General features: G+C 38.1%; 1 long non-coding RNA gene across 1 annotated transcript; it reads right to left on the bottom strand.

Annotated features, from left to right (window-relative positions):
* Positions 1-15,324: 15,324 nt before the first annotated feature.
* Positions 15,325-69,859, bottom strand: LOC309874252. Its single transcript, XR_014316805.1, has 3 exons — positions 69,591-69,859; positions 31,115-31,242; positions 15,325-15,838 (listed from the first exon to the last, which is right to left on the bottom strand). It is a non-coding gene; the product is annotated as an uncharacterized lncRNA (long non-coding RNA).
* Positions 69,860-72,089: the final 2,230 nt, after the last annotated feature.

Below are 72,089 nucleotides of genomic sequence, written 5' to 3'. Positions count from 1 at the left end.
TACAGATTATCTGACTGAAAAGGTGATGCAGCCTTAGATCCTGAGATATTAACAAAGATATCTGTAAGAGGAATGGATATACTAAGAATGCCTACACTATCATGACATCAGTCGTACATTAAATCCAAGTTTACTATAAAAAAATAAGTAACGAGCATTTAACTTTCAGATACCAAACAGCACAACCTTCAACTCCCGGTTATTTGCAAGGGAGTTAGATCAATTGATTTTATTATTTACAACTTTCAAATCATTAAGAGCAGAGATTTCCCTCCCTCAGCACCTGGGCAGGCCCCACAAGCAAGGCATGGTGTGAGGAGGAAGGGGCAGCAGAGAGGGGCTCTCAGGGACTGACCCCAGCCCCAAGCCCCTCCTGAGTCACTCACTCAGGGGTGAGGGGGAGGCAAGGCTGGGCCTGAGAAGGTGGAGGGTGTTGGAGGGGTGAGGCTGGGCATGGGATGAAGAGGGGCTAGGAAGGTGTTTTAATTTTGTCTTTGCCATTTAACACTTTTTTAGTTAGCAATAAATTAAATTAATGTACCCCAAGTCAAGTCTGCATTGCCTGTGAAGGTAACTGGTGGGTGATCTCCCTGTCTTTATCTCAACCCAGGAGCTTTTTCACCTTATTTTCTCCCCCTGTTCTGTTAAGGGGGAGGACGGAATGACAGGCTGGGTGGGCAGCTCACAGCCAGCCAAAGTGAAGGTACACTGAAACCACAGTTAACCCTCTTAACTCCTACCTGCAGAAATCAAGTGCAAAATCCACAGAGTCTGCAATGTACAGTAATTTTAAGCTATTCTCTGTATAACAACAAAAAAAAAATGGTATCCAAAGCACTATCAAAAACTTGTACACACAGCCCCCAAACTGACAGCAGTATACAGTGGGACTGCATTTACAAATAGCCAACAGCAGGTACAAAGCTTTCCCATCATCATAGTGGTGTACAAAGCACTTCAGAAGATGTCTATAAGATACATTTTATTTTCTCTTTAACATTCTTAAGTTTGTTAAAAAAAAAAAAAAAAAGAAGAAGAAGTTCAGTTTTAAAGTTAAGAATTAGCTTCATTTAATCAGAAAACATGCCCACCTTTCTAGCAGAAATATCTTCTCTTTCATTTATTTTTCTGGTACTGTAACAAGGAAAGGAGATCATCCCCATGCCAAAAAATACATTAGGTAGGGAAACGGTATCATCTCTAGCAGCACCACTAGAGTCTGGATCAGCACCTTTTATTTGATTTGTTATTAAAGACCAGCCTATTTGCAAGAGCTAAATTATTTTGGATTTAATAATTCCTCCAGCTATGTAAGATAACTAAGACCTTCCATGTACCTGTTATGAAATATTTTTCATTTACAAGGTACTGCATTAAAAACTGGGAAGGCATGTCTCAGCAGAACATGCTCCTCTCCACACACATTACGCTGCACCAGGAGGATAGATTAAAAACCTGCCCTAAGTGATCTCAGTGGGTGGGGAGCTACTGCACTGTGAAGATAATCTGGCATCGCCTACCTGCCTTCCCTTCCCTGGTGCCTGTTCTGAGCCTTCGCTCCTGCAGCTCTGCCAGCAGACCTTCTGCTAGGTTTCATGTGGTCTGCTGGTGTTTTTTCCTCTTGACAGTTCCATTAGTGCTCCGCAGTTTCTATAATGAAAGGTGAGCAAGGTCTGTTCTGAGTTTGCTAAGGCTGAGATTCTGTGAGATATCAAAGGCAATCCTACAGGATATAAATACACTCCTTGCACTGTCCCTCTCAGCTAGTGCCAGTGTTTGCCCCCTCTCTTCGGCTATTCAGAGCATGCTAGGGAAAGCTGTGGTCTCCTTTATTCATACCAGTATCAATTCACAGTCTTTCTCAGAGCTTCCTAGAACTGCAATACTAAATTTCTTATACTTCACTTTTGAGTCCTTTTTTTTTCAAATAAGTATTTCTGGATGGAAGAGAGGTTCCTAGTATGACACAATGAATAATCTATTTCAAGGGCTTCACCAAATCTAAAACAAGGCCAGAAAGTGATGGCTGTGAAAGGAAAACAGCATAGCCACATAAAACAGCTTCAATTCCCTTCCCATGTTTAGCTTAATAGTGTTCTTGAGGGTATTTATGTTTTCTTGGTCCCAATAAGGAAAGTAACACAGTTTATCAGAGGTCTGTTACAAAAAATTTTAGCTTGTTATCAGGCCCAAAGAGAGAAAGCTCTGCAGCATAGTCCCAGATTTCTTATTTCCCATTGTTTTTTTTTTTTTTTTTTTTCCCCTTGTAAATAATACATATTCTCTATTTACGACAATTTTTGTACCTTTTTATAGCTTAGTTTATATTGTAAGGTAAAACTTGTACTTAAATACTTTAATACTTCTGCTTTTCCTGATAGACACTGAGAAAGATCGTGTTTATCCCACAGGCTGCCTGATGCCTTGCCCTCTATTTCTTTTTCTGAAATGTGGCACAGCCTGTTTTTGCCAACCAGTACTGGAGTTGTTCACATAAATCACCAGCTCTCTATCACCTTCTCCTGTCTCGTATTGCTGTGCAGCAGCACGACTGGTGCTGCACTGCAATGGCAGTCAGTTTGATCACTACTTTGACAGAACTGAATGGCTCACATTTTTCTATACTGGGTCTACATTCAAAGCCTTTAGCTTAATTTTGGAAAGTAATTTTAGCATAACATTACCTCAAACTGCAGCATGGATGCAGTTTGGCCCCAAACTGATGCTACATCGACTTTTGCATTTTGAAATTGTTTCCTGCATTTTTCCACTGCAGTTTTTTAAAGTATGCAATAACTTAATTTGGAATTTAAAAATATATAACTGCTTTCTTTTAGAGGATTTCTATTTTTTGCTTAGGTGTGCGCATGCATTTTAATTCTAACAGCAAGAACGCAGACTTAAAAAGGAGAGAGTTTTTTGTCTCTGCTCCCAGCCACAATTCAGTAAAAAGAGGCACAGACAGCTTTTACCCCTACTCCCCAAATAACCACAGATGAGGCAGGTGCTGGTTTAGTCACTGGTATACTTCATAATAGATAGTGAATATTTGCAGCTCTGCCAGGTGCTGGACACCTCAGGGGAGCATTATATGAGCTCACTGCCACCGTGGCACAGGGGAGTTCGTTCCCTGCTCTTGTCTCTTGATCTCCATTGCTTTCTGGTCACGACTCTGATGCTGGCTGCCCACGAGCTGAGTAATGTAAGAACTAATACCTCTGCACTATTTCAAATGATCCTGTCAAGCTGGGTGCTCTGTTAGTTTAGGGTCACACTATACCAATATGAAGGAAAAAATAAAAATAAAAAGCCATGCTCTGATGAGTAGCTGAACTTTGATGCCTTCAGGACCAAGTTTAATCAGCTATATTACTTGCACTACTTACAGACCACTGCATACTATGCAATAGTTAGATGGATGGTCATGCTGAAAAGAAGCAAGACAGCATGTATTTTCAGGTTATTTTTGGAGCAGTAATAAATACAGAATAGTAAAATGTACTGCAAAATACACTGAAATGTACATAGTAAGACTATAATTTCACTGAAAGTGCTCTGATAGACAATTAAAGAGGACAGTGAAGTCTGAATGGCTTCTTAATGTCACTGGAACTTTGACACAGAATTATGTCATTGAATTACAGCCTCTCATCTTTCTTTTTGATGTATACAATGCAATTTCTTCTAATAGTGCACGGAAAATGAAGTGGTGATGACAGCAAGTAATTTTTAAAGTTTTCTTTTGTAGGGGATGCTTTGCAGCAACATCTTGTGCTTTTTTTTTTTTTTTTATTGGTTGTAAACAGAAGTGCTGAGATACTAACAGACTGACTCCTGTTCTTAGCCCTGCCATCAGAGTAGTTCGAAAGAATGTTTATCAATATGGTGACAGGCATTATATATATATATATAAATATATAAAAATTCAACAGTCACTGAGAATTGAAAAATATATATATATATATTTGCCGAAAAATTTCAAGCTACCACTTATCCTTAACGTTTCATGACATTTTTGTTGTTATTTTGTACTGGTTTGCATTTAGTAAGAAATCATTCTTTCTGTTGCATTATGAAGAGATTATCTATTACTTTTGCAATCATCTGTGAACTGGAAAAGAAAACTCTAGTTAGCTTCCAAATGATTCTTTCCATCCAAAATCTTTTTCTAATTCCTAATGGATGCATAAATCAATATTGAGAGATAGTTGGTATGAAACAATGACAGAAGGGCATTAAAAGTTTCCTTGCCAAATCCTTCAAGAGAGATTATGCAAGTATAATATAAATGTATATATATTTCTTGATATAAAGCTCAGGATGGAAATTTCAAGTATATCAGATAATTACAAGAAATAGTTTCATCAGTACTCATGAGTGTTATCTAACAGCCAATTAAAAGTGCTTGAATTCTCCATCCCCCATTGAATTCTCCATCCCCCATTTTCCATACATGCACAAAAGGTAGTTTATGGTAAATGAAAAAATGGCCAGCCCCTGCTTAAACTAGCTTATGTCTGTAAAGTTATACAAAGTTAGTTTTAAGTTTGAGATCAATGATAATGTATCTATTAATCCATCAGGTAATTCACATCTGATATATTAGCACTTAATGAACTTCACAGCTGAGTATCAAAACTGAGGAACGAACCTACTACTAATAGCTGAAAGACAGACTGGTATTTTTAAAGGGGCCTTTCAGCTGTACACCTGAACACAGGAGCCCTCGCTACCTATCTTGTCAGGTTTTGGTAAGACATCAAGCTGTTTTGTTTGTTGTTGTTGTTGCTGTTGTTTGTTTGATTGATTTTTGTTTTTGTTTTTGTTTTTTTTTCAACCAGTAACAGACTGGTTGAAAGCAGGTTGTCTTAATTTACTGTTTTCCTCTCTCTCAGATGTTAACTTTCCCATCTTAAGATCCCATGGACTGCTAATGGTATAGAAACTTCTCTTTCAACCCATTTCAACACAACAAAGCAGAGCCACGGCAGCGGGCACCTGCCTCATATAGGGGGGATTAGGCTGCTCAGTGCTAAAATGGAGCATTAGGAGACTTCTGCTGTTGGCCTGCTCTGTCCTGCCCATCACTTACACCAGAACAGAGCAGAAAATTGCTCACAAGTAATCTGCCTCCAGCCAACACAAGGTAAGAAAGAGCAGAGAGGGTGTAAGGCAGTACAAGTTCTTCAAGTTTATTTCCAGACCAAATTAACGTGGTCAAAACTACTTTCCAGGAAAGTTTGAACTAGCCTGCTTTTCCAGAATAGCCCACACAGTTATGGCACTTAAGAAGTAATTCAGGAAGCAGCACTATTAAGAATCTCAAAGGTACACAGACACTGCGAGCATTTTGCACCTTGAGGTTTTTGATACTGAGCCATTCAGTCTGCATCCAAAGGTACAGTACAGGCTGTCTCACAACTAGAAAGGAAACAAACTACAGTTATTTAATGACTTTACTTGGACTCAGCTTTATCTTAAGTGTCTCTCTTGGCTCTTTCTTGCTAGATGAAAGAATACTAACGTAATTTTGTAAAGTACTAAAATACCTTTGTAATCTTAAAACCATGTAAGCAACTCACAGGGTTTCATCCAATTCTTGAACATCTTCAACCAAAAAACAGTAGATCCCAAACACACAGATATACATATCCAAGGCCTCAACAGATGTTCCAGTACCTAAGTTTTCACATACATAAATGTCCACTTAATGGTAGAAGCTGAATAAAAGATTACAAAACAGCAAAGGATCAGGTTAGACCCATTTGAAATACACAAGTTAAATTCAGAGAGCTTTCCAGATCACCTTAGTTTATCCTCTTGTTTAATCCTGTTTTCATCTCTAAGCATCTCATTTTTAGCTTTTCTACTCATTGCATCCCTCTCTTCTGCATTTGTCTGCATTCTCCTACTTCTTTTCTAGCTTTCTCAGTACTTTTTCAAGACGTGAGTGCAATGACAGACGCAGCAAATAGATGGAAAGAGGCTGAAGCCCGTCTTTAAAAACAAACAAAATCATGCAAAAATGATCACTTGAATATTTATGTTGACCATAAATTTTTAAGAATGACAGATGGAAACTATTGTTCCAATACAGTCAAAACAGAATACTTTCATACTATTAAAATTCTCTTGTGGCTTTCTTTTTAAATAAATTTGCATTTATACTGAGAAACTGACAATGTTTTGAGCATTTAAAAACATATTAAAATGATATTTTACAGTGACAACAAATAATCTTGGAGCTTTTGCACCACTTTAGAAAGAAAAATATCTTTAATTAAATATTCCCTTACATGTGATTTATATACCATTACAGAATTTTTGGACTTTCTGCTCACAGCCATGTAAATGACCCATTGTTTAACTACCGATATCAACAGGCTTCAAGTTGTCCTAGAATCAGTAAATATTTAGGTGTTTTCATAGATCAATGCAGAAATAATGGATCTTCAGACAGAAAGAAGATTATGCTGGGGCATGGACAGTCTTATGCCAATCTATTTAATTGAAGTACCTTTGCTACTCCCATGGTATTTTTCCCTGAAATGTGGTTATGGAGAGCAATCTATCCTAACAACTCTATCCTAAAAACTTAAAAGCTGAGAGAGGAATAAAGTTCTTCTATACTTTGTTCCTATTATAAGCTTTCCAAATTCCCAATTAACTCTCTATTTGTTTTGGTTTGAATTCTACTTCTTTGAAAATGAATGGTCAAAATTATGAACAGAATTTCAGATGATGTTTTACTAAACCCTTGTTCAATTTTACTGGTATTTTTCTCTCCTGAGAAAGTATAATGCTATTATCAGCTACCATGTATTGGCAGTTCACATATTTCCGCAATGAGCTAGTATATGGAAGCCTCTCTTCCTCGGCCATTTCCACTGACAAACTTCTAGCTTAATGGAGGAGATTTCTGGAATCAGATGGATGGATATCCTTGTGCTATTAGCTTTAAACTATTAACCGTTTTGATTATTCTAGTTTTCAAAAATCAAGCATTCTTTAATATTATCTCAATACTCAACGAGTATTATTAAGAATGTACCTAACTTACTACTTGTCTCAAATCACCTCTGAAACCATTTACTACTTAAGTACGAACAATCCCCGTATTAACCTCAGCCTGACACTGAGGTTAATGACAATGCTGTTCTCCTAGTCAATGTGTAACCCTTTTCACAATCCCAGTGTTTGTTTCCTCTCATCTAAGTCCATTAATTTACTGTGTAGTACTTTTCCAAGTGTTTCTGACCAGATAGGAAAGTAATACATTTAGTTTGTCTAGAAAAGTCACTAAACTAGTTAAAAAAAAAAAAAAAAGGCAACAAACAACAACAACAAAGAATTAAAAGATAATTTGGCATGATCTTCCATTTAATATCATTTCAACTATTTTTCCCTCTAAAATTTGTTCAGGAATATTGCTTACTCTTGGCAAAGTATCAACAGCATGATACTTCTTACCTGTGTAGATTTTCACCAAGCAAAAAGGGGTGCTATTTGTTGCTATCACATGAGTCATACTTATGAAACTTTAAATATAAAATTCTCACCCATTCTACAAAAGTATATATATATATAATTAATATTGTTTGCAACTTTAACATTACATAAACATTAATATTTTAACATAACTTTAACATTACATAAAGTTCAGCTACAGCTTTAGACTGACAAAGAGGTAAAGCAATGCAAGAATTATCCCAGTACAACCCCTGGTAACTATAAAAATGTTGCTTAGTCAAGCAGGAAGATAGCTGCTAGGACCCAGGCCACTGAGTCCTATTTTTGGATAACAAAAGATATAATCTGTTGTGAGAGTAGTTCACCAAAATGTCAGGTTTAAGAAAAATTCCTCCAAAATGTCAGGTTTAAGTATAATTCTAAGTGTCTAGAATTTTACAAAATAAAAGTTGGCCATCTCTAAAGTCTATTTGTCTTGTTATGTTCACGACCTTGTGCTGCGTCATGCCAATCATAAAGAATGGCAAGACAGTTAATATACTCAGCAGAGCCTTAAAGAAAAACAAAACAACAACAGGCTAATTCATATTCTTACTTTTAACAATTTCTATTATTTGAATAAACAGCCTTTAGAAATATTTCTTCTGTACCTCTGTGCTAGAGTTTGTTTTCTGTGTTCAGTATTTGAAAATTAAGTACTTTTAGAAAGGAAAGCATCTTGAAGATACAGCCAGGAGAAAATGACAGATGCAATAACTGCTGCTTAGAATGCTTAATATGTCTGTGCTATCCTGCAATGAAATTTCTAGACAAACATAATTCTAAAAGCGAGAATTTGCCATAAAACCTTGTGCATATGCACAATGAAGAAATCTACAGTAGCAGTCAAAAGATGTGAAATAATATTCAGGGGCTGATTTAAGGCAGGATACCATGTTAACAGCCAAATTGGTGCTTTGGAAAAGCTGTATAACAGAAGCTGTTAACATTCTGCTTGCCGTTATGTGCTCAAGATGTAACTTATGAGGATATATTTTTTCAAATGGCTTTTTGTAGAATTCCATGACAGGCTGCTGATTAAGCCTCGGACAATTTAGATCTAGGGCACAGCACCACAATAAATGAGATATATATCTAACTGAAAGACAGAAAAAAAGTATTTCTGAGAATTTCAGAAAAGTTGTCCAACTCTGGGATTTAAGGAGATTTTGTATTGGCTTTTTACTACTACGCCTTCAGCCTTAACATTTGAAGTTGCTCATGAAACAAAACAGAAACGGCAAACACAAGAGTAAACAAGGAAAAAAGTTGGACAAGGATTAGAATTGCTCCATAGGCAAACAGAGGAACAAAACCAAATATATATTTTAGTATAGTTAGATATATTAGTATAGTTAGACATACTAGTATTTCTAGAGAGATGAACAATGACTGAATATGAAGATGGGGAGAAGGGTTAAGAAGGAATATTGCAAGAAATGGGAATCACTAATCGGAATCTTTTGTATATAGCAGAAAAACAGAAGAGAATGTATGTAACAGAAGAGTATGCTCAGTGTGCCCACCACATCCTGAGTAGTTTTAGATCCTGTACATCTGCAAGTGATTGTAAACTAAATTACTAAAGACAACATAAAAGATAAAAGACTGGAAATGACACTACAGTGGGTCCTCCTGTGGTTTATCAAGTCCAAGACTATTCCCTGACAGCATCTGGTACCAGGTGACTCTTAGGAAGATGCAAGAAGTCATCACAGTCTTCCCACAAATTACTACTTGAATCATCCTCTCCTTCCTCTGCCTTCTCTCAGTGGGCCTCTCATGTCTAGACAGAGAATGGCTTTATCCTGTTGAAACCTGTGGGATTTACTCATTGCTAACGTGCCATGACTTGGATGTTCTTTCAATGCTCTGCCCAAACTTTTCTTAAAGACCTCCAACCTGCCCAACATTTTGTGCGATGAGTTTTTTTCAGGTTCCTTCTGTAATTCAGAATAACATCTTGTGTACTTCAGGAAAAGAACTCTTTTGAATTTACTTTCAATCAGACACTTTAAAGTCAGTTAAATGCAATGCTGCTTCTGTGCTCTTGTTAAATGCAATGCTGCTTCTGTGCTCTAAGAATCCAGGGACATAAATGCCTTCCCTCCTCTTACCCTCTTATTAACACATATCGATATCTCCTTCCTGCATATCATGTCCTCTATCCAGTGCGTAGCTTTCAGTGTAGGATGGCAAGAGCTGCACTTTAGGTTCACACAGCTGCTGCTGAATGGGATTCCCCAGGCTCTTCATCCTGCGCAGAGGAAATGAAACAGTGCCATTTTGCCTTCTTCCATTAGTCCTGCTCATGGAAGCTGGTAAAGGCTTCCAACAAGTCCAAAGACTGGCTTTTTCCCCAGCCCTTATCATAAGAACATCACTAAATGTGTCTTTCAGAAGCCAGCAATAGATAAACTTTTGAGAAAATGTGAAAGATCGGCATTCCCTCCCTAGCCCTGCAACACTTGCTACTTATCCAACAGTGGCACTAGCGGAAAGATGCAGCTGAGATGTGAGCTGAGAATCAGGTAGACATAATTTTGATAAGTGGACCCCCATTCAAAACTCTGTTTTCAAACATACCCTGGGGATGGACATTTTCTCAGTTCCATGTTCCCATTACGTAAATACTATATATTTTTTAATCTCTTTAAAATTTAAAGCTCTAACATTGTGTTCACTTTTTGACCATTTTCTATTTTACCAACACAGCAAAGAGAACTTTGAAAGACTGAGTTACAGAGACCACTGATTTTGTTTATGAAGCACAGAGGAAATGGTTAAGCATACATATAATGGAGCTCTACAAAATCTTAATTTCAGGGCAAATAGCACATTTTGATTTATCATTCATTTTAACTCAGATCAGCCAAAAGGGGCTCAAAAGAAATTGAAGAACAAGGGAAAATATTTTTACAAAACTGTACTGGATCTGGCAGGGGTGGACTGAATATTCTTCCTGGCAGCCCATATGGTACTGTGTTTTGAATCTGTGACTAAAATAGCGTTAATAACACAGCAGTGTTTTGTCTAATGTCGAGCAGTACTTTCACAGCACCAAGGATTTCTCTTTTTCCCCAGTCTGGTCCCACAGCAAGTAGGCTGGGGGTAGGTTGGGAAGGGATGCAACCTGCTGGCTGACCCCGACTGACCAAAGGGATATTCCATGTCATACAACACTGTGCTCAGCAAAAGAAACAACAAACAACAACAACAACAAAAACAAAAAGGTAGGGGGGAGAAGTGCTGGGTAGGTAGCTATTGCTCAAAGACTGCCTGAGTCTATTGGTCAGATGTAGTAAGTGACAGTCTTTACATCGCTCATTTTGCTTTGCTTTTCCCCCTATTTCCTTATCAAACTACCTTTATCTCAACCCATAAGTTTTCTTGGTTTCTTTCTTCTATTCTTTCCCCTGTCTGATTGTGGGAGACAGTAAGCAAGTGCCTGTGTGGTGCTTAGCTGACAGCTGGGGTCAACCCAGCACATAAAACTTAATTCTATGCAGGAAGAAGTAATTAAGAATCTCTTCTAAGCAAAATACTTGAGAGAAAGAAAAAAAGAAAAAGAAAAAAAAAAAAAAAAAGATGCTCATGTGCTCATGGTAACCACACAGCATTCTAAAGACAAACAGTAAAATAAAAGTTTTGGTGTATTTAGTTATCTTTATCCACTCTTAGGCAATGCTGTTATATCCTGAATTTGCTTCTCTGTTTTGTTAAATAAAAATGTTCTCTGTCAGTTAAACAACAAATGCCAGTAGCCCTTTCACCTGAAGTTGAATTTTACTAATGGTAAAAAAATTACTCTGAAACAATGGAAAGGCTGTATATTTCTCACAGTGCCACTGAGAGCTTTAAATATATATATATAAAAATAAATAAATAAATTGCTGTTCTTATTTACCTGTGAGCAGTTCTTCTGTTTATTTCACAATCTTGTACTAGCACACCTCAGAAGGCACAAAAGAGTAAAAGAAGCAACTAGGGTCAGATGCATCTTACATTGCCAAAAGATGTACTTTGTCACCTGTCTGGCTTTGTCATATCCCGGAAATTCACAGCCTCCTAGCCTAGGAAGGAACGATTATTGAGGTCACCAACCAATGAAATAAATTGCATTTGAGATGGAACAAAGATGGAACAAAGCTTACTGTCATTTAAATCTACGACACAGTCAAAGACAATTGCCACCTCACTACCAGGAACACACAGCCTAGAAGCAGAGCATGGGCAGGACAGTCTTCTAAGCACTTTCTAGCCAACAAAAAAAAAAAAGTGACTGGACCCTTAACCTCAATGTATGTAATTTATGCTCAAGTATAATTCTCATATGTGTCCATAGAATTTCTAGAAATAATAAAGTTGGTTTACTTATTCCACTAGAATGGTGCTGATTTTCCATTTTCTGTTGGTGTTTCCATTCTGCCTATGTAAAATTCCTTTTACACATTTGTAAAAAGATTCTAAGTTTTTCCTCAGACTAATGGTGTGATTCCAAGTAACTAATGATGTATCTCTATTATAATTCCAGTGTCAATTTTAGGTGAAGTTATGCCTATAAACAAAAAGTTAATTCCTCTAATGAATTAGCTGAGGTTATGCCATTTATTGCATTAGTTTTGAGTGTATTATTTGGTGCATAAACAAAACAACAACAACAAAAAGAAACCTATTACAGGGGAGTAGATTAAACACTAAGCTACTTCTCCATGGGTCATAAAATAACAGTATCTTTGATGGCTTCAAACAGCCATAACCATTTTGACTCCATTTATGCATGAAGATGTACTTTAGTTCTATTTCTCACGATTATTTTCTTCATTCAATGGATTTTGCTACATTTCTCATTGAAGAAATAACAAAATTCCACAAGATTTTTATCCCTCAAAGAATATTCATGCAAATAACCAACAGTCTTTATCTCCACAAAGAGAAAACTCCCTTTGAAATTCCCTGGAAGCAAAGTTAAGCTACCACTGTATGTTTTTGTAAAGTGTTGCCCATATAAGATATAATAGATACAAAATGAGGCATTAATATGAGTCACTGTAACACTGTTATTATTGCTACTTATTTCCTGGCTCATTAGATGACAAAAACCTGCTCAAGATACAAAAGAAAAGGCAGGAAACTACCCTGTAAAGATACTGTCTTTTAAGATACACTTTATCTTGAAAGATTACTAAGTGCTTTTCAAAGCAAATCCTAAAGTGAAGAAAGCACCTCTGAACATACAGTGATGTAATTAAGAGTAGAATTTGGCTTCACTGATGTGTGACATATTCCAAATAACATGTGGATGTGTTGCCTTGACACATCTTTCAGGTGTGCTCCCACTCAGTAGCATGCACAAAGTCATATTATAGAACAGCAGTCATCTATATTAATTACAGTTGTGACAGAGGTGACGAATTTCAATCAAGTATATTCACAAACTTCCCTAATCTCACACTCCAAAGGACTTGTGCTATGAAAGTAGTTCTTGCTCTCAAAAATAAATAAATAAATAAATAAATAAATAAATAAATAAATAAATTTGTTATTCTTTTATCCTAACAGAATCACAAAATAATACAATGTCCTGAGTTGGAAGGGACTCACTAGGATCATTGGATCCAACCCTTGGTGCCAAAAATCAGACCAAGTGTCCATGGGTCTGACAGAGTTGTCCAAATGCCTCCTGAACTCCAGCAGGCTGGGTGTTGTGACCACTGCCCTGGGGAGCCTGTCCCAGTGCCCAACCTCCCTTTGGGTGCAGACCCTTTCCCTAACCCCCAGCCTGACCCTCCCCTGTCCCAGCTCCATGCTGTTCCCTCGGGTCCTGTCGCTGTCCCCAGAGAGCAGAGCTCAGCGCCTGCCCCTCCGCTCCCCTCATGAGGGAGCTGCAGGCCGCCATGAGGCCTCCCCTCAGCCTGCTCTGCTCGGGGCTGAAAAAGCCAAGGGACCTCAGCTGCTCCTCATACATCATGCCCTCTAGACCCTCCACTATCTTCATATGAAAGCAAGGCTCCCTTGGACACTCTCTAATAGTTTTATGACCTTCTTACGTTGTGGCACCCAAACCTGCGCACAGGACTCAAGGGTGAGGCTGCATCAGCACAGAGTAAAGAGGTACAAAAGCAGCTTAACTTCTGTCTTTGAATGCTTCCTTCTTATATTTGACATCTTTATTTCAGTTAGTTCACTGAGAAGTGGCATGTTTCATATACATCTTTAACTGCCATTTTTCCAATGTTGTTTATCATTACAAATTAAAGCATAGGGTGCTTGGACCTTTGTTTTCAAATAGGCTTAAATCACAGTACAACATGAAGTGATTTAAAATTATTGGAGAACTTCAAATTTTATAGGCACTTCAGTATGGAATTTAAAGCACTCCAATAATTTTAAATCACTCTGCATTGCACAAAGCAATTTAAATTTATTGGAAGTGAAATTTGGAGGCAATCAGGGTTCTGAGCATTGCAGCATACACTGGCTTAAAATTACTAGAGCAGTTTAAATTTTTATAAGCATTTCATTTAAAGATCAGGGTGCTGGACTGGTATGGTGTAATTTAAAGTTGTTAGAGGTTTTCCCTCTTGAATTCTAATTAAAAAAAAAAAAAAAAAAAAAAAAAGCTCTTCTTGGAATAATCTTACATTATTTTACTTGACAAGAGATCCAAAATCCAATTTAAGAAGACAAAAAAAAAAAAAAAGCAAACAAGGTACAATTCTAAAAGCTATCTCATCCTATTCATTTCAGAGAAAGCTGTTGCAATACTATATTTTTAACAGTCCCCTGATGGATTTCTTTTTTTCAAGCATAAAGAGTAAATAAATGTCAGGCAGATTTTAGTACACTTCACATAGGTGAAATTTTAATGCAAAATGCCAGAGACATTGTTAAGGAAATAAAATGTCACATTATAAACAAAGGCTCCCATCCTACCAACTATGGGATTAAGTTTGAATTGTTATGGTTAGTTTCAAAATCATAACAGAACAACTGAGGCTTCTCTCTTTCAGAGGATTGCTGACCTCTTTGTTGGCCCGATACCTTGAGCTTCCTGCTTCTTTCTTATCTTCTGTTTAGTTTAGGAAGCAGAGGAAATAGGGAGCTATTTGTTTTGAAATAAGGGCCCGGAGTGTAGCCGCAAGTTAAGACCTGAGGCATCATATGAATGTACATGCTAGATCCTTCAATGTTTGAGAGAATCTTTGCCTAAGATCTGTTCACAAAAACTTAAGGAAGGTTGAGGAGCTGAGGAAATGTGGTAGATTATGCATGTTACAGAAAGGTGCTCATGGGGATCCCTTCATTCATCAGCAAAACCATCTTACTTGCATTAAGGTAATTCTTCTGCAAATAAAGCCAATCATGGCACAACTAAAGTTTACTTCCTTCAACTCCCAGTATATTCATGTCCAGCCTACTTCAACTCCTGATTTGATCCTGAAGTGGTTTTAGGGACAATCTGCAGCAAGAGGGGACAAGACAGCTGCAGGTAAGCAGCTTCTCCCTGTCACAAATACCACTCACAGTCACATATTATGGCCCCATAGCACATTATCCAACTGTTAGTGCAATACAATGGATCTGTGATATATGAAGGTGAAATTACATGTTTTTCATGGACTCCTATCATTCTAATAATATTTGAAAGTGTTTTTTGTTGTTTGTTTTTTTTTTTTTTATACCTGTCCCAAGTCACTCAACCACCTTCACACTCAACAAGGAAAACAATAACAAAAAAAAGAAACATCAAGCAAAAGTACCATTAGATACTTCTCATGCTGGAGCAGGGCACTGTGTGAGTCCCCTTGCACTACTCAATGGAGATGAGTTAGAAAAGTGGATAATGAAGGAATGAAGCTTAGCATCAGTAGAAAGGAGAGGGAGGTGGAAGAGCTGGATGTTTCTTTGAATTCCTGAAAAAAAAGTTACTAGTGTTATTCCTTAATATGTTATTTTTTACAGCTTAGCCATGCTTTCCTGCTCCTATTTTTCCTACTTGAGAGTTTTTTTCCATTCAGTCACAAAAAAAAAAAGAATGCTTAGGAAACATCCCATTCTGAGTTATGAATGATAATAACTGAATACAGGTGAGTGGTAAATAATTCAGTTTGATCATAAAATCTCACTGGAAAAAAAAGAAAAAAAAAAAAAAAAAAAAGAAAGGAGAAAGAGATTTGGCTAGTAAGCAAGTCACAGCGCTGCAACTAAGTTACCTGATTTCTTCACAAGAAAATTCTCTTCCGTTCTGTTCTTTGGACCCCTGAACTCGTTTATTCTTGACTCCACCATTTGTCAAATCTTCCTTTCTAGCGTCTACCAGTTTTGGCTGCAGTCAGACATTGAGGAATATCAGATTTGCATATTTTCAGATCACCTGGAAACATAAATTTAGTCTACTCTGACTGTACTTGCACAATTCTATCAAATTACTCATAGCACACAAAAAAATTACTATAGTTTGATACTGTGGCGGGACTGCAATATCTTCTACTCATCTTCATTCACACCTCTCACAACCCACCACAGACACTCGATGCAAATACTCCAGGGAGCCAGCCAGCATCTAACACGCCTTGACTGGCAGTAAGTATCATTATGCTTTGAGGGGAAGTGACTGAAATCGAGGAAGACAGCTTTTGTCCAGCTAGGTTTCTTGCTAACTATGGACAAAGCAAGGCCACTACTTGTAGAATTACTAGAAGAATCTTCAGAAATTTAGCAGCAACCATGGGTAGCCATTAATCTAGTGAGTAAACAAGGAAGAAGAGAGTTTTCCTACACATTCTTACACAGCTGGGTACAGCTGGAAACTGAAACTTCAAGTCAATGAGATGACAAAAGGATTGTGGAAGGGAACGAACAACAACAACAAAACATCTTTCAGTGAAGTATGGAAAACCCAATCAAGCAGATCGCTAGAGCTAGAAAGCCAGGAAACAGAAAATCTGACAGATCACAAGTTAAAATTACCACCAAAAAAAAAAAAAATTGGAACAAATTTGAAGTGACAAATTAAACATATGTTACATCTGAATATGCATACTATTACTGAGGTTTTTTATTACTATTATTATTATTATTTTGCATTCAGTCCTATGCTCCCTAGAACTAAATTTATTATTTTATTGTCACAATTGGCCACAATCTGTTTTTTTTTTGTTGCTAAAAATAAAACAAACAAACAAACAAACAAAACACACTCTTTAAACCTCTGCCATTTCTATCACACTCTTTTAAAAACAAAACCAGAAAAATAAAACCATACACCTGTGACCTGCTCCTATTCAGTCAGGCTCTGTTTCAGACAATATTTTTCTACTACAAAAATCTCTAACACATGTTCATATCATTTACCTTAACATCCTTGTCTGGCAGGAGATTTCATCCATATGCTTGAAATAATTCACCTTTAGTTCTCTGTGCATCTTACCAATTCACCACTCTTCTAGCATCTGCACTGACAGAACATCTGTGCTGCAGTAGTCCTCAGTACTGTATTGGTCTTTTAGAGTCACTGAAGAAACTTGAGAAAGAATTTTATGCTTTGGAAACTGAATGAACTGAAGGTGGGTATGAAATATATCAGGCAGTGATGACATGCCTCATTGACTGGTATTGGAAGTTCAATCCTGTTCATGGTTGAATGTAAATGACTTTTTAATTAACTTCCAAGATGGGACTTCAAACTGCCATACAGTACAATTACAGAACAGCTTCTTCTTTCCCACTTTTAGCACTTTTTGTTTGGACCTTACATACACTGGCTGATGATACGGTTTAAAAATAACCTCCGATGCTTAAAATTGGCCCTCTCCTCTTCTATTGCAAGTGCCAGCATTATATCAAGAGGTTATTAAATAATTCCATATATCCCTGGAGATATATTTGCAACAAAATTTATATGCCACTTCTCCTGTTGACTTCTTTATGAATTTTACACTCTGATTGCACATGCTTATAAAGCGCTGACTGCATATATTTGCAGTTACTTAACAGATCTGAGGAGCAGAGGAAGACCTGTTACAATACATTCTCCCTCCTCAAAAATCAGACAACGCAATTTTGCTTCTGCTTTTTAAACTCTTTTCACCTTCCAGCTGATTACATTGTAACTTCTATTAAGCTACATGAAAACAAAACAAAATAAAAAACCCTTCCCTTGTTTACTTCAGCTTCTTTAGACTTTGCTCTTTACAGATGTACTTTGAGAACTTAGGTGAAAGTCCTGTCTGCTTGCTTTAGTTCCTCTGGGGCCATAATTATGTTGTGAAATATTTTCTATCTAGCCTGCATGCCAGCTTGCAAAATTTAGAGCAGTTGAGCTACTGTTTAATTAAACTCTGTTTTCCAAAATATGGTTCCTAATGAAAATACTGACAGACACTTAAATATAGTGACATTAGCCAATAAAATGCTCAAGTGTACTCCTTTTAAAATATTTGATTAAATATGACCTGCTGTTTGCTAATTCATGGTTACTGGAAAATCTAATTATGTCAAATAATGATTATGTTAAATTCCAAGTTTTACTTGCATATGGCAGTTAGCACTCCCTCCACATACACTGCCCCCCACCCGCCCTGAACTGGATAGATTATTACAAAGCACCAGATGACTCAAGCACCTGGAATCCAAGTTCTGTAAGTTAGGGCTGAAAAGAACATATAAATGTTAGACACTAAAACCCATGAGAGGGATTCAAAACACATACTGGAGGGAAAAAAAAAAAAAAAAAAAAAAAAAAAACACCATTTCACAGCATTTTAGATGTCTTAATTCCTTGGAAAAACTGGAAAAAAAAAGGGATTTAAGACCTATGTAACACCTATTAGATTTAGATTCCCAAATCTCTTTTTTTCAATGATGATTTAAGAGGCCAAATTTCTGTATTCTCCATACAGATCTTTCTTATTTACTGTCACAGAACCACCTGCAAGGGAGAAAAGGAACAAAATAATAATAATAATAATAATAATAATAATAATAATAATAATAATAATAATAATAATAATAATAAAAGTTCAATACTTCCACCAGCAATATTTTTGTCACTAATCTCCTTCCTCTCTCATATGTGAGGCAGTCACTAAAACATGCCAGTGCCAAAGACAGAGGAAGCAGCAGGAGAATTGAATGGTTACTGCCACTACCATCTTGGTATCTAGGCTGGTGGTATTCTACAACTTGTAGTGCACTTGCAGCTTTCCATGTTTTGGCCAGTTTTAACCTGAATGGCATCCTTCCTTATAAAGGGAAAGGAGAGAGGAACGAAGCTTAAGAGACTCATTTTTGTCTTCTCTATTGCATCCTGACTTGGAACTGTGCCTGCTCTTCCAGTATCAGTTGGCATAAAGTAATGAGTTACTAACAGCTGGTTTGAAAATGCATGCATCAGTATTTTGGAAGAGACTAGCCTATTCCTTTTCCTTATAGTAAGCCCACCAAAAATAAGAAAAGCTTTTAAATTCAGAAAGCATGCATTATTTAAAAAAAAAAAAAAAAAAAAAAAAAAGTAACTTTTTAAGGAAAGGAAATTCCATTTGATTAGCAAAAAAAAGAACATGAAGCAACAGGATTCCCACACAACTGTCTCCCTACTCACTGTGTACATGCCTTCCCTTTCAGGCTTTCTCTACCTCGTCCTCTTGGGGTACAAGGCATTTTTCACTCTGGACCTCTCTGCTTAACTATCAACTTCATTCAACATCATCTTCTTTGGTGTCAGGATCCCAGCTCTTTGCTCAGAGTATTTTACTGTTCTCTTGCTTGATTCAGTAAAATGTCTTGGGGGAATTTCTCTCCCTGAAAAAAAATAGTTGCTTCCAAGGGAATGAACAATTCCTCCCCTGCATGTGCAGGATGCACTGGTGAGTTATGTTTTTTGTATATTGTGTCCCTAAAAAACAAATCAAAACCAAAAAAAAAAAAAAAAAAAACCAACACCAACCCTCCCAAAGAATAATCAATTTCTAATCTAAAGCTTTATTTTAATACAATACCCTAGTGCCAGTAATAAATGTAGTCACCTGCAATAGAATTTATGGGCAGCATGACTCCCCCTACTCCCCCACACACAAATACACACACCCTACACACACCATATGTTTGTCACTCAGGTCTAGGGATTGAAATGACAAATGGCCCAAAAGCAACTCATGGATAAGCCTTATTTTATTCATATTTTCAGGCGTGAATCCTTTCTCTGAAAGGTGAAAAAAAAAAAAAAAAACAACAACAAAAAAAAAAACAGGAACAAAGATAGCTAATATCTGTACTACCATGAGATATCTTTCATCTGGAGAAGCCACTTTTTCAAACATTTCTTTAAACTGTACAATATTTAAAAATAATTTTATGATCTAGTCATAATGAAAACGGAACTTCTCCTTTCTAACTAACTTCTGAATTCTGTTAAGTCTTCTTCCCCCCTGCTGAGCAGGTGCTAAAGAAATATCTCAACAGTACTAACAGATGTAGACATTTAGATTTAAATCTTTCTGATATTTCTTAATAGATTATTTTAATGGACTCAATTCCGTTCTTCAGTTACGCTTCACCCAGAGCAACTGTATACTGTAAGAGTACAGCAGAAGTAATTTTAAAACTGATTTTCCATTTAGCCTGCAAAAAATAACTTTTTTTTTTTTTTTTTTTTTTTTTTTTGATACTAATCACACAATACCGTGTTGGGGAACACAGTGTAATGGTTAGAACAGGCATAAGGCAGGCAGGAATTAGATGGTCCTGATTAAGGTCAGGAACTATAAGTGAGAAGAAAGCAAAGTGTCAAAAGCTAGCACACGGGATCAGGATGTCAAGCTAGAGTCAGGAGATGAGATCACAAGTCTGAAGCATTTATCAGACAGAAAATGACTAGAAACACTGCTCTAAATAAGCTGATTGCTCAATTACAAATATGGTCACACATGCAATCTCTGTGATAGGTGCACTTGGTGTGAAGAAACTAAGGTGTCCTGTGTGAGGCTGAGGATATGATGCTTCCGACAGTACTCCTATTCAGATTCACGTGTTGAGCTTCCAGCATAGCCACAAGAACAGCTCTGCCACCTCTGGGTCACTGTTTAGTCATCTCTAAAATTACAAAAATTACACTTCTTTTATTAGGAGCTCTACAATATGCCTAAGATAAAAAAAAAAAAAAAAAAAAAAAAAAAAACACACAAAAAGTTGAATGGGGACAATGTATTCATAGGTTGTCGTATTCCATCCTGCTAATAGTTTCATTAGGCTTTAAGGTACATATGCTTTTACCCCACTGCCAAAGAACGACAGTCTTTTAGAAGATATGCAACTGCTTAATAGTGAAGTATTATTTGTTAAATTGTACTTGATGTTGATGAAAAGGTATGCCATGTTATTTTAAGTATAAAATATGAAAAAATATATTATTTTATAAGAAGTATCATGACAGATGAGATTTTTTTCTCTGACAGAATTCCATCTTAACTACTGATAAATAAACTACTGCTCCATAATTACTGCACTTGAGACTTTGTCTCTATTTAAAACACAGGACAAATATCCTACTGACAGAAAAGGGAGCACACTTAGATGCAGCTATGTATTATTCCTCAGTACTAAAAAGGGTTTCATTTACGGTTTGGAAAATTCAGCAATCACTCCTATATATTATTTCACTTTAACATCACGCTGTTCCTTGCAAGAACAATTTAACCATGTATGACTTTAAAGGTTGCATGATTGTTCATATTTATTGCATCATAGCATTGGCAAATATATCTAGTTTAAAAAAGTGAAACACCAAATACAGGCAACCTGTTATTTTTCAAAGTTCAGTTTCCAGAGAAAACAGAACTTGGGGGATTGTGCCCTGTCTTCATCTATCACAGATGACAGCTACTTTTGAACCTGTTGGTGAATCCAGACAAGATTTGACAGACTACGAATCTCAGAACACGAAGTTCCTACACTGTTTATGGAAACTGGCAGCAGAGTGAAAAGGAGACGCCTAAATTAACTTTGCAGGCTGGAGAGGAGAAGGCAAGTAGACTCCAGTGCATAAGCCCGGTCACTTTGGAAAGTCATCCTGTGAATTGGCTGCCAGCTGGCCAGTCAGCACAGGGGCACCGCCAAACAAGCCATAGCACATGGCAACTCTTGCCCAGTGAAACATATAGGGCATGTAAGAAGGAAGATGAAAATAGCAAAAGGATGGCTTTTTGAAAAGAAAAAAAAAAAAAAAAGAAAAAGACATTTTAGTTTGACTGCTTCTGGAACTGTTGTCCCCTGACCCCCTGCCAGTTTCTCCTTCCCTGATCCTTAGGAGTCAAAGTTCTGACTACCAAATTAATGTCTTTTGTCATCATTGCTGTGTGTTGTTTTTATACATTTATACGTAGTATAAGCTGCAGATCATGGGAACAAAGAAAGATTTCTGTTTGATTCTTGTCACTGCTCTCAGATGCATTTCTAACTTTTCACACTGCAGAGCCATTGACCAAAACCACATTATTTGTACATGTATAATCACATAACAGAGCAGAACCAGCGTGAACAAGACAGCAGACATAACCTTTGAGAGCAATGATGCCATAGGAAGGGAATTAATATGATTTTATTATAGTGTACCCTTCCAATAGAATATTTGACTTGAAATTCTTAACGAAGCTCTAATAGCTTTCTGTTTTTAGACTAATAGCTGTGCACTTACAGCCACCCAAAAATAATTAATGCTTTCTGTATTGAAGAAGTGTCTAGAGGAGATATAGATTCATGCTTACTATGCCTGTGATAGAGAGATGATTCTCTCAGAGAAGAGATCATAACGTAAGAATAAATGAGAGACAGGGTTCAACAAGGAATAGTTAATGGGAGTAATGGGCTTGGCACTTTGTGTGGTATAGTCCAACACTCCATCTGTAATTTTGAAGTCAATTTGAAATAGTTTATTTTGTAAGAGTCTCAGACATGCAGCAGAAACAGCACTGGTACCATGAAGAAATACATTTCAAGAACAGCAGAAACTACTGGAGGTAATTGTTGCTTAATTGCTGAACACCCCTGATAGATGTCCTGATGAGTAGTAAGAACCAGTGTCTTGCAGGATTTCTGCCAGTGGGACATTAACTGAGTCTCTCTTTGCTTTAGATGCTTATTGTCAAATTATCTGTGAAAATGACATCTTTGTAACTTGCAGCTTTCTTCTAAATTTGCTTGAAATCAGTTAATGGGTTCAAATGGTTCATCCGGAATGAAAAACTAGGGATGTGAATGACAGAATTATTACACACACCTCATACTTTTAAGAAATCACACTGAAGAACCTTAATATTGATATTTGAAGGTAATAAATTAAGATACACCTCCTCACTAAACGAAGATATACCTTACTATGTCCTCTACGTAACACCAATTCACAAGATGATCTCCCAAAAAACACCCAGCATCCATTATTTTTTGTAATAACTGAACATGCCCTTTGATTCAGTTCCGCAACAAGTTATATATGTGTTCTCTTTTTAATTTTATCCAATAAATGTTCAACAAAAACTCAACCAGGAGGAAAATAATCACAGTGGTTTCTTTTGGCCTTAAAAATAAGTTACAGTGACACACCCTGACCCTCTCCTTTGAATCAGAGCATTTCTTCTTACTAAGTGGATCTGTCTCTAGAAGAGGGACTCTCAGGAAGTACAAATTTCTCATAATCTGCTGCAAAGGGGGTCAATTCAGTAACATACTGATTAACTGAGTATAGCCTTAAGGGATTTGCTCAGTAAGAATGGACTTAAATGCACAATTATATTTAAGCACACACTCATATGCTTCAGTGACTTCAGATTTGAATGGAAAGCCATAAGAGAGTGAGGTTAGAAAAAGACTACTTGCAAAACTGAAAGATCAACCCACCTTAATACTGACATTATTAGCCCTCAAATATTGTTTGTATAGTACTGACCTAATCATGTTATACATATATATATTCTCTCTATATATACATGCATACACATGCACTATCATCATATAGTCATAAATAGAAGAGACACCAGAGGCTTTGAAATGTAAGAATAGAAAAGGTACTTGCTTCAAGTCCTACAGATACACCAAAATAGATATGTGGGATACCATTATGAAACAAAGTGATCAAGCTACAGTCTGAAAATGTCATACACAACAAAAATAAATCTGCTCTGCAATTAACTATATTTAGATGAATTATGTAAAATCATAAGCAAAATGCTAAGTAGTCCTTTATAGTATCTTGAGCTGAGATTATTTATATCTCATTAAGAATTTTATGGTAAATGTGTGTGTGTGGGGGGGGTTGTTATTGTGTTTGTTGTTTTTTTTTTTTCTCTTCCTTAATCATCCTGATGAAGTGAAGTACTGTGAAGGTCTTACAGGACAAGGCCATAGAAGTCAAGCATATACATTCAGCATAACATATCTGCATACAGTTTCATATTTTCAGTCTCTTCGCTAAAACATCACACTGCCAAAGGTTTGTAATCGTAAATGGGATTTCAGAGTCCATCTCTTCTGTGCCTACTCAGCTGCCCCTAGCATGAAATACTCAGTCAGGTAAAAACCAATGAATCACACACTTACCAGTAGAGAGATGAGTACTGTTACAAATAACAGTTTATACTTTACATGGTGGCAAAAAAGTCTCTACTGATTGGATTTGTTGAGATTATCAAATCCTTCAACAGCATTTACTTAGCATTCATTACTTTCTTCATAGGAGGTACTGACTGTGGCAGGAAGCATTGAATTCATTGTCTAAATAGCTGTATTTTCTCAACAAACCCACTCTCCACTCAAAAAAAAGCAACAGTAGAACAGCCTTATGTCTCCCCCATCTTTAGACTATTCAGGTGACTCTTTGTGAACTGTGTTGACCTTGATGTCAGCGACTGCAAAGTATCCTGACACGTGCAAGTCCAGTCATCATGTTGCCACTGGACAGAAACACCTTTTGATCACTGTTGGTCTTCTGTGAACCAGGAATAAAGGCAGAAGTTGAAGGGTCACGTGGAGCCTTGTCAGTGCTTGGAGCCGCACTCTTTCTTAGAGGTGAACGTTAAGCCTTTTATTAGTGACATGCCTTTCTTCTTCTCGGTTTACTTACAAAATAAATAATCAGACATGACACAAGCACCACAGCTGCAATCGGAGGATTTTGTGGAGGAGATACACGAACTGATGAAGTCCTTCTAGCAAATACAACACAGCTGAGTTCTGGCATAGCTCCCTAACTTTCCTACACTGCAAACAAAATCTGGTACTGAGGTCTTGCAACACTGAGTCAAACAGTTCCTTGTGGCTGTGCAACATTTAAAATTATTTTGATAGCACATGTTAGGACTTAAGTCATTTCCTATTTCTTCTTTGGTAACACATTTATAACTTAATAGGAAAGAGTTGGACATATGGCATATAAATGCATCTATTTTACATACGTGAGAGAAGTTTAAAAACACCACCATGTTGAAAACTGAAGTAGGAATTTAACATTTAGGTTTATCTAACATAGGGAAATATGCCTTATAAATTAACGTTTTGGGTGTAAAAAGCTAGTGAATAATTTTGGAAAAGAATTCTGTGACTAAATGCATTATTGGAAAACAAGGAGTAAAGCCAGGTTTTAGGATTCTTGAATGTTTACTGTCTACTTGTTTTTACTGCCCACTTGAGGGTGAAAACCCAGGGAATATTTTTGCAAACTTCCTCTTTTCAAGTAAGTTGCTCACACTTTGAGTAATCCCTGGTTAAGCTAAGTACCAAGCAAAGAGCTTTGGCCAAACCCAGGCCTCTTCAGGTGTTTCACTGACTGCAAGATTTCCTAAACTTCTTGATCATCTTCATGGCCTTGAGGGGTGGTATTAATTTCACGAAATGTTAATACCAATGTTGTACGCAACCACATCTGAGCTTCCTTTCCTTGACAGTGGAACGCAATAAACATTTTTAGGGCTTAATTTGTTTAATTTCCTGCTTTTGGATGACAAGAATCACGTCCTAAACTTCACTGATAGCAATCCTAGTAACTACAAAGAAACTTTACAGTAACTAGCTCATACTGTAGAGATCTACCATACAGAAATTACAATAGCCAAATAAATTGCATTCTAGACATTTGAAAGGATGGTAAATTTATGCTGAAGACAGAGCAGAAAGAAGCAGGGGTAGCAATTTTCTTCTATTTTCCATCAATTCCCTTTGGCTTTTTAGGTACCTGCTCTCAGCAAAACATTCTGGATTCCAGATGAGTGCTCGGGCCTCATCTGCAGATGGGAGATGGAAACACAGATCCAGTGAAAGAAAAGAGCTCAGACAGAATTGGACTCAGATGCCAAAAGTTTGCTGTTAGAAAACATTTTCCAGCCTGTATGTTCTTTGGACTGTTTTCAGATTCCATCAGCTCTCCTCACTGACAAACTACAGAGAGAAACAGTGACATGTCTGATTTTGCTAAAACTAAGCAGAGTGCTGTTTTTCCTAAATTTATAAGCTTAATTTAGATATTTGTATCTAGGTTTTTGAGTTGGAATTGGATTTTCTGTCACTAAATTAAACCACCTAATCCTTTTACTAGAAGGGTATTGTTACCATTGTCTTGCCAAAGAGGGAAACAGATTGTCTAGAAAATATTATGAAAGCTGCTTTTTACATCCCGCTGGAAGTCTACACAAATTCTGGTTATTAAGCAAATATATAACTAGTAACTTTATCAAGGAATGAATTGTACACTTACTGAAAAATTAATTAAAATGTTCTATGATGGGACAACCAGTATTTCTGCTCCCATTTCTTGCCTCCCACGATCATTGTTATACACTAACAGTTCATAGGCTTCACAATTTTGTTCAACCCAGTTTCTTTTCAGAAGTATTAAACTGGGTGTTTATGACAAAATATGTTTTTGCCCTAGCTTAAGTTTTTATAAAAGAATTGTGTAAGGAGAAGGCACGGAAAAAAAAAAAATCTACATTTTTCACAAATGCATAAGGACAAAGGAAAATTTCTAATAAAGCAGGCACTTCTGAGCATATGTCCTGGTTTCAGTTAGGACAGAGTTAATTTTCCTCCTAGTAGCTGGTAGGGTGCTGTTTTGGATTAGGATGAGAAGAGTGCTGATAACACCCCAATGTTTTAATTGTTGCAGAGCAGTGCTTACACCAAGCCAAGGAAGTTTCAGCTTCTCACTCTGTCCTGCCAGTGGGCAGGCTGGGGATGCAGCAAGAGCTGGGAGGGGACAGACCCGGGACAGGTGACCCAAACTGGCCAAAGGGGTATTCCATACCATTTGGTGTCATGCAGAACAATATATAGGGGTGGCTAGCTGGGGGAGGGGGCCGGACTGCTCGGGGTTAGGCTGGGCGTTGGTCAGCTGGTGGTGAGCAATTGCATTGTGCATCACTTGTTAGTACACATTGTTAGTAGTAGTACTATTATCATCATTGTATTATTATTATTATTTTCCTGTCTTAATAAAATGTCTTTATCTCAACTCACGGGCTTCACTTTCCTGTTTCTCTCTGCCATCCCAGAGAGGGAGGGGGGACGGTGAGCGAACAGCTGTGTGGTGTTTAACTGCAGGCCAGGTTAAACTACAACAGTCCTTCTTTGGGTCAGCTGTCCTGGGTCTGTCCCCTCCCAGCTCTTGCTGCACCCCCAGCCTGCCTACTGGCAGGACAGAGTGAGAAGCTGAAACATCCTTGGCTTGGTATAAGTACTGCTCTGCAACAATTGAAACTTCAGCATGTTATCAGTACTCTTCTCATCCTAAGCCAAAACATAGCACCCTACAAGCTATTAGGACGAAAATTAACTTTGTCCTAACTGAAACCAGGGCAGCTTAAAAAAAATAAATACATAAATAAATAAATAATAATAAAAAAGTCAGCTTGCTAAACATGTAGAACAGTATTTATCTGGACTCCAGTAAACCCTATGTTACGTTTTTGCAATGAATGGGACAGACCAGGCACATCAAGCCACATGTCCCACATCCTAGTTAAGTTGCCAGTTACTTTAAGTTATGGAGTGACACCGAGCCTTTTCTATTGCTGTTGTTCTACTTTCCTGAAATGAGGGCTGGCATACACTGAATCCAAAGGATTTTGTATCAAATCAGTACCCCACTGAAAGCCTGGAAGAACTACGCATTGCAGGTACAACAGCAAACATATTGAGTAGTGCAGTTATCTCAGCTGGGAGTGGGAGGCGAGTGCTATTGGACTCTGAATCCAGCACTGATCTGCACATGCTGTAGCATCCAGCAATTCATGGAAGCTGTTGCCACATTAGTTAATTTGTGAAATAAAGTAGATCATTTATTTAATTGTCATTGTGGAGGCTGAGTTAAAAAAAAAAATCAAATCCTCTCTCTGTTGATGGAAAATTTACTTAAATAAGGCACTGTCAGCTCCTTAAGACATTCCACTGTATAGGATTCATGCAAGTAGAAGATACAAAACTCCAGGCATTTGCACCTGAAGCATTACTACCACTTAATTATTCTATTGTACAGCAAGGTCTGTCCTAACACACTGCTGGAGATGCCAGCCCTTAAACCCATTGATTATTTAAAATAATCCTCCCACTAATTTGCACTTCGACTTTTTGGTACTAGCTGTTCATTTACTACAGAAATCCCTTGATACAGCTCTTGTTTCTGAGTGTCTCTGACTTAGACATCTTTAAATACTGAGATTCAGTCCTCTCATAAAGGAACTTTCACACAGTACTACTGAACTACCACTAGTAAAGAAATTAAATATGCTGATGTGATTTAAAAATAGAAGCTTCACCAACTGTGATTGGAAGTTATGTTTCCAAATTCTCATCCACTGCAGTCTGTGCTTTTAAAAGCATCACTTTTACAATAACTACACCCAGATTACCGAAGACTGGCTGCACTCTGGCTCCTCTCAAAAACCTCCAAACTGAACAGACAACAGAGAGAGAAGCTTTCATGAGTCAGTGTCCTGGTTTCAGTTAGGACCGAGTTAATTTTCCTCCTAGTAGCTGGTAGGGTGCTATGTTTTGGCTTAGGATGAGAAGAGTGCTGATAACATGCTGATGTTTTAATTGTTGCAGAGCAGTGCTTACACCAAGCCAAGAACATTTCAGCTTCTCACTCTGTCCTGGGGAAACTGGGAAGAAAGAAGAGATGATTAAGGATGTTTCTGCAGATATTACCTGTTCTGTATGGAGAAGTTAGATACAATACAGTCCTGGTGTATATGCCTGTGTCTGTGTGGAGAAAGGAGGAGAGCATTGAAAGAGAGGTAAGCTGCAAGACCTGGAAGCAGGCATACATACAATTGCTAGCTTCATTTGATTATGTACCACCTTCACTTACAACTCTACTGAACAGATATTTGTTGGCTTTCACAGCTGCAGAAAAGCAGGTCTTGATTAACTTTAAAATGTTATCCTGTTTTCATTCGAATGCTTTGAAATTAATCAGTCTTCCAAAACAACTCAAGAAGGAATCTGATGAGGGTCAGGAAATGGCTGCTCACTCTTCTTTTCATCATAGCTAAAAATAGTGTCCAGTCCTACAGAATCATCAAGATCTGCCAGAAAAAAAATACAGAAAATCTACTCCTACTGGCTGGCATTCAGTTAAAGAAACATATCTACTCAGCACTTAAGATCTTGCCAAAGATCTTTCCTCAATATTTTGAAAATCTCAATTTAATTCAAGACTTCTATTTGATTTTAAAAATGATTCAAACTAAAAGGACATCCTAAAAGGCAATCCCAAGTACAAATACACGCTGGATGGAGAGCAGCCCTGAGGAGAAGGACGTGGGGGTGTTGGTTGCTGAGAAGCTCACCACAAGCAGGCAATGAGCACTTGCAGCCCAGAAACCCAACCATACCCTGGGCTGCACCAAAAGAAGCGTGGCCAGCAGGGTGAGGGAGAGGATTCTCCCTCTCTATCTGCTCTGCTCTCGTGAGACCCCACCTGGAGCCCTGCGCTCAACTCTGGGCGTCCCAGACCTGTTGGAGCGAGTCCAGAGGAGGGCCATGAAGATGATCAAAGGGCTGGAGCACCTCTCCTATGAAGACAGGCTGAGGGAGTTGGGGTTGTTCAGCCTGGAGCAGAGAAGGCTCCGGGGATACCTTAGAGCAGTCTTCCAGTACCTAAAGGGGGCCTACAGGAAAGCCCCCACCCCCAGGCAGGGGGGCTGGAATTAGATGATCTTTAAGGTCAAACCCAAACCAAACCACTCTACAATTGAACCTCATTTGGTGTGGTGGAAGGTGGAAGGTTTCCAATCCAAACCATTCTGTCATTCCATGATTCTATTGCATTTGCTTTATTGCACATTATTTCTCTTTCTCTCCAATCTCTTTTTGAGCATGCTGCTTCTGCGGGACACTTCCCAGATTGCTGGTGTCCTAGGGGTATACACCAACAACACCACACAAATCAAGAAAGCTTTATAAATGCTCCCAACTTTTGAGTATGTTGAATACTCAACATACTGGTTTGGTTCAGACTCAAACCACTGAAAACACTTAATTGCCATGCAAGCTGCTTGCCTTCTCTCAAGAATCAATACTCCTTGAGCTGACTTCCTTCTTACTCAAGTGTTGTGGTAATATTTTCAGAGTACACGCAGCACTAGATGATATACTGTAACAAGATTTTAACACTGGTGCATAAGAACAGATAAAGTGCTGATGGCATTGTTCATTTTCAGATACTGCCAGCACTGTAACAACATTCTCAAGTTAAAAGGTTTGTGAAGTGTGAGACACTGTAACTGCATTCAGCCTAGTCTTCCCCACAGACATCAGCATTCACACTGTTAATCTGAAACTTGCTGAACACTGCCACTGGCATTGCCTCAACTCTCCAGTTAGGCAAGGTGTACTCTTCATTTTAAGAGTGTGGGACACCTCAGATACCCACTGATTTCACTGGCAGGGAAAAATAAGAAGTCATTAGCGTTATCCTCTCAAGGTGCTTTGCTACTTCTCACACTGTATCACTTTCCAAAACCTTGAGCTGGCCATTAGAACATTCTGAAAAACAACTCCCCAAAGATTAGCTGTAATTTTAACTAAGCAAGGAATTTATCTGCCTCTGTAGCTCTTCCTTCTCAGCAAACTTGCACAGTAATCAGCCAGAAATTTAGCATTTTTTAAAAAAACAAAGTACAAACAGACAATCTGTGCTTGAATCGTCTAAAAAAAAAAAAAAAGTCACTTTCACTTACCCTTTTCTCCTACAAAGTAAAGGTTTCAGACAGATAAAAAAAGGAGAGTGCAACTCCTTTCAAAATGAGTTTGGGCATACTAATCACCTCGCAAGCCTGCCTCACCCACCGCAAATCAACCCATAGCGATTAAAATTCAATTAGAAAGAGAATATATTGGAGGGAGCAGTACAGCAGCTTCTTCAAACAATAGTTTCCACTGTAGGTTATAACTTCTGCTATGCCTATGAAGTCTGAAGGTTATGGAAGACTATTTTCCTAAGTGGCTATTTGCTGTGAGGTTTGCCAAAGTGAAGTTAGAAGCCAGTAAAACAGTAATAGGCAGGCTTTTCAAGTGGCATTGTTTCTAAGTAATACAATATTTTGTGTGTACCTACTTTTTTTTAGGTCCGACATAGCTCCTTCTCCTCCATCATTTTTCTATGTACTATAAGTGGGCTCAGGAATTCCTATTTCTTCTCTGAGCAGAGCACCAGGGAGCAGAAAGCAGATGAAGTCAAGGGAACTGGCAAGGAAGAAAATTCATGTTATCTGTTTAACCCATATAGATTCAGCAGATCCTGACTATATTTGTTCTGAAGTACAAGCCAGATAATGGATTTTTCTTCTGGATTTCAGCCTGCACTCAATGGTTTGAATCCACTCACTCCTATACTGGGTAGGGTTTGGTAACATAATATGCTTTACAGATTTCCAGAGTAAACTACGCTCCTAGATACTAGCAGTGCTATTTCAGGTAGAAGCTAGATATGTAGTTCTCTTAGCAATCTCAGGTTGGCCCTTGAGATGCATACACAAAATAGCATTGTGATTTCAGTCCCCAGTTTTCTGAAGGGTAGTCCATCACGTAGGCTACAGGTCAGGTAGAACAGTTTGCATGGACTTTCATAAAATAAATTCTTACCTCTGAAACCAGAAATTGTTATGGTTTTGGCTGCGGAATTTTTTGGAAGTGGGAGGTGCTATAATAAGGGGGTGCTTTTTTATTATAATTTTAAAGTGTTTTCTCTTTTACAGTCTGTTGCCACCTTGTTAAGAATAGCAGGTCTTCAACAGCATGTCCTTAGAAAAGAAGTAAAACCAAAACCAAAAAGAAATAAACAAAAATATCCAATTTCTAAGCAGTTGAAGTGATCCAGACATCTAAGATTAAAACAAACAAAAAATCTTTTTCCTAGCAAATTTAACAATTTCTCGAACAGAACTGATGCCATTTCTCGGACTACTGTAGTCACATTTCACAGAATGATGAAATCTCAGAATGGCTTAAGTTAGCAGGGACCTCTGGTGGCCATCTGGTCTAACCCACCCTGCTCAAGCAGGGTCACCCACAGCCAGTTGCCTAAGACCATGCCCATTTGGGTTTTGAATGCATTCAGGGATGGAGACTCCACAACCTCTCTGGTATCCTGTGCTCTGTTACCTGTACATAGAAAAATTTTCCTGATGTTCAGACGGCACCTCCTGTGTGCCAGTGTGTACCCACTGCCTCTTGCCCAGTCATTGGGCACCACTGAGAAGAGCCTGGCCCTGCCTTCTTTGTATCCTCCCTTCAGGTATTTGTGGGCATTCATGCAATGCCCCAAGCTTCCTCTGCTCCAGGCTGAGCAGTCCCAGATCTTCTTGCCTCATGAGTTCAGACTTCCAGGTGACTCCAGTGGTTAGGTGGAAGAACTGAGGCCCTCTCAAAGTCCAATAAAAATAATAATACCAATACAAAAATTAAGACAACTATTATAAAAAAATAAAGCTAATAACAGTTGTGGGATTCTTAATGTTTCACAGTCAACTTGGTGACAGTTTAGGTCTTTCTGAGAGCACAGCTGCTGGGGCTGTCTTTGAAAAATAAATAAAAGTAATAAAAACACCAACCCAAACCTTCTCATAACAGATGGAGAGCTGCAGAACTGAAACCTGTAGACATTTGGAAAAAAATATTTCACGTGTTTCAGAATACATCAGGGTCCTAAATTATGCTGGGCTTTTGTATTTAGAGAGAAAAATAAGTGTGTTGGAACTAATAATAAGCAGACCAAAAATCACATTTGGATTAGGTAAGTTCCTTGCCAAGATACAGAACAGCATATTTTCTAAATTTTATTTTGCTTTTCCCCTTGGTCCCCAGAGAGGCAGCTGTTGTTTTAAGAGGAAAAAGAGACTTGCAGAATGCTCTGATATTCAGAGAAGCAAAGGAGTCTTCTGAAGGCTATGAGGAAGTTCTCCTTCCAGAGAATCTCTGGATTTATTTTTTTTTCTCAGGAAAAGATGAATGCAAAGAATATTTGGGGGGGCAGAGTAACACAATTTTAAAATCACTTGTTAGTAAATTCTGTGACAGTAATACAGATTAGACAGAGAGAGAGAGAGAGAGAGAGAAGAAAAATAAAGCCACACATTTCCTACTGATTAAAAGACAACTTTTTTTTTTTTCTTTTTACTTTGTGGCACATACACACACACAGATATCAGAGTTTCAGTATTTATTGCTCTCAGGCACTTTCAAAATGTAAACAAAATTACAAATTCTATACAGACTTCAGACAGGTGGACTGAATATACAGGCAAAATTCCTGAGGTAACACCACTGAAATCCGTGGAGATATTCCAGGGGGTGGGGGGGGGGGAAAGCTATAATCATAACTAAGCAAGTCACTTCTAAGAATGTTTGTGGGTGAGTTGTTTCATTTCTGCAGTAAACAGAAATGAGCTCCTTGTCAATAGGCCAATTAATAGTGAAAAACTACAGAAACCATTACTACATTATATTATATATTATGGCAAACAGTTCTAGAAATGAAAAGAGCTCTGAAAGCTGATAATTAACAGACAATAACTTCACGAAGTTCTATGTTTCACAAAGAACTGTGTTTTTTTTTTGCCTTAACAGACAAACACATAGGCTTTCATAAGGGAAAATACATCAGAGTTATTTGTCCAGGTAACCAGTTATATTGGTGGAATTCATTCGACACTGTAGGCATGTACGATGCAGTAGCCATAAGGCTTAAGGAACACAGATCAATAGCCAGCAAAGTAATGTAAAGAAATACAATCCCTGTGCAGTCATCTTTTCCAGTTCTACCACTTGAAAAGGATCGTAGGATAAGCAAACCTACAACAGAGTTCAAAAACATCCCCTCCTGATCCTAAAATGCAATAAAAGAGGTATTTTAAGAGCTTCATGTTACACCAGTTGTACCTTCTGGTTATGACACTAAAACATTGCAGGACTCTACTGAAAACATCAGCAAGGATTGGCTAGCAATGGAATAACACATTTAGTATGTTGGTCATGTCTAGTGGCAAAATAATTATTAAGTATGCCTTGTGGATCACAAAGAATATTTTCAGTGACAGAACATAAGATTGTGTAGCCGGACAGTCACTTTCATCTCAGTTTCTATACAGAGAAATTATCATAATTTAAGATTATTTCCCAACATGCAGCTCCTGACATTGTTTTCAGAACTAGTATCTCCTTTTGGTTAACAATGGCAAAAGTTACAGTGATTTTTATGAAACTTCACATCAATGTCAAATCTATAAACACATTCAACATAGGAAGGCTCTCAAAGGTACTTGATACAAAGATAGTAAGTAGTAACACAGAGATTGTTATCAATAAGAAGAAAAACAAAAACATTGTATTTTTAATAAGCTACCACAAAAACTGTTATTGCTGCTCAGTTGTGCATTTCTTCACACTCAAGATTTCTAGCCTACTCTAGATTAGCACCAATTATATTAATCTTATACCACTCCCATAAAAAAAAATCTTCTACAGATAGTCAGAACATAAAAGAAAAAACAAAAAACAGAATAGGTACCTATCAATTCAAAGGAACACTGATTTACTATGTGTCTTCTTACAAACCCAGCCTTGTTTTCCTTTCTGCTAATTAAAATGGACATTCCCAAAAAGGTAGTGTGGAAAAGTGTGCTTGCAATAAAAGCATTACCAATTTTGGGTTAGGCTACAGCATTGTGTTTAAAAAACCTCAAAGCCGGGGCAGGGTGGGGGCCAGTGGGGGTAGTTTTCTCAAGCCCTTTGTATTTTTAATGTAATTCGTAAGACCTCCTGTACATTTGTTTTCTTTTGAGATGAACTTCATACAGAAACTTTATGAAAACACTGATCATGGTACCTATTGCACAAAAAAACAACAGGTGTGGCTCCAATGGCTTAGGCTTGAGCTCTGTATTAGACAGTGATCTCATACTCACCTGCTCCCAGCCTCCATGCATTTCAGTCTGGTGGCTGGTAACCGCTCAGGGTTCTCAATTGCCGAAACAGTTAGCATTGAAGTTGAATTGTTTGAGTGCATTTTGAGGTAGATATTTTTTTTATCACTTTCCTGAATAGAGTAGCGTACCACAAAGGCTGCCAAAGCTGCAGCTGATACAAACAGAATCACAGAACCATAGAGTCATTTAGGTTGGAAAAGACCCTTCAGATCATCAGGTCCAACCATCACCTAACATTACAAGTCCACCACTAAACCACATCCCTAAGCACTGCATCCACCCGTCTCTTAAATACCTCCAGGGATAGCGATTCCACCGCCTCCCTGGACAGCCTGTTCCAATGCCTAACTGCTCTCTCTGAGAAGAAATTCTTTCCATATCCAATCTAAAACCTCCCTGGAACAACTTGAGGACGTTTCCTCACATCCTATCAGGGGCAACCTTATTGCTCTCTACAGATACCTTAAAGGAGGCTGTAGCGAGGTGGGGGTTGGCCTGTTCTCCCACGTGCCTGGTGACAGGACGAGGGGGAATGGGCTAAAGTTGCACCAGGGGAGTTTTACGTTGGATATTAGGAAGAACTTCTTTACCGAAAGGGTTGTTAAGACACTGGAACAGGCTGCCCAGGGAAATGGTGGAGTCACCATCCCTGGAGGTCTTTAAAAGACGTTTAGATGTAGAGCTTAGGGATATGGTTTAGTGGGGATTGTTAGCGTTAGGTCAGAGGTTGGACTCAATGATCTTGAGGTCTCTGCCAACCTAGAAAATTCTGTAATTCTGTCACCTGAGAAAAGAGACCGACAATCCTTGCTGCAACCTCATTTCAGGCAGTTGTAGAGAGCAATAAGGTCTCCCCTCAGCCTCCTTTCCTCCAGACTCAACAGCCCCAGTTCCTTCAGCTGCTCCTCATATGTCTTGTTGTCCAGTCCCTTCACCAGCTTCATTGCTCTTCTCTGCACACACTCAAGCAACTCAGTGTCCTTCTTGTAGCAAGGGGCCCACACCCAGGACCTGTGGTGTGGTCTCATCAGTGCCGAGTACAGAGGGACAGTCACTTCCCTAGTCTTGCTGGCCACACTATTTCTGATGCAGGCCATTTGTATAGTTGGATAGGTTCATCTCTTCATGTCCTTCTCTCTGTCACTGAGAGACCACTGCTCAGAAATGATTTTTCTGTCTTCTTGGATGTTGTCCTGAAGTCTAGATTGTGCACCAATTTCTCCCATATTTGGAGTCTGCACCAGCAAAGTCATTGCATTCAAGAATCAATATAGATAGGTAATATAGATCAATATGGTTAACATACCTAATAGAGTCAATCACTTGTTCTTTATTTACAGCTCAAGCTATTGAAAGCCATCTCACAATACAATTTGGCTCCTAATTTCTGTATCTTGAAGCACCCTTTGTAGAAAGCATTAAGTGCATAATCAAAATCAACTATGCAATCTCTTGTTACAACAAGTCAGCGGTGGTACTATGATTCTTGTATTAGCTAAGAAATAACTGATGACCTTTTTTTCCTACTCAGTGCTTTACGTTAGTCAGAGAGGTCCACATTAACATTAAATAGAAAAGTTTCAGCATCAGGATAATTTTCTATCAACACTGACTGACCTTTCTGATCCTCCTAGAACATACTTTATATCATTCTGTATAGCTCTTTTATACACCTTTTGAAAGTATGAAATATTTTTTTTAAATAATGCCATTTCTCTCATAGCAAATAAAAGCCTGAAAGTGAGACTAATACAAATGGATAATGAAGATAATTTATTCTGCAATTGGATGTTTGGGCATAGTGATGACAGATTTTAAGCTAATAAATTATGAGATTCATAAAGTGTTGCATCTCTGATTACATTCTGATGCTAAAAAAAATGAAGGGGGAGAAGAAAACAGTAGAAAAAGAAAGGAATGAAGATCTTGACATTTCCAGAGGGTAAAGAAGTATCTACAGAGACTTGTGTTTCTGTCATAACAGAATTATTGCATGATAGCAGAGTGTAAACTGCAAGGTACATTTTTTGGTAAATGAGAACGCAGTTGTGTCTGTTTCTGATACTCAGAGCCAGACTTCCCTGTCACCAAGTATCTTCTCTGAGCATATGTCAAGTGCTGCTGAAGGTATCAGCATAGCTGACTAAAAACATGTGCTTTGAAAGAAAAGCATCAAGTGACTCATTCCTTGAAAACAATATTCCAACAAGGCTCCTATTTTAACTCAGAAAAAATACAGCAACTTCTGTAAGGCATGATAAGAAATGTACCATCTATGCAGGATACCAAATTGAATAAAGGTTATATTTTGAATCTCTCTTTATTTTTGCAGAAAATACACCTTCTCATTTATTCTGTTTTTTATCCACATATTTCTTCCTAATTTCTTGCAACTTAGAATTTTGAACTTGGCTGAAGCTTTTATTTTCCCATTTATAGTTATGTAGAGGTGCTACAAAAATCACAAATTGAAATGATTTTCATTATTTTATCTTTACTTTTACTGATGAACCGCATTGTCATATATATATAAAAAAAAGTCATACAAACCCCAGATCTGGGATACCATTGTACCCTTGTGTATATTAATGTACTCCAATTGCAGTCAGTTCAGCTGTTAGGTGAAAAGTTTATCTAGGGAAAAAGACTTTCAGGATATCAGGTAAAAAACAGTATAGAAGAACCGTATTGTAAATTTTCTTGGTCAAATGCTGTTCACAGGTCAAAACAGGGAACACCACCCTAGCCCATTTCCCATCTAGATTTATGCAAACCAACTCATATACCTGAAATAACAAGGATAGTCTCCAAACGTTTTCAGATACTCAGTGAAAAGAAACTTTATAGACAGAGTTTGTCAGAAGGCAATCTAAATTAGGTGCTCTAAATCATTCTTTGAGAAGCTATTCTTTCTCTGGCTCTTTCTATAGAGAGACTCAGGAATGCTACTTGGCACAGAAGGCCTAAACTTGTCCGTGATGGGATATAATGAAGAACACACTTCCATTCCCAGTTTTCACCATGTCTGTGCTAAAATGGTTTATATCATTGTAACAGAATAAACATGTCACTGAGGATATACCCCAAAATAAAGGCTAAGAAAGTGTAATTTATTAGTTCTACAAACAGAATTATATTAATATAAGAGTCAAGACCCAATGGAGTTCAAAAGAGAACTTTTACATCACCTTTCTGGAAAACATTTGTGGCCCTTGTGAAGAAAATGGAAACCAGAAAAAGAGTAGGAAAAAGACAGTAATGCCATTTCTTTGTTTAGTTTAATTTGCTATATGAGTACTACTAAATACTGTAAATACTGTATATCTCTTGGAAAGATGGACATACAGTCATTGGTGACTCAGTCCAATTTTGCACATCTAAATCCCTGAGCACCTTTTCAACAGAAGTTCAACCTCCCTTTTTAAATTCTGTTATCAATTTCACTCACTTTTCTATCTCATTTTCTTCTTGATACTTACTTCTAATTATATGAAAATTTATCCTGCTATCCATGACTTGGGAAACTAAACTCCAAAGTAATGTGTAGGAGATTTATTTTTCATCATTTTACATGACCTAAGAGCCTGATTTTATAAGCCCCTGCCTTTGTGAGTTCATAAACTATCATCTTGTATTTGTCTCCTGCGACAACCTAGGAAACCTGAAAAAAGCCCCACAAGATCACTCAGCTTGGAAGAGAAATCGAGTCTACTGCTCATTGACTAAGCGGAACATGACCATCTCCATCAAGCATCTGGATTTCAAGCACTGTCTATATAAGTATCCATATTCATAGCCATATTATTAAAACTACATTCCATTTTGAGCTTTATTCTAGAGAAGGACATCATTGCTCTTTCTATGTGAAGTCTACACTTCTATTCTATTGCTTTGACCCGTGGAGGACAAGATGAAAGATCTCCAAAAAATAAGAAAGATGGAGAAACATACTAATAGGTCTGAACTTGGGCTAGAATTGCTCAGAAAATAAGTTCACTGTAGGTTTCTGTATGAATGTTTTGCCCAGAACTTCACTGAAATTTTGTAAACCTGGACATAGACCAAACAGTTCTAATTTTGTATGAAGAGCCTTATGGCTTAATGATGATCTCCAAGAGTTACAATGGCTTAACTGAATATCAACATAGTAACATGAACTCTTTAAAACATTTTACCTCTAATCTTGTTGTAGCTATGATGCTTTTGGCTCAAGTAGTGTAAGAGATTCATGCCATCACAGGGATTAGGCTTGAGAAAATTTGTAGAGGACAAAGCTATCTGATAGTGCTGAAATATCACCCACATAAAAATGCCTTCAACTACCTTCTGCAAGTACTTCTCTAACACTTTGCAGTTCACACTGACTTCATCAGGTAGAATGAAACAACTTGTCAACATAATGGTCATGAGCAAAATTCTGTTTTAGGTGGTCAAACTGAGATTCTAAAGTGACTGTGTAAAACCATAGAGACCCAAGAGTTTAGCCATTACTTGTCACCAACTCCACCCTAAAAGTCTTGTGGACAGTATTCATAACATTAAAGTCCGGGAGCCTGACTTTGTTTACAGGAAATCAATAGGATTTGGGTTCAGGCCTATGAACAAGGGCTCAACCCATTTCTGAAAGTTAAGATCTGACACCCACTTCTATTTCCCTTCCCTCCATCCCTTCGATTACCAAGTCATAAAAATCAATCCTCTAAACAGTGGTACCCTACTTGCTGATATGACACTACTAGTGCTTTCATAACAACATCAGTTATCAAGAGTTAGCTGCTTGTGATCAGAAGGTGTTTGACTATAAAGCTGTGAGATAACGACTGGAACTGAAATCAGAATAAGCAAAATATATTGATTGTGTCAGCAAAACGTCTTTTTTGTTTAAGGAATATCTTATGTCTGCCAAACTTAAAATGAAATGTATGACATATTTCATCCTTTTCTCTCACAGTAATAAGTAAAGCACATTTAGCAAAATGGTGGGCATGACTGAACAAATAATAAATAATAATGATGATGCCTGCAGAAAATCCATAAAACATAATTATTCTGGCTTTTATCCAGCATATATAACAGACTGAACTATATTTCTTTATTGAAGCAAGACGCTTCTGAGAACAAATACCAATAACTATATTAAGAGCTTTAGGTAACATGTACATCAAATGAGAAATGCTAATTTCTCAGAAATGTATTTAGCAATACACTTTGCTGTCTTAATGGAACTACTTTTCATACCCAAACTTGTTAATAGGAATACTTTACAATAGAGGACAATAATTAGAACAGAGGTTGAGGTACAGGAGGAGCCAAGAAATAGCACCATATAGACTGGCAGTAATGGCACAGTGTATGCAAGACCTTAATTTTAGTAGACATAAAACAGAATCACAGAATCACAGAATTTCTAGGTTGGAAGAGACCTCAAGATCATCGAGTCCAACCTCTGACTTAACACTAACAAGTCCTCCACTAAACCATATCCCTAAGCTCTACATCTAAATGTCTTTTAAAGACTTCCAGGGATGGTGACTCCACCACTTCCCTGGGCAGCCCATTCCGATGCCTCACAACCCTTTCAGTAAAGAAGTTCTTCCTAATATCCAACCTAAACTTCCCCTGGCGCAACTTTAGCCCATTCCCCCTCGTCCCGTCAACAGGCACATGGGAGAACAGACCAACCCCCACCTCGCTACAGCCTCCTTTAAGGTACCTGTAGAGAGTGATAAGGTCGCCCCTGAGCCTCCTTTTCTCCAGGCTGAAAAAGCCCAGCTCCCTCAGCCGCTCCTCGTAGGACTTGTTCTCCAGGCCCCTCACCAGCTTCATCGCCCTACTCTGGACTTGCTCAAACACCTCCATGTCCTTCTTGTAGCGAGGGGCACAAAACTGAACACAGTACTCGAGGTGCAGCCTCACCAGAGCTGAGTACAAGGGGACAATCACTTCCCCAGCCCTGCTGGCCACACTGCTTCTTATACAAGCCAGGATGCTGTTGGCCTTCTTGGCCACCTGAGCACACTGCTGGCTCATATTCAGACGACTATCAACCAATACGTGTAATCCTAGGTCCTTCTCTGCCTGGCAGCTCTCCAACCATTCCTCTCCCAGCCTGTAGCTCTGCTTGGGGTTATTGCGCCCCAGGTGGAGGACCCAGCACTTGGCCTTGTTGAACTTCATACAGTTGACCTCAGCCCATCGGTGCAGCCTATCCAGATCCTCCTGTAGAGCCTTCCTACCCTCAAGCAGATCGACACATTCGCCTAGCTTGGTGTCATCTGCAAACTTACTGAGGGTGCACTCAATGCCCTCGTCCAGATCATCGATGAAGATATTAGAGGACCGGCCCCAGCACCGAGCCCTGGGGAACGCCACTAGTGATCGGCCTCCAACTGGATTTAACTCCATTCACCACGACTCTTTGGGCCCGGCTATCCAGCCAGTTTCTAACCCAACGAAGCGTGCACCAGTCCAAGCCACAAGCAGCCAGTTTCTTGAGGAGAATGCTGTGGGAAATGGTGTCAAAAGCCTTGCTGAAGTCAAGGTAGACCACATTCACAGCCTTTCCCTCATCCACCAAGTGTGTCACTTTGTCATAGAAGGAGATCAGGTTCGTCAAGCAGGACCTGCCTTTCATGAACCCATGCTGACTGGGCCTGATCGCCTGCTTGCCCTGCAAGTGCTGCGTGATGACTCTCAGGAGGATCTGCTCCATGAGCTTCCCTGGCACTGAGGTCAAACTGACAGGCCTGTAGTTCCCCAGGTCTGCCCTCCGGCCCTTCTTGTAGATGGGCGTCACATTTGCTAGCCGCCAGTCAACTGGGACCTCCCCCGATCGCCAGGACTGCTGATAAATGATGGTAAGCGGCTTGGCCAGCTCCTCTGCCAGTTCTCTCAGTACCCTCAGGTGGATCCCATCTGGCCCCATCAACTTGCGCACATCCAAGTGCCGTAGCAGGTCACCAACCAGTTCTTCATGGATAGTGAGGGCCACATTCTCCTCCCCATCCCCTTCCACCAGCTCAGGGTACTGGGTATCCAGAGAACAACCGGTATTGCCGCTAAAGACTGAGGCAAAGAAGGCATTGAGCACCTCCGCCTTTTCCTCATCTTTTGTAACAAGGTTTCCCCCTGCATCCAGTAAAGGATGGAGATTCTCCTTAGTCCTCTGTTTTGCATTGATGTATTTGTAAAAAGATTTTTTGTTGTCTTTAATGGCAGTCACCAGATTGAACTCCAGATGAGCTTTGGCCTTTCTAATTTTGTCCCTGCACAGCCTCGCAACATCCTTATAGTCCTCCTCAGTGGCCCGCCCTTTTTTCTGAAGATTATAAACCCTCTTTTTTCTCCTAAGATCAAGATGCAACTCTCTGTTGAGCCAGGCCGGTCTTCTTCCACGCCAGCTCATCTGTGGGCACATAGGGACAGACCACTCCTGCGCCATTAAGATTTTCTTCTTGAAGAGCGCCCAGCCTTCTAGGACTCCTCTGCCCTTCAGAACTGCCTCCCAAGGGACTCCACCAACCAGTGTCCTTAGCAGCTCAAAGTCAGCCCTCCGGAAGTCCAATACAGCGGTTTTACTGTTCCCCTTCCTGGCCTCGCCAAGAATAGAGAACTCCACCATTTCGTGGTCACTCTGCCCAAGACAGCTCCCGACAATCACATTTTTCTCTGTTTGTGAAGAGAAGGTCTAGCGGGGCACCACCCCTGGTAGGCTCACTAACCAGCTGTGTCAGGAAGCTATCTTCCACGCTCTCCAGAAACCTCCTAGACTGCTTTCTCTGGGCTGTGTTGTGCTTCCAGGATATGTCTAGGAAGTTGAAGTCCCCCATGACAACAAGCACCAACGATTTCTCAACTTCTGTCAGCTGCCTGTAGAACTCCTCATCAGTTTCCTCATCCTGGTTCGGTGGTCTATAACAGACCCCGACCAGGACGCTAGCCTTGTTGGCCTTCCCGCCAATTCTAACCCAAAGGGACTCAATCTTCTCATTCCCAGCCTTGAGTTTCACAACACTGAGAGATTCTCTAATATAGAGAGCCACACCACCACCCCTTCCGTGCTGCCTGTCCCTTCTGAAGAGCCTATAGCCAGGCATTGCAGCACTCCAGTCATGAGAGTGGTCCCACCACGTCTCCGTGATGGCAACCAAGTCGTAGCCTGCCTGCTGCACGATGGCTTCCAGCTCCTCCTGTTTGTTACCCATGCTGCGTGCATTGGTGTAGATGCACTTCAGCTGGGCCATTGCCTTATCCCCCAGCCTTGCCATTGTTCCCCCTGGCACAGCTCCAACAAGCCTTGTTTCAGCCCCATCCCCCATCTTACCTAGTTTAAAGCCCTCTCAATGAGAACTGCCAGCTCCTAGCCCAGGATCCGTTTTCCCCTTAGAGATAGGGACCCATCTGTGGCCATCAGGCCGGGTGCCAAGTAAAGCGCCCCACGGTCAAAACAAAAACAAGATTTATGTGCTGGCACGAGCCTCTAAGCCATGTGTTTATCAGGTGGACTTTTCGTGTCTTGTCACAACTCCTGTCGTGTCCTAACACAACTGAAAATTAGTAGGGTGTTTAAAAGAGGGAAGGAATGAAAATGAAAAACAAAACAAAACAAAAAAAAAATCATTTTTTTTGTAAGAGTCAAACCAATCAAGAAAATGTATAATTTTAAAAATTTATAAACCAGAAGTTGACAGTAATTTTCCCAAGCACTCAGGCACACTGCCCTTTTATATTACTATGCTTTATGAATTATGAATTCTGGATGATGAGAAAGCCTAAGGGTGACAACAGAACTGTAGTGTCAGTAATGCACTGTCATTTCACACTGTGAAAGTTCTACTATACCTAGCTGGATTTTTCAAGTTTAAATAATGTCACTGACTGCCAAAGATTTCCCTGAGAGGTGTGATGAAAATATATGCTCTGTTGGTAAAATGCTAATCCCAATAACTAGAAAAGGGTCAAACACTTTTGAGTGCTTGTCAGGTTTTTTGTCTACCATGGGTCTTGAGATATAACTATATTCCTTCACCATAATTCACCTATTTTAAGGCAGACATTGAAGCAGATAACCAGTTTTCCAGCTTTTAGCAGAATGAAATCAGAGTAGAAAATAAAAGAGGTGTTTTGTGAGATTTTACATGGCTCCTGTTGCCAAGGAAACAATTTCTTTTGGCTGGGAAATGGTAGCCCTGGCTGCAAAGCTGGCAGTATAGAACAAGGGAGGCTATTTATCAAATAGGGTTATATATGGACACCCATACACGCTTATCCACACGTCGAAGAGGGAAAGATCTAGCAAAACTGAATTCCAACAAAAAAACATTAAAGTTTGGAAATAAGGTTGTAAGTAACTTACACTCATTTGAGGAATCTGTTGATGGAAGAGGCATTAGTACTGGCTTAAACTGATCAGACAGAGGCATTCTAGAATCTACCTGAAAACATAATTCAGAAAAGCAAAATAAAGGTCAAATGCAGCTCTCAAAGACAGCTCATCTGTGTCCCATTCCAGCCAAGTACTTAACCAGACACATAATATAAAAGTTCAGACTCAAAAGATGGTGAAGAATCACTTGAAAACTGTGCAATCTCTTTTTTACCGTAGAATCCCTAACTCCGAATCTAAAAATAAGATCCATGATATTATACATAATTTTACCAATTTACTGATATAATAGAATTTAACATTCTTTGAGGCAAAATGGAAAGGATAGCTCCTAAGGATGGACTTTTGGCCAAAACTGGATAGTGGAACAATGAGGAAAGACACCAAGTGTAAGGTCACCAGCTGAGAGAAGAATAGATTGATTCTCCTTCATCAGAAAAGGAAAAAGGTTTGCACAGTGCTAACAGGGGTGGAAAGTGCATCAGGAATATCAAAGAAAAAAAAAAAAAAACAAAACACACAACACTGTGCTATGTTGAAAATATACATCCATTTTAATGAGGTGTCCAAGTCTTATGCTATGTTAGGGCAAGGTAGAGATAATGGCTGCCATATAAAATCTTCTGTAAGTATTTAGAAGCTGTAGTTAGAAAACCAGGATACTACGGAAAAAAAAAAAAAAAAAAAAAAAAAAAGAGGAGAAAAAAAGCAGGAAACTGCATAAGTCTGAAAGGGAGAAATGGCAGCCTTATGCAAGGTCATGCCTCTGAAGAAAAAAAAAAAAAAAAAAATAACTAAAGCTTGGATCGGTATTGCAGATTTTGCCTTCATCAAAACAAAACCATGTTCTATGAGCAGTAAACATGTGAAAGGAAAAATGGCCTGTTTTGTTTGTTTTCTTCTCATGAAGACCATGATGATCACTCTAGGCAGAAAACCAAAAATTACAGGTTTAAAAACTTCATCTGTGTAAGGTAAATTACTGTGCTCCAGGAGCTAAAAGTCTGCTGATTTTCAGTCTTTCATTGAGACTTTAAATTACCCAGGTGAAATAAACAATTTTCCATAGAAATTTCTGCATACATAAAACCTTTATTTTCCCTGAGAAAAATAATAATAATATATATATATATATCCAGAGTTATATATAACTCTGTTATATATAACTCTGGATATATATATGGTTATATATAACTCTGTTATATATATGGTTATATATAACTCTGTTATATATATATATATTTTATCCAGAGTTTGTTACTTGTCTTAAAGTCACCAATAAGCTATTGAGCCTATTATTTCACAGGAGTGATTTCTCAGCTATTTTTGAAAATAATTACAATCTAGAAGATTCTTAAGGGACATTGGTTTCTTCTCTCATTACGAAGTATCTAGGAAGCCTCAAAGAATTTGTTGTAAAATAAGGTTTGTTTGATTTTTTAATTTTTTTTTTTTCAGAACTCTTAAGTAGGAAAAAAAAAAAAAGAAGGTGCAACTCTCATACTGCATTTTCAGTCAAAAAAAAAAAGGAGGGATGTCAGTCACTATGCACGTCAAGTGTTTTTAATTCTCTATAAAAGATTATTAGCATAATGCTGAGCAACAGCATGTAACCTTGAAAGGAACTTGTTTTGTAATTTCCCTTCTAGAGTCAAATGCAAGCTCTGCTTTTTTGGATCTTCTGTGGAAATGGCTTTCTAGCAACTCATGGCTGGAATAACACAGGTAGCAAGTCTTTTTCCTCTGTGACCATACATGAGACTGATGAGTAAACAAAGAACTAGCTATTTTGCTACTTTCATGTTATAATGTCAAAAGAAAGCAAAATGGTAGCTGAAGATTATATGTAGTGGTTTGTTCAGTATCAGTGTAATTTCTTTACGGAAAAGAGAGACAAATTATGAAGGACAGCAATTTTATTAATTTGAAATACAGATTTGTCTCTCTCTATGAAGCTCCAGCCAATTAGACTTGAGGCAATACAGTTTCTTAAATAAAGTAAAAATAAATACAAAAACACAGACTATCTCGTGTACTAAGGCTCTTTAATCACTTCACCCAGTGTTAAAGTGAGTATCCAGGGGAAAAAAACAAGTTTTGGAAGGCAAGACTGGTTAAGTCAGTTTTAGAAGGCCAGCTGATTGACCTAGTCTTGGCCACGTACTCAGAAGTGCTGGTATCAAATGCACATGCTGTATCTGTAGTATTATCTTAGAAGAATTCATGCTGGGCTTCTTTCAAACTCAGGCTCAAACACAAAACAGGGAATATTTACAGTGCCCTAAAAAATAAATAAATAAACAAAAATAATAAACACAGTTTTAAGGGGTAGTTAAATAAAACAAACATATAAAGTTACAATCACTGTAATCATTATCTTACTCCTTCCTGTAGTACAATATCAAAAAACCTGTAAATATTAAACAGTTCTCAATGATAATGCGGTTCTTAGCTAATAAATGTGTTTTATTATACTGTTTCTATCTGTCTAGTAATTATTTTTGCCCTTAAAACCACAGCAACGCTAATATAATAAACCAATTAGACTTCCAGCATACAGTCTCCCTCCACAATAAAAGCTGTCTGAACCTACTACTTTTCTGGGTAAGCTTGCATGTAAATATTTATAACATTCTTTTACTTCTCTTTTTTTTTCCTCCTCATTTTATTACCTATAGCAAGCCTTCATTATAATTGAGATAGCTTGTATACCCAAGACCTTTTTAGTATGTTGTTCATATCCAAAACAGAAGTATTCAGGTATTCAAAAATGTTCAGAAATTTACACCAAGCTCTAAATTTCAACAGGCTCAATTGAATGTTTTTTCTAGGAATCTATTTAAACTCAACATACTTGCCCACTCCTTGAATCAAATGAAACATTTAATTTCACCGGAAGTACCCAAAGATAGAAACAAACTAAATTCTTTGTGTTTTCACCCTATTAATTATTGGATGTGAAAATATTACATCCTGTAATTCCATGACCTGTCATTGGCTCTTACTATATGTACTCTTCTGAAGGGTAGAATACATAGTATAAAAAAGGCTGAAGAACATAAATATCCTTTCTAATGTGGGCTTTGAAAAAGATGTCTGAATGTTCTTATACTCAGTTTAGGCTTTGCTAACATCAATATACTTTAATATAATAAAAACAAACAAAAAAATCATTATGAATCAAACAGGTGCAGACATCCCAGAGAATTCAAACTTCTACTTCCAAGAAATGGACATGACACAAGGTCACTGGCTATCAACAAGAAGCATTTAATTTAAAGCCACTAGGTGTCACCATATAAATATTCCTAAACAGAGTTATCAGCCTGAAAAAGTAGTTGGTAATAATAGACAAGGTTGTAGGCAGTTGACCACGTCCTCATATCCTTACAAAGCCATGGAAGAGCGCTATAAACTAATCAGGCTCACCACTAAATATCAGAATTACTGAGAAATATTTTTACACATGAGAAATGAGACTTGAATGTAACCTGTTAAGTTTTTAATAAAATGCAGTCTATATTCTAACTTAGACAGACCTTTAGTAATTTAACTTCAAAATAAATGTTTTCCCAAGCAAAACCTTCCCATATCAGAATGTGGCCTTGTTGTGAGAAAACGTCCCACACAGACTCTTCACATTTGCATGTTTATTGAGCCATTTAGTCCCTGCACTGCAATTCCTCAGTAGAAATATTCTGTAGTAGCTTTCTGTTGTCACTGAGACCCAAAGGTGGCCCCACTGCCCTGATGACGTAGCCTACTGGAAACACAGAAATTAAGGGCAAATTTAAGTAATTTATCTTACTAATGAACTGTTATCAAAAACATCTATTACCTCAGAGGCGCAGGATGTTCCAGGCCTGTAATACTGCTTTAACAGGCATACTGAAGAGATTGTGTACTTCAGTCACTGTGGACTGGTACTTCCCTACCATAGCAATGCTGCTGCTTTGGATGCAAGAGGGAGTCCATGTGTCTGACAGAGTATATGACCAAAACTGGTTAGTACTCCTGACTCATCCCTATCTCTTTCAGCTATCGACAATCTCCAGCACGTAACATCTTGTAATTCACTTATGGCTCCTTGTTATGCTACTGTTCTGATTAGCAGTGGCATTTCCTTGAATTTACACAATACTGCTTATTGGATATACCATAAATATCTAATGAAAACCACAGATACTCCTCAGAAAAATCTGAAAGCAGCTGAACAGTTTTAATAGCTATTTAACTATGATTAATGAAATATCTAACTGACACAGTAGCTTGAAACTAATATAGACTTAATAGCCAAGCCTGCATAGAACCATAAAGATTGTACATTGAAGTTCAAAATGTTGTCTGATTATTTTAACTATTTTCTGCATAGCTGTCCAGACCGTGTGACTAATCACAGTGACGACTTTCTAAAGAAAAACAAGGAGGTCTGTGCTGAAGTACAGCATAAACATCTCCATTTTTGTTTCAAAATACAGAGGATGCTTTTAGGTAAGGAACAACATGGAGATTTCTTCAAAAAATAAATACAAGTGCACCAGAATAAAGTATAGCTCATTGGTTTAATCAGCTCCCACATATGTGAAGGATGTAAACTAGGCTATCTCCCAAAGCTGAAGTGGAAGAGCAAAAGAGAAAGAGAGGTAGAGAAAGAGAGTATGACAGTATGTGAAGCTTTGACAGATGAAGAACAAGACCAGAAAATAGCTAACATCTCTGGCAGCTTGAAATGAAAATCAGACAGAAACTCCCACTGGATTTTTTTAAACCCCGCATCTTGACTGCAGCTATTCATCAGTGTCATGCCCCTAACTAGTCTATTGTATATGCATATAGTAAATTTAGAAGTATAAAGAGGGTGCATTTGGCTTTCTGTCTTCTGTCTTCGAATCTGTTTGTCCTGCTGTCCCCTGCCTAAGAACTATGCAAGAAGAGATACCTTAGAAAAAGAAATAGTATCAATAGCATTGACATTACAAATCTGCAGAGACACAAAAGAGAATTCTAGTTGCCAAGTAATAAATTAGCTTTTTCTTTCCTAAAATTATCTTCACAATTCCCCATCCTTAGACATGAGCAAACAATGCAATTCTCTATTTTTTTTTCCTCCCCCCATTCCCCATCAGAGAAGGGCTATCAAATAGAAACTATAGAAGTATTTTCCTAACACAGGCTCTTGACCCTCCTTTCTGCTTCTAAATTATAATGCTCTGTAATTGTTCTGAGTATCTGTTCTGGAAAACATTAGATACTGACAAATCCAGCCTACAAAAACACGGTATTTCTGAAGAAGTTTATTAAAAGATCTTCTGAACCAGGGACTGCAGACTTCTAATGGCAGCTGTTGGCATAGTGCAGTATATATTTCAATGAACTATCAAAGAGGGGCAGTTTTCCTTTCTTGCATCTTTCAGCATAGCACCAAAATAGATGGTAGGATTTACAAGACTTTCCAGTTCTTTCAAGGTAAGAGCAGAGAGCTTATTTAACATCCATCTTCAGAGTGACAGCACCTGAAGAGCTATGAGGCTTGTAGAGTAATACTGGCACAAAAATAAACTGATTTAGGTGAAATCTGGTGGCCATGTTAGGGGAAAAAAAGCTAAGATTGGGGCATAAAACAATACTAGCTGTAAGAGAGATTAAGAGACTAATATCAAAAGCACTTGCACTGTGATAGGACTGAATTAATTTCCACTAGGAATGGAATTCTGAAGGACAGAAAACATGCTTCAATAAGACTAAAACAACTATTCAGAATTAACATTTTGTCTTTAGACCTCTTTTTTAATTTTTTTCCCCTTTCCCACTGTGAAGCGCTGTCATGATCTCAGAGTTTATGGCTCTTTTGACGATAGATGAAGAGCTTACTAAGAGGTCATTCAAAGCTAAAAGCTCCAATCTTCCCAATGCTGTTGCTGGGTCCTTCTCCACAGATTACTTACTCTATTTGTGCATTTCAGCACTCACAGAAAACGTGATTAATCCCTCTGTGATTCCCATCTGTCTTTCGGATAGCAACAACGAGTCCTCAATAACATGACCTTTTGTTACCCCGCCCCCGTTCTTTTCTCTTAAGGAGCAATACCTGATCAGTTAATTTTGGCAGCTGTGGCTTAGTGCCCCAAAGAGCCTACTAAGCTGCTTCAGTCAGCCAAGTTCACTTTCTCTCTCCCTCCTCCCATTGTGATTTCTAAGGAAATCTCCTGGTACAAGGGTATATGGTGAGGTTAAGGTTACCTTGGTACAGCAGGAGGGAGACACACAGAAGCTCCCCTCCTGGAGAACCCACAGCTGCCTAAGGAGTAAGATACCATATTTACATATTAGCATTTGAAGCTTTCTTATTCACAATGAAGACACTCATTTTACACAAACCATCATTCAGTGTCACTCACCATGGGTTCCCAAGGGCAGGGAGGCACGTGCCTGAAACTGAGGCAGACCTGTGAAGAGGATGGCCCAGGGCAGATGGCTGCCCCTTGTAGGGCACAGGCCCAGGACAAGCCAAAAACTTAAACTGCTACCAGAGACCAAGCAGGGCCAGAGTATACCTGATGCCCTCCCTTGTAAATTTTCATCTTTTGATCTAGGAACAGTGCTGCAACACTTCTCAGCTTTTACCTTGACACTGCTTACGTACTGACTGGCAATCAGCAGAAGCCCAGGTTTAATCACTTGAACTGATGGCAGCTTCTGACTGAATTAATCACCATATTTTTTATCACCTGGAGAACTTGGCTGGGGCAGAAACACTGCAAGTGCCGGGGCCCTTGCTGGAGTTTAGCCGTCAGTGCTCCCACTGGTCCTGTGGGGTGACCTGGCCAGGAACCCCTAAGACACACACACACACACACACATTTGGGAACAGGCCCTGCCAGCCTGCGGGCACCCGCCAGCCCGTCTGGCTCTGACCTCTGATAACTGCTATCAAGTACTACATGCAAAAGGCAAAGAGTTGATCAGAGCAGCTGAAGTTAGTCATATTTTGCAGGACACAAGCAAGACAAAATGTTGACACACCTGGTGTGCTAACCGTTGCATGTCTCTTTTCAGTCAGTCAAACACAGGCTGCAGCATCTGTCCTTTCTTAGCATTTAACCTGGACTCCAGGATGATAAACTCATGTGATGAAACCTGCTTTAACGAATGCATTATAAATGCAGTGCAGAACACAGCCTCTAGGAGCTCACAGACCCAGAGGTCCTGATCCAGGTGCCTTCTTCCTCTGAGAATCTCAGTGACTTTACCCCAGCCCGTGCCATCACCTGGCGGGGAGTCAGGGGCACAAGCGGTGCTGGCCAAGGATGCGTCTCCTCTGCCACGGGGTGAGGGCTGCTGCTTTCACCTCCACCCCTCCAGAGAGCACAGCTAGGACAAGGAGATAGATGACAGCAGCTTGGATGGAGTACAGTATGAGCACGGCAGCGATTATATGAGTGCACTATCAGGTGGGTCTGGCAGGGATATTTTTAGCTACAATTATTTTGTACAGTAAACTCTTCGCTCCAGAGCTTCAAAACCTGAGTGATTGTGTTTCTTAAATCCGAAGAAGCCTCACAGTGACAGAGGCATGTCTTTAGTTATGTAATTTCTAATCTATATCAGCAGCTGCAGTTTCCACCAAATAGATACAGATATTTCTTGCACTGGTGATTACAGTTCCTTAGCATGGTGACACGGTCCTTTACCAAAGGCTACAGTTCAAGGTTATTTAAGGGTTACTGCTGATTCACAAACCTATTAGCTCTCTATACAGGATTAACAGACAATTGATTTTTCCTACTCAAACTGTGTAATAGTTTTTGCTTCTGAGCAGTGAGAACTGAGAACCCACCACTGAGAACCCCGCCTCGCTCCCCCCCCCCCCACCCCCCGGTCGACTTGCCAGACTCGGCAAGTGTCACAGCAGCAGGGACAAAAAGACACACTTGATGTAAAACCCCCCAGTAGCTGTGGGCAGCAGCCAGGTGTCCTGAGGGAGGAATTTGACTGAACGCTCCCACCAATAATCAGATGTAGTGCTGACCTTTAGGAGCAGTGCAAGCCATATCCCTTTCCTTGTTTATTTGTCCACAGGGAGCGAGAAGAGAGCTGTTTGCTTTAGGCAACTGTTCTTTTCTTTCTGACAGATGTAAATGTCAAAGGATGTCTGGGTAGCTTTGGATACCACTTAATGTCACCATTATTTTGAAGACTAACAAAAGCTGCCCGTGCATCTATAAACATCATGCAGTAGCCCTCTAGAGGGTAATAGGAATGGCAAGCCAATTGTGTGAAAATATCTTCCCACTGACAATTTTTATCAGTGGGGCCTGCTGGTTAAAACAATACAAAAGAAAAACTTTCCCGATGCTGCTGGCAAAGTAGCACTCACCCTAGGATTCTACCAGTTCTGAAACCAAGTGATTCGACCCACCAATGTCCTAACCCAGGTGAATGTAAGACTTGCACTCAAGCCATCAAAAGTGGCATTTTCCTTTAGGAAGTTGGTGCAGGAGACGTGTGAAGCTCGTAAGTCTGCCTCATTCTGAGATGCCATGCAGTGGTTGTAGTTCTTCCTCTTGCACGCTCTGTAAAATCTGTGCCCAATTGTATTATGAAGCCTTCCAACAAGCCCTTTTGACTAAATGCTTGACAACTTCATTTTTTTTTCTTAGTAGGGTTGCAAGCAAACTGTCTATCATAAGAAGCTATTTAAGATTGTATAATTACACCTGCTTAACATAGCCCACACTGCCTGTGTGAGACATGATGCATTTATTTTAAACTTGCATTTTATTATTATAATTATTTTACAAAACGTGAAATACGTTTGAAGTATCTTTCTTGAGCCTTGTCTTGCCTTGTAGCCAAGATAAACTAATCCTGCCACTTCAAACTTTTCAGTCATTTTATTTCTGCTGTCATTTAAGAAGCCAACTTGGACTTTTATCCCCAAAACCCATCTCTAACACCGTTGGAGTAATATGAATTTCTTCCATGTCAGTTGCTACATCTTGGTTTGCATCTCTCTCTCTCTCTCATTTCATATGAATTTTAAGAATCTCAATACACTGTTTATATTTTATATTCAGAGTTTTTATTACAATAATAAAATTGATAATCAATTATCAATTTACTTCATAAATGTAACGATCAATTATCTGTACAACTATTTGGAGAGGAAAAAGGTAATTTTCTAAAGGAAACTCAGAACAACAGGAATTTAATAGCAAAGAAATAAATAAAAATCTTCATGATTTCATCTCAGGAAAATATAAGTACCACTGAATTTTTAAAGCTCAGTTTTAAACCTGACATAATAAGATGAGCAAGCAGCCTGTAATCAATAAAATAAAGGGAGACAAGGAACTGAGAGATCCTTTCCTGCTTAGGATCCTTAGATCTTTTCCTTACAAGAAAGGACAAATATTTCAATTTCAAAGCAGAAAGCTTCCTTACTCACTTTCAGCATTGCAGGTTTAGAGAAAGCAACAAAGCTATCTGGTAAAAAGTTCTTCTCCAAAACTCCGGATTCACAGCAGTATGACAAGAAACTCAAAAACAAAAATTACTATTTTTGCCTTTTTAGGAAAGAGCCACTCATGCAGCAGCATATCTGGAGATTTACAAAACAATTATCTGGTAAATTGAAAGTATATGCAATCACAGTTGCCTTCTAATAGTATTGCCAAGGAAATAAAGGGGAAAAGTACCCATTATAATTGACAATAAAAGGTCACTATTAACATACAGTGACCATAACAAAGAATCTGCAACAATATAGTATGAAAGATAAATACTATAACATTGCTGTCATAATTAGAGATGACAGCAGACAATGTGTTTTTACTAAGAATATTAGTTTAAATGTGAAAGTACATTTCCTTTCACATTTGTATGTTTGTTTTCCATGAAACATCAAGCTTAGCTGGCTGAAAGAGTGCAAACCAACTTAAACATACTTAAATATTTGATAAAAGCAAAACTCACTACATATTATGTTAGCACTACTATATTGGGTGACCATACATATCCAAAGAAAACAAATGGTCCCTCTTAATTTAAAAATCAATTCTCTTAGAAAGGTCCACTAAAAAACAACTTCATGCCAGACGTAAGTGAAGCCTTCTGATGATTATACACTGCTGTTTTTATGGTTCCAAATGTTCCTGTTAAACAAGAGTTTAATCAACAGAATGTGGAGCCACAGTGAGATGCTTTTGCATGAGGCAGCCCCACACACACACCTTTTGTCCTTCTTTTCTGGGCAATATACTATAGGCCTGCATCCCTTTCCTACTTGCTTCCTGACAATGTTTATCACACCCAGTTACTGCTCCCCACTATCAAAAGTCAGGCTTATTCATCTTCATTCGGTGCTCCTCTAGTCTCCTCTTTGCTATGGTTTTGATTTTATACCAACGACTTATAAGCCGTAGCAAACTGAACTATTTATGTTAGCCACTACAATTAATTTTCCATCAGGAAATGTAGGTTTTAAGAAAACTAATATCATTATTTCTTCCAAGGTAAGATTTCTACTTTACATCTATTTTTACCTATTACAGAAAAAAAAAAAATAAAAACAGTCAGCTTTGCCAAACACTTGCAAGAACACAGTTCATTTGCTTGTATATTACTTCTCCATCACGTCCTCTGTTCCAGTAATTTGTGTCTCAGGAATGTTCATCTCCATTTACAAAGAATCCAGTGCAATAGCAGCCTCAAACCCACATGGAATCTCTTGGAGCTAATGTAGTATGTTTATTCATAATCAAAGAAACACTTTTGAAGCAAGCACAGAACAAATGATGTTTCAGCTCTGATTATCTGCCATGAAGTATTCACAGGGCACTTTAAAGGGGGAAATATTTCCTAATTAAAATTAAGAAAAGAGGTTTGCGCTTTCACTCCAGGCAATTAAATGTAACATTTGCATGCATACAATTCCATGGGAAACAAAACCCAGGAAGTGGCTGTTCGAGTGTCTATTAATTAAAAAATCCAACACTTCACTGTTTGTACTAGCTGGCCTTTTATACAATCTCTGTAGGTTAATAATTGAATTAAAGTGTGCACAAAATGATACCAGTGAAGGGGTGCTTAAAAAGTGCAACTCTCTTTTCATAGTAATCATCTGATTATTTTTATTTCCATTAATAAAGATGTATAATTAAAAGAGGTATATGACTGCAGAATCAGAAATGTCAACACAACTACTAAATACCCATCACGTGCATACTGTGACAGTATGATTTGCTAGCCAGCTTTTCGTACCTTTTTGTGTGTGTGATTGCTAGCCTGAAAAATGAACCCAAGTCAGAAACCATTATAAATACATTAGAAAGCATTTACTTCAGGAAAATTTCTGCTGTAAAAGAAAATGGAAAATTGTTGAGGAAAACACTGTCATCTGCTACTCAATGTGCAGTTATCTTGAGATGAAAAGCAAGTTCAACTAAACCCAGTGAAACAACAGAGTGCAGAGCCAATAGTCCATTAGTGTAGCTAGATCAATATAAAGGAAAAGAAACATGGGCTTCATTTCACTCCAGCACTCTTGAAGATGACCTGCTGAAGATTTATCAGTTTTATATAGGAGGGTTTGCCCTTCTCCTCCTCTTTATTTTCTCCAAAATTGTAAAAAGTGAAATACAGCAAAAAGTCTAGGGGGAAAAAAAGTACAGTCCAAAGACAGTAGGCCATTTCTGCTTCTGTTTGCTGTCAATAAATGAAAACTAATCAAGGGCAGATTTGTAAGGACATGGTTTTTGAAATGTGTATTTTCACCTGTGACAAAGCTTTGTTTTTTGAAATCTCACACTGTTCCTCCACTATGCTGCAATTACAAACAGGATGATTTCTGAAGGTTCACTTTCTGCTTAAACTTAGTAGTAAACACTCATTTCACCTTGATGTTGTAGAATTAACCACACAACCTTTCACACACAAAAAAAAATGGTCTGGCCCACTGGGTGAAATGAGAAAGGGACAAATGGTGCAATTGAGGCAGAATGTACAAAAGAGAAGTGTGAAGAGAAAAATGGCAGGCAGAAAAGAGAACTAGAATGAGAAAGGCATTATGGAAAGAGGTCAGTGCAGTGAAATTAACTGAATGGAAGATAAATGGAATGGCTAGAAACAGCCACGGGGAGGAAAAAAAAAAAAAAAAACAAACAGGAGGTGGTTGGTTGATTGAGGTGTGGAGCTGGTCAGGATTTTATTTTTTTTTTGATCTGTTGAAATTTCAGTGATTCACTAGACTCCCCTCCTCTGTTGGAGAATGCTACCTTAGGTAAGTAAGAGAATGAAACTTAGGGACTTCAAAGCTATCACAGAGAACTTAATGAACTCTAGAAATGTTTTGTGTGAGCACAGTCTTTGAACTGTAACTTATATTTGGGGTTGAATACTCCAGGAAAACAGCTAGTTATAGGCAGCAAGCAAAACATAATAGCAGTTCTGGCACACTTAGACATATGACATTGTTTCTATTTCTGATCAAATCCTGTTTTATATTCTGCTACAGACACAGTCAGTTTCTTTCCATTATTTTTTCTTCCTTAGGTAAAAAGAGCAAGTCCTAACTAGATCAAAACCAAGGGACCAGGTTGGATTTCTTCAAAAATTTCTGCTGTTATAGCTTCAAGAAGCCATTTTCTGATCCAGTTGTAAGTATGTTCAGAGTAGTTTAGTATTCCTGGGTTTAAACAAGCACTTGAGACCAAAATTAGACTTACAAAGGACACTAGTATTAAGCAGAGTTCCTTTAGTAGAAGAAGTAAACATAATTTCATAAAATTGTCTGGCTTTTTAAGCAAGTACAGTTAACAGAACTTTTTTTTTTTATAGTAATTATAATAAAAAGTAAATATTGTGTATTTGTTAACACAGTAAATGTTAAGGAGCTCTCTTCACAGCACTGTTGAACATCACTCAGTACTCTTCAGTTTCATTTCAACATTACAGCTGAATAATAGCAAATTAGTATAGAAAGTCTGAGAAAAAATAAAACGAATCATTATACACACACACACACACACATATATATATATATATTAGGTCACACACTGTATTTGGTCAGATTTCCAAGTTAGGTGAAAAACTGGAAGTTCGCACAAGGATTGTAATAGATTTGTGGTGTAAGTGTTCTTTTACCATTTCACTAACAGGCTATGGATAAGCTGTAGACACATGCTGCAAAATAAAACGTATCGATACCTAAAATCTCTTGTAGTCCTGAAAGTTATGAAATATCAGAATAATTCTTCAAAGGTGGGTGTTGTTTTTTGTTTTGTTTTGTTTTTTGGTTTTTGTTTTTTTTTAATAAATAAATAAATCAAAGCACTAACTGTCTCTGTGTGATTACAAGATGAAAACCACATTTGAAAGGACAGCCTTTCAAGTGACTAACCAGACAGTGAGCAAAAACCATTCTGAAACAAGCTTTCAGGGACTATAAATCCCATCAATATTTCTACCTCAGAAATTAAAACTAAGTATGACATCCCTAAGCTCATTTAGAATTGGTTTGGATGTTATCATTATATTAATGGACGTAAATGCCATTGCTGTCCTTATGCTCCAGAAACAAGAAGTGATAGAGCACATTTGGTGTTCATCACCTACACTCACGTCTGAGGGCTGCGTGCACATCCCCCCAGTTATCCACGTTGTAAGGGTATCATGGAAAACACATTCTCCACAATCACTTGGTTCTGAGAGAAAACTACTCTGTATCTTCACCACTGACCCTGCACAAAAAGAAACGTACTTCACTTCTACGTGCACATATACATATCTGCACACACACATTTCTACAAGAGCATGCACAGGAAGACCAGGCTTGCTTACTTCTGTTTTATGTTGTTTTCTCCCAGTTTTTTTGTCTGTGACTGGGCTGTGTCTCCAATTTGTGATTTTATGTAAATCTTCTCCACTGTTTTCCCCTTTTAGATAGGGGAGAAAAAAAAAAGAAGAAAAAAAAACAACTATCAAAAGCTGAAACCTACCCGCATCCCTATCTACAGCAGCTGGCATTTTCAAAGGTGCCATAAAGATTCAGGTGCCCTGACCCTGCTGCAGTTAAAGGTAACTGAGTTCTTGACTCCTTTAAACAGTTCTCACAATTCCTCACTAAATTACATTTGCTGGACATCAAGCACTTACTAAATATATGGAATATTTAGGGGACTCCTACTGTTACTTCTTGTACTTTAATTTTTAATCTTGGTTACACGAAAACATAATCTGAGCCTCATTGCTAATACTTTATTACTGACATTTTACTAGCACCTGTCATCTCACGTAATAGAAGAAACTGCTTTTCTAGAGCTGCATACCCACACCACTTAAAACATTCTGTATCATCTAAAGACTGCATCATTATGGGATTGTTCAGCCTGGAGAAAAGGAGGTTCAGGGGCAACCTTATCACACTCTACAGGTCCCTGGAGGCTGTAAAGGAGGCTGTAGCGAGGTGGGGGTTGCTCTATTCTCCCACGTGCCTGGTGACAGGACAAGGGGGAATGGGCTAAAGTTGCACCAGGGGAGGTTTAGGTTGGATATTAGCAAGAACTTCTTTACCAAAAGGGTTGTTAGGCACTGGAATGGGCTGCCCAAGGAAGTGGTGGAGTCACCATCCCTGGAGGTCTTTAAAAGACGTTTAGATGTAGAGCTTAAAGATATGGTTTAGTGGATGACTTGTTAGGTTGGACTAGATAATCTTGGAGGTCTCTTCCAACCTAGATGATTCTGTGATTATCTTTCTTTATGGTTTCCTTGTACAGTTGGTGTGAGAATAACAACTTTCTTTTTTTTTGGTGCAACTATTACTGTCTTTTATACTTCAAGTTCTTTTCTGACAATTTTTCAAGTTATTAAGTCCTATTTGCTATTTCTTCTTTTTCTTGACATCATTCTCCCATGAGCAAAACCTAGCAAGGTGATCCAATTTTTTTGTCTGCCTTTTTTTCCCCCCTTTGGGGGGGGAAAATTTGTGGAACATCCGCAATTCTAAGGGGCACTTACCCTACATGAAAAATTCTGAAAGGAATTTTAAGAGTTGTTAAAAGAAAAAAAAAAAAATGTTATTTATAGTATCAAACAGGGAGCACGTTAATTGAATTCAATCAGCAGAGCAAGGATAAAAAACACTATCAGGCTTAGGGTACCATAAGTGGAGCAAAGATTTCAGTCAATTAAGACTAACAGGGCTCAGAAGTTTGCTAATTAACATCTACGGGGACAGCAAACTGCTGCTGAAAGAGAAACTTGCCTTTAAGGGCCGTTAAGGGGAAAAAAGATTTCAGCATGTTTCTAGGTATCATTTAAAAGCATGTGACATATAGCTAGGCCTGCAATAAATAATTAACAGCAATATATTGGAAATATTTATCTCCTATTTTTTGGTTCAGTGATTTTTAAGACATCAAACTGCACAAACGTTATGGTAATAATGTGAAGCAAGCTACACAACAGTATTGAATTACCTTAAATTGATCAGAAAAAAGCAGCCTTTTGACTGGGAACATACTAAGTTCCATCTGTACAGCGTATGAGCTAGTTTGTGCATGAATCTAACTTGTTAGATCACGACAAAGAACATAATATGAAAACCAACTCAAAGTTTTAAGTATGTGAGCCAGTGACTACTGAGCCATCTCCCTCATTTGTTTGATTTGGCAAAGACAGACAATTCTCAGGTCTTTGAGAGGAAAAAATTCCACCCAGTGACAGCCAGGAGAATTAAAGTAATCCTTGCTACCATGATATGATCTGGAGCTACTGACTATATTTTCTGTTCCTTCCATCTGCTCCTGAAAATTGCCTTTCAAAAAGCCTTCTTCTGACTAAAACAGACACCTACATTGTGATTTCAACATATGTACAAATAATTTCATAAAACATGCAACTCCATGTAAAAAAAATACATAGCTGTTCGTGAAAATTGGTGATTTTTACACAGAGAGAATTTCAGATTCACTCAGAAATGATGCACTGTTCAATATTCAAAATACAGCACTTCAGCTAAAAGCACGTACACATCTGTTTTTAGACATGTGGCACACTTCAACAAACTCAGGCAAATCGGTTACGCTTTGTATGAACCAGTTTCAGAAACTACGAAATAATGGAGTAAAATTTAGTATACCCCTTGGAGGAATATTGTGAGGTTGCAATTTTTAAAATCTGCACAAGTTACCATGTTTGGAAAGCACTAGAACAATGCAAATTACGTGACATTCAGTGTTTTCTCCTGAAAATCAGTGCAATATTTGGTCATTGCATTACCCTACATGCTCCTCTTTTAAACTGTTCAATGATTTTAAGGAACTACCACTATGTTTCAGTTTTATTATTACCCAAGACTATCTTTGAATAGTCTGTCCAATGTTCCAGAAAAAAAAAAAGGGGGGGGGAGAGGATATGTATTACACTTTATGCTACAGATTTTTCATCACAATGTGGCCTCAAATTGACTGATGAAGGAAAAATATGAGTATGTTCCACTTAATTTGTGAGGCTGGTAAAGGCAGACGTCTGTGTACTAGCATCTCTCTGGACAGTCCAGGAAAGCAGCTTTAGGACCACTCCTCAAAATCTTCGAGTGTCAGTCAGTCCCCCTATTGTTATATTATGAGTTTGTTATATAATTACAAGAATAATCTTTATCACTTCATTCCTTACTTGGCATAAAATGACTTTTTGGACTGATCAAACACCTCAGGCTTCGCCTCAGTGTGTAATCAGTTTCAGCAGCTGTTCCTAGCTTCAAATACTACAAAGCAATAGAATTTAATTGCTTAATTAAACTCAAACCTCAGTTGTCTTCTTAACAGGCAGGGGCCTGCCTAGCTTTTGCATACTGAAAGACAGAGACCAAGCAAATGACATTGCTCTTCTGTCAAGGATTGTCTATCTAGGAGTGCTATAAAGACACTGAAAAGGAAAAGCCAAAAGGCCTCTTCTGGGAAGCAATCAGGAGTCTTGTTTCCTATTTTTGACCTGAATTATTGATTTCATATGAACACAGCTACTGTATTTTATAAAAACGATTTTTTTATAGGCTGAGCAGTACATATAAGCGAATAGAAAAAATTGAGGACAGATGTTTGACCAGACTACACTGCCTTGTTGAGCTTGATTTATCCTAGTCAAAGTTCTTGGTCCATTGGGATATTTTTTTTATTTTCCTCCTCCAGTTTTCAATGTCAGCAGGTCTAATAAGACGACACAAATGTATTTTACCTGACAAGCTGCTCTCTGACTTCAGAACTCTTACATACATACAGAGCACTGGGTTTACACGCAATGGTCTTGGGGTTTTCCCTGGTGCTCAACCATCAAGATCTCATGTGATTTTAAAGGGTTAGGATGTGCTGGCATGGGGTTACCACTAATGCTAAGATTTAAGAAAAAAAAAAATTGTCCCCACCTTGTACGGTGAATCAACCATGCTGAGAACTACTATCTTTACTTTTCAGAATTACTGATTTTTCTTAAATAATTTCTGATTAAAATTGGAGCCACATCTCTTCCATTACTTCTGGCTCTCATTTAAGAGCTCTTAAAAAAACAAATAGTGTATTTACAGGAATTCACCCTTATATTTAATATCCATATCTAGTGAAAACATTAGATTCCATTTCTGATTTTATTATTTGAAATATTTTGGCCTCTATGTATTACAAATTAACTCTTAAAATTTTGGATAAAATTGATAGCTATGGAGAAAGTACCAAAAGGGAAAGAAATTGCACTCAGGAAGCAGGACCTTAAGCTAGATGAAACTGTATTGAAAATGAACATAGTGAATTTGTCAGGCAGCTTCTCTATCACCATAAAAAAAGTATGATTTCATTTATTTCAGTGTAGCATTGGCAAATTCTGAAAGGCTTTACCATCAGGCAAGGATCTGTCTGAAGCACTGGTGTTTTATCTATTATGATATCACCTCATAATATGTCACGTAATTTTGCCTTAAACATGCAAATAGGAAAGTATTACTGTTTTTTTATCAAGGTATTTGTAAGTCTGAAAGTTCAATCAGTCAGTTAATTTCATTCTCAAAGCATCCAAATATCTTCGGATCTTTAAATAGGTGGCCTTAAACTAATGAACATACCCACATAAGACAACTTTCACACAGAAAACTGGAAATACTTACAGAACTAACAAGATGTGTAAGACAACACCACACTTTGAGCATGCTTTGGCTCTGTTTCAATATATTAAACTTCTGTAGCTTTTATGGAAAACTAACTTTTTATTATTTCCTGTTAAGTGTCGGAATGTCCTGTTAAGTGCACAGAAATAGTACTTACAAACACACACAGCTAAGTAATTGCAAATCATGCTTCACATATTATTAGGTTTTGATCTTGAGAGATTTTTTTTCCTAACAAATATACGTCATGTTTTCTAATAGACACCTAAAATAACAAAACAGTAATTTTTGGTAATGAAACTACCATCCATGGACAGCCTCCCTTTGCACAGTGTTTTCATTCTGCTAGTTCTTCACTTCAATAAGGAAAGTAATCAGAGCCCATCTGAAGTTTCAGCTGAAGGGACCAGCGGTGTGATATGAACGCATGAAAAGCCTTTCATGAAAACACAAAAATCTAGATTAAAGACAATCTTCTATGATTATCAGTAAGCCATGTCAGCGTCTTGTGGGGCTTACCAGCACCTTAAAAACCAGTAATATTTCATCACAAACTTTCAGACAGGATTATGAGAAACATCCTTATCTTTTATTAACGTTATCATTGTCTTTTTCATATGCTGAACTTTCATCCCATCTTGTACAAAAAGTTCAATTCCTCTGAGATAACCTCAGGAAGCTATCTGAACTCTTTGTATCCTTAAAGTTATTAACACGTTGTTTGTAAATTTTATGACTTCTGAAAGGTAGCAATATATTTGTCCAGTATTTCACAAGTACGGAATTGTAGTGTCCATGGTTTCATTCTTGGTTACATTGGAGTTTACAGAGTAATAATAGGCATCCCTGAGCAGCAAACTACATAGGAACGCCAGAATTAGTCTCAAAAAAAGAAAGGTTTTTACATGGGTCTGAAATACAAAGAAAGCCTAGATAGTAAAACTACTTTTTCATTATTATTATTATTTATTATTATTTATTATTATTTTTTTTATTATTATTATTTTTTTTTAAGAAAAAAGAGAGAGTAGCAATACCACCCACCCCCAAATACAACAGTCTGGAACCATCTCTTCTACAATGACAGTAAATGACAAAGTAGAGCAATGCTGGATACTTAATTATTAATTAAGTAATAATTATTTCATAATTTTAAATTAATAATAATATAAATAATAATATAAATATAATACAATATAAATAATATAATTTTATAATAATATAAAATTAATTAATAATATAAAATTAATAAATAATTAATTATTCAATTAAGTGAATACTTAATTCAATACTTAACTCAAGCACAGTCACAAAGTGTAGGTTTATAGGTATATATACTCTCCAGTTCCGTATTTCAGTGACAGCCAAGACATTATGTACGTGACCAAAGCAGTAGACAATTCACACTGTAATGAATGTAATGTACATGAGGGAGATCTTTTAATTGCAGTCAATCCTCCTCTTTAGAAAGGAAAAGTCTCCGAAAAGGCTTTTGGGAATGCCAAGACTGCATGACATGGGAAGCTAAAGGAAGAAAAACTACATGCCGTATTTAATAGGGGTGGTGAGAACATGGCCTCCACTCTGTGATAATGCAGACATACCGAAATGTGTTTTCAGCCTGAATAGAGATGGCAGTGGAGTTCACAACTGAAATAGGAAAAGAATGCACTCAGAAACACTAACAGAAATCATTAAAGGCACTGCAAGACTATAGAATACAGCTAGGTATGCGTATAAAAGTTGCACTGAAAATGCAGAAGGATGATCTGCTGTTTCAATGTCTGCAATACACAAAACAGCTGAAATTCAACTAGGAAGCATTCTTTATGACAAAAAGAGGTTTTGTTAACAGCTTTTGACCAGGTTTATTGATTAGTCTTTGGCTAAATTTGAGAATTATATATGGAGCCAGCCTTCACTATGTTCTTGGCAGACCTACTGGAGCTATGATGTCAAGGAAAACACATGGACTGCTGCCAGGTGGAGATACAAGGAGCAGTAGGCCTTACACAAATAATTATCTTCAACACCCTAGAGCCAGTTTTTCCTTGTTGTGAGGTAGGAGAAAATTCCTCCATCACAAGTGCTCCAATAGAAGATAATACAGAATCAGAGAACCACAGACCAGATCAGATCGGAAAGGACCTCACAAGATCACCAGATCTAACCTTTCACAGGAAAAGGGGAGCTTAGGTGAGATTATCCAGCACCCTGTCCATTCACATCCTGGAAACCTTCAGCATTAGGGACTCTCCCACGTCCCTGGAGAGGTTGCTCCAGTGATTGGTTGCTCTCACTTATTTCTTGTATCAAGATGAAACCTCTCCCAGTGCAACTTGTACCTTTGTCCTTTGCCCTCCCAATGGCTCCCTGTAAAAAGAGACACTCCATCCTCCAAGTACTGGAGGACCATGATGAGGTCCCCTCCGAGCCTTCTCTTCTGCAGGGTAAAAAGACCTAACTCTTTCAGTCTTCCCTTACAGGGCAGGTTCCCCAGCCCTGTATCTCAAGTTAAAGGAAATTCCATATAGAGATGCCTCCTTGTCCTGATTGTGTACCTGTGGCAACCTGGCTCTACTTTAAGAGTAGAGTCTTGATATTATTCAGTCTGCCTGTCTAGCTCAGAAATAATTTAGTTAGTAATTTAATCTGCAGTAAACTGGTTTACAAGGAAGTCATTTGATATGGAACACTTGTATTAACGTAGTCTGATGATCAGTGGCAGTTGCTACTGAAATTAACACAAATTCTAGTAGCTCAAAGCATCTCCAAAAATACAAATAGTTTTATGGATGTGTAAACTGCAGACCTCTGTGACTAACTTTAAGCACTTTTTTGGGGGGGATTTTTTTTTTTTTTTTTTTTTTTTTTTTAACAGAACCAGTCCCTCATTTCTTTAAATAAAACATTCAGAAGCTTTTCATACATTTGAAGTTGTGCAAAAATAGCAGTATGACATTAACCAAGAGACCCTGCAAAGAACATTTTCAAAGCACTGAACAGGATTTATTTTTTTTTTGTCCATGCAACTCCTACTGTATTTTTGACAGACTTCACACCGTTAAAACCATATATGATGGCTGACTCCCTGAAATGTACGGCAAAATTCATTCCAGAGCAAAATTTGCATAGATTCTTGCCATCACAATTATTTAAACAAGCTTCCTACCACACCTTTCCTTATATTGGCCATACCAATAAATATAATAGTGAAAGGTTTACTGAAAGTGATAAAAAAGTTTGTATAGGAAAATATAATCAAACAAGTGGACAGGATCAGTAATTGCAAAACTTCCCTTTAAAGAGAACCCTTTTCTCTTTAATTTCATGGATGACTGGAATTTTCAGTCTGAAAATATATCCAGTGCTCCATGAAATTTACTTGTCTATAAAATGTCCACTCCTGTTAACACGAACAAATAGATCTATACTTCATTACATATAATTAAACAACAAGTAATCTTGGTCTGATCAAATCTCAAGCATTGACCTCCAAAGAAGATGTGTAACACTACCTTTTTAGCAAAGAAAAAAGTAAATTCTTAAGCAACGGTACCTAAGTGATGAAAACATTTCATATTTCCTCCTTTATGAAGTGCTTTAGCAATAGTCAAGAAAAGTAGGAGTCCTGGAGATATCTAATAACATATATTCAGCCTAAATGCTGGATGCTACTCTTTGCTAATATCACTGTACAAATTTGAGCAAGAACTTACGTTAGTGAGGGCAGTTAGTCCCATAATCGTATTATGACAAAGAATGAAATCTCTTACCTAGGAACCTACTAATCCGGAAGCCGTCAAAACATCTTTAAAACTTATTTTGCAAAGCAAGTGAGATTAGTCCTATCCTTTTCATGAAGCTATCAGAACTTCACAGAAATACACAGTTCTCATAAACAAGGTAGCCAGGCATACTCAGAGGGTTAGAATCATTCACATGCATATTTCACCTATGCTTTAGATGGTGGAAAAATGCAACTTAAGGAAATAAACTCTTCTTGTGGCTTAAGACAGAAATCTACACAGTCTATGGGGACCCCAGTTCCCCCTTGATTTTCTGAATTTCTCAGTTCTCTTCATTTTATTGAACCTTGCATGATGAAGAGGGTTAGGATTCCCAGACAGGCAAAAGATACATAGTTTTTTTTGTTGTTTTTTTTTTCCGTTTTTTTTTTTTCTCTCCATTAATTATGTATCTATGCTATTCTTAATCAGCTGAAAGTTCTTCACTTCCAAGTAACACACACTAACAAATTATCTTGGACTAGAACATGCATTAGCATTAGGATTTCTGGAGTAAATGCTCACAGCAATACTATCATCACATGGTGGAAAATTATAGCATTGACCTCTTTCTGCACTGAGTGCTAAAAATGAACCCATTAGTATTTCCTATTTCTTGCTACACTTACAGGACAAACAGAATTGCCAAAATATGTCAATAATGGATGAAGAATATAGAAAGCTCTGAGACAAGAGCAGAGGCACTTACAAAGACTAAAATGCTATCCATATGCATAATTTCAAGTAGAACTTGCCCAAAGCAAAATCAGACTTAAACATGTATTAGACAAAAGCTGAAGACTGGAAGTTCTTGGTTTACAATGTTTGTTATGCATACTTACAAAACACCTTGAAAAGTTCAACTGCAGTTTTCCACATAAAAATCACATTACATATCACTGTTCAAGCATCATGAAAGATGACCTGAAGGCAGCAAATAATGGATTTGAACAAGCTTTCCATATTTTACTTTGGGATTGGAAAAAGTATACACAGCTTTCCACATGGGAAAGTGAAAACATCTGGAGTCCTCTTTGTCAAGTTGTAGCTCTGGAAACACATTCCCAATCTGGAAAAGATGAGGTGTTTGTTTTTTTTCCAAATAGAGCATGCTGTTGCTTGTAATATTTGCAATACCTTGGAAAGTTTGAAACAAATAAATATAAGGACACAGAAAGTTTGCCTAACTATCCAGTCAAGGACATCCCTGTCCTCATTAAATTCTATTCCCTATTTTCAAAGAACAGCCTGTGCTTTATTTTTGCCTATAGTTCTCATGCCAGCTACTTCAGTGGTTGCACCCTCAACACTCTCAATGCCATTCCTAATGGTACAGTCTTTCATGTACTCTCTACTAGAAGTATAGCGAGTGCAAAATACTCAGTAACAGCCACATAGAACAAAGAGTTATCATTTGACCCACAAAACACAATAGGAAATATAATGGTTTGTATCTTTACAAATGTATGCATAAAACAAAAGACTAATACCTCTAGCTAAGAGAGTTTTAAATCCATATAAAATATTTAAATAGCCACCCTTTCCCTGCTGTGAAAAATCCTAATTACTGAGCTGATTAAAATACCTACCATATTATAAACATCTCGGTTCACCTGTCTTACTTCAGAAGCCAGTAACAAAAAAGGTTTATCAATATAAAAATCAATGTGCATTTTTGCCCATATAATCCTGTTTTTCTTCTTTCTTTACACTTTATACATTGGCAGTATTGTCTGATTTGACAGAACCAGGGCAGAGAGTTCCTGAGGTAAAGCTGTACAGCAAATATTCACTGGCACATACACATTACAATATGTTGATTATTATATGCTATTTGCAAAATAAACAGTGTGTATTGTTCCATGCTAATGCATACAGAAGACATTTGGCAACAAAAATTACTGAATATATCATTATTGACACTATAATCAACCTTCTGATCAGTGGCCCATGTTTTTATCTTGCTGTGCTCTACTACTCTTATTCATTTACTACATAGTATGGAATGAAAAAGTGAAGACAAGAGTGGCCTCCTTATACACATGAACTCTTTACCAGTCATTTTCCAACTTCAGGGAAAGAACAGTGTTTCTCAAAACTACAGTTTCAATTAGATGGTATTTTTCTCTTAAAGCCCATCCTTTGCATCTTATTTTGCAGTGAAGGTGCGGAGGTTAAATCCAAGTTGTTATCAAGCTAACACAGGGCTTACTAAGAAACCTTTTCCTTAGTAAGGACTAAACGGGTTTTATTGAACTTAGCTAGGGCCACATGTTAATGCACATTTTTGTTCATATGCTTTTTTTCCTTTCTTTAAAGTGAAAGCTGTAGACCGTTTGGAATGCAGTAACACTGCCATATCTACCCACTCATTGCTATTTCAGGCTGTTGGCATTTTACCCCACCATTAAACCCATCAACATTTACACAACCACAGACATTACAGAAAATAGTTTAAAACATGCAATAGAAGTACTTTCTGTCATTGACCTTGTACCTATAGGTGAAAAGTTGATACTCTGTTCAGGACATGTCACATACATACAGTTCCAACCCACACAGAACTATACAAAACAAAAATAAAAAAAAAAAAAAAATACCACACACACACCAGGTTGAAACAACTCTATGCAACAACTTCATTGAAATGGCTGATGTGGAAAACAAATGGCATTTCTATCATGAAAACTAGCTATAAGGAACTATCAGAAACTGCCAAAGAAACCACAAAAAATAAGAGAGGAAAAAAAATCAGTTTTGTGATAGTAAGAGTTTGTTAATTTACTGAACTGTACCTGTAGTGATTCCCAGTCCTCTCCTGTCTTCTTTTGACATTCTGCAGAGGATTGATGTATTAGCAGCACCTTGTAGGTGCTTTCAGGATCATTTACCATTAGCTGCAACGCTATTTAAATTTAGATAGGTACTAGACATAAGGTTATGATTAATACAGAGAAAACCACATCTAAAGACAGCATGGCTTTGGTCTGTTGACAGTTTAAGAATTTAATGTATTCTTATGTAGATTATAGGAGCAAACTGTGCCAGGACAGGCAGAGGCAGTGCTAACTAAAGACACAGGCAGAAGAAAATGCTCCTTCTTTACATTCACAGTGCCAGTGGCTGTGTGAGAAGAACCTGCTCAGTAGAAGAGCACTGCAAATGCTCTGTCCCTCAGACTGAGGATCACTGGAAATAGCTTTGGCAGGGAAGAGCCTTGCAAGGTTAGAAATAACAAGGGGGGGAGGGGGAGGTTGGAGAAACAGCATGGTTGAACCTACCTTTAAGTAAACTTCCACGATTCTCAGCAATTTTAGCGGGAACTTAAATATTGGTAAATATCTACAGACACCTAGCAGCAGGTGCACACAGCCCCTCACCTGCAGAAGGCAAACAAGCGCTTTCCTCGCCTGCCATCTCACCACGCAGCCTCCCCGCGGCGCGGCTGGGGCCGGCAGCCTGGGGCAGCCCGGGGGGAGGCAGGGCTCGGCCCAGCGCCCCACCAGCAGCCGGGCACCTCCGTGGGGCCGTGGCCGGGCAGGGCTGTGGGGAGCTGGAGCCCGGCCCTGCTGCGGCCCCGCTGGGGCAGGGGCTGGCAGCCCTGAGGCTGCCGTGGGGCCCGGGCCCGGGCGGTGCCCTCAGGGCTGTGACAAACACGGGGCACCCGAGCCGTGCAGCTGCAAGAGTGAAAAATAAACTTTCCTCGTGTCATTCCTCCATTTTGTCTCGAGTTCAATGAATGCTGGGAGAGGAGCTTAGAAAATAAGCCTATACTTTTTTCTTCTTCTTCTTTTCCCTCTCTCTGAAGCACAGAGGTATTCAATAACAATAACAATTATGAACTTAATATCAGGGCTTAGTATTTCATTTCAGGGAGGTCCCAGTGGTCTTCACAGGGATATACTAGAGGTAAAGTGAATAGTCTGCAGTCTATTTATAAATTACAGGAGGATGATGAAAGGATAGCAAGAGTATCTGAAAGGAACAGGCAGTGGAAGAGTAGTAAACATGAAAATAAAACAGGAAAGGAAAAGGGAGCTTGGAGACACTGTTGGCAGTACAAGCACAACATGGAAAAAATACAGAAGTAGAGTTCTTCCATAAAAATCAGGTATCCTAACTTCATGTTTCTTCTCATTTTCTTCGCTGCAAGTAACTTTTTACTAACTGTGAATTCTACTAAGCTCAGCAATCCATAATGCCAAGCATTTATGTAATAAATGCATTGCAGATAACTAAATAAAGCTTGGCAGACTGGCTAGATATGAACTGAAGTATGTGCATTCTCTTACCTTAAAATGTTATCTAGAAGCACCATGAAAGTTCATAAGCTCATGCAGTTCCATTGATACCGGTGGAGCTGTGTCAATTTCCACCAGTGGAGATACCCTGGGGAAAAAAAATACTTTGAAAAATGAACATATATATATCCAATATATATTTGGATAGAATCCGACAGCCCATTGCTAATTTAGAAAAAATATCTCAACGCTTACATGGCCTGGCTGAAAGCTGCTGCTAGGGCTCTGTTTTGTATCTATGGAAACATTTTAAAGCTTCCCAACACCTCCTACACAGGTATCCTGTTAGATTCAGAACGAAGTAACTTTTCCATAAAATGTGACCTAAGGAAAATGCCAAAAAAGAAAAGCTTACCATGCAACATGCTAAGATTTTACACTTCATTGGTGAAACATACAGTAAATTGCAATCAACACCCTTCTAAAGAGAGGAAAAAAAAATAAATAAATAAAATAAAGAAAAAAAACCTATCCAATTCAAGAACAAGATTTTAAAAGCTGCCTTCATCAAATATATAACTAGAGAAAAACCAAATGTGGGCATTTATTAGATTACTGAATATGTAAATTCATCTAACTTAAAATGACAAGGGAGTTTTGACTGATTGCTTGTTTAGAAATAGCTCCTTCTGTCACTGACTAAAACTTCGGAAGTATAGCTATACTTGCAAGTAAGGCCTAACACAGCACATTAGAAATCAAATTATCCACCAACTCAGAATTTTAACTTCTCTTATAAAGCACTCAACATTAAAACAGCCAACAGTCTCCAACTCTTTAATGGTCACAATAACTGGATTTGAGCTAACAGATTCCTTTTGGAAGAAGATTGCTATGATACTGGTATGACTTACTCCTGCAAAACAAAAAAGGAATAACCACCTATTCAGCTCATAAGCTCTATGGCATCATTGGTCTCCTTTACATCAAACAAAATGCCAAAAAGATGTGTACAGAAGGTGGTATTGGGAGGTAGCTTTTCCAAGGAGGAAAAAAGAAGCACTGTCAAGGGCACACGAGGATGGAATTAGGACAGGACAGATAATGAAACTGTCTTATATGAATACACTGGCAACAGAACACAACCAAAGAAAAATCAAGCAGCACATAGGAAAGGTCAAGAGCAAAATGTATTTTTTGCCCTGTTTTTCACTGGTGAGGTCAGTTCCCAGGCCTCGAAAGTCTATCTAGTAGCAGACTAGTGATTAAGGAGGTATTGGGGAGGTATTGGGGAGGCAAGGACAATCCTCAGACATGGACTGTATATCTCGAAACAAGACACTGGAACTCATGATAAGGAAGCGGCAGACGGACAGAGAAACGAATGTAAGGACTATAAATCTCGAAACTGGACATTGGAATTCATTATAAAGATACAACAAACGGGAGAATTAGCAACAACCAGCTCTTGCAATTAAGAAACATGCCAATTCAGCAGATTCCTGACCAAAGGTGAAAAGTACACTGTGAGGAAGACTC

Source organism: Aythya marila (genome assembly GCF_965140915.1).
Source record: "Aythya marila genome assembly, chromosome: 2".
Lineage (NCBI taxonomy): Eukaryota > Metazoa > Chordata > Aves > Anseriformes > Anatidae > Aythya > Aythya marila.
This window is presented reverse-complemented; position numbering and strand designations above follow the sequence as displayed.